This window comes from Marmota monax, unplaced genomic scaffold (genome assembly GCF_021218885.2).
Source record: "Marmota monax isolate L192 unplaced genomic scaffold, Marmota_monax_Labrador192_F-V1.1 WCK01_AAM20220418_F8-fsc00321, whole genome shotgun sequence".
In the NCBI taxonomy this organism is placed as follows: Eukaryota; Metazoa; Chordata; class Mammalia; order Rodentia; family Sciuridae; genus Marmota; species Marmota monax.
In genome coordinates, this window is record NW_026694856.1 from 830088 (window position 1) to 902176 (window position 72089).

The following is a 72089-nucleotide window of genomic DNA, read 5'->3' on the forward strand; positions in this document are numbered from 1 at the left end:
TTTAAATCCTTCTCATATGAGACATTTAATTTTTTTTCCATCATTAAAACAGACTTACTAGAGTGATATATATGTGTTTCAGTAAGAAATTTTCTTGATGACATAAATGCATTTATGCATCTTTTATGAATGAAGGAGAGGAAGTATTGCTGAAATACATATTGGAACGGTATTTCAGGGAAGCACCTAAAGGGTAGGGATTTATGGAGGCTTAGAAAGCACCACCTAAGGCAACTTCCAGTAGACTTTGCATGTGTCTTTATATAATCCATATCTAGCTAGAATCTCTTTTCCTTGACAAGTGCATTTTAATGTCCAGTTCAATATAAGGAGGCTGTTTCCATGTCCTGTTCAATAGTCCCTGATAGCCTCGCCTCACCAAGGTAGTTTAATAGAATCCTTTTGATTTAAACATCACACAGCACAGACATGCCCTCATGCTTTTGCTGTTGTTTAGCTGTGATTTGTTTAACTAAGTGCTTTTCCTTTTGATATAAAAATTGCACACCTGAAATTATACATTGGTAAGGATTTGTAATAAAATAAGGCTTAATTTTTTTGGATATCCATGTTTTATGAGTGCTCTTTTAAAACAAGCAGTTTTTTTCCAATAATGAAAGCAATACTTGTTCATTTACATTTTTAAAAAGATTACAAAAAGATCAAAGCAAAAACCCTAGCAATACTCATAGCGTAGGGGTGATGACTATAAATATTTTTGCATACATTCTTTCTGAATGTTTGTGCATATCTGCATAAAAGAAAATGCTTTAAGCAAACTTGGACTTATATATATTGATTTATACAGATAATAACCATACACTTTTAACTTTGTTTTTCTGCTGTGTGTGTGAGACTATAATTTAAATAGATTTTTTAAATTCCTCCTTCATTTTCTGATGAGCATATGCTCTAGAATAAGCACGAGATGGGGATAAGGTTTTCTCAATCAGTTCCAGCTTCTCAAGTATGTGCATCTTGCTACAGTGACTGTGGTGCTTCTGATGATAAAATATCCATGTTTTTCTTACAACACGATCCTCAACTCAAACCATGAATTTTGATGCTTATTCACAGAAACAGCCATCTATTCTAAAACAAAAAGGAAAATTGTGTGAAGTTATAGTATTTGGTCCCCAATCTGGAGATTTTCAAGGATAATGTGGACTATACAAAATATTGATTTATTTATCATGCACTGATTTTAAAGCTTAACTTTTGTATGAGGTGCAACTCCATTGTATTCTACTTGTTTATTTTAGCAGTCATTAATTTTTTTGCATCTCATTAGGTATATTTTGAGAACATTTAAAATAGCTGTGTTGCAATCCATCTTATGGATGTCCTGAATATACTTTTACCAATCTACTATTATTAGACAGTTGGTTAATTTCCAATGTTTTGTTATTAATAAGGCCATGACAACTGTTGTGCCTGAGACCCGATATGAGGTTCAGTCATTATTTTTGCACACTTACTTGGTGCTGTTTTAATATCTTTTTTTTTTTTGAAGCACTTTTACCACTCTCATGCTGATAAGATATAGGAATAAGGGGCATGTGTCTTCACAATAACCAATTAGGGAGTGCCTTCAAAGGAAGCAGAGGCAATAAAACATGAATTGTTTAATACTACCTTTTGGTGTTATTTTGCAGATTTCTGGCCGTGTCACCTGTTCAGAGGGTCAGATTGGCACTTAGTCATGTGAGCTTGTTCAAAGAGTATATTTGCTGGGACATTTTGAGAGCTGCAGTGTTCTAGTTCTTTCTGTTAGATCTGTGCTACAAATAGCCATGGCATTTCCCAAACTTAGAAGACTTCTGTGATCTATGTGCTTGTTCTTCAGACCTGCACAGCTCTCCTTCCAAGTTTAGGTTCCTTGGACAGCTGCTCTGGAGGACAGCTCTGTGCTGTTCTGATGTGAGCAGTGGAGGGAAAATTAGTCTCAGACCTTTATGATCAACTGTGTATACAGACTCTCCTTGTTCAAAAGTCTTTTGAAAAATCAATGATTCATTTCCAAAGAGACATTCCTAAGTGTTGAATAAATAATCGGTCAAAAGTATAAATATTTTAAGGCTTTGCATAGGTATTGATATATTCTTCTCTGGAAATTTTATACCAAGTCATTCACATAATAACTGGATATGACAGCAATCTTTTGGCAAAACCCTTGTCAACACTAGTTTAAAAAGAAGCATAACCAAAAATGCAGTGAGTTTTTACTCTATTTCTTTATTTGCCAAAGGAGTTAAACAATTTTATTTTATTTTTTATTTTTTGCATCTGAACAGCCTTTAGTCCTTCATTTTCTTTGTTCCCCCACATCCCAGAATTTTCCTTTCAATGGTTGTCTGAGAACTCTTTGTATTTTAATCTTTATCTAAAGATACTGCTCAAACCATGTGAATTCAGATCCCTATTTTTGAGGAGAAAGATACAACAGGAAGAGGGTGACAAAGGAACAGGGGCAGCTGACATTCAAATACAAAGTATTTGTGTTAAGTGAAGTTTCCATTTTCTCCAGAACATTGTGGCTTTTGTGACAGCTCATAAGAGGGATGTTACTTATGGCCTTTCCTACTCTCACCTCCTTTAAAAATGGCCCCACCCATGGTGGTTCATGCTGAGGTGGCCACGTTTTCATACCAAGTGACTCTCAGGATGGGATGTCTACTCAAAGGTCACAGTTCATCGGCTACCTAGGGATTTACAAACTGTGCCAGAAAGCTTTTGCACAGGAATTAGGAGGAAAGAAGAAAAATAAGAGATTACCAATTAATAGCAGGTCTGAAAGAAGAAACATGCCGAAATTGAAGGAAGCAGATTAGTGGTGGAACTTGGAGAGGGAAGCACCTCAAATTCCTGCTGCAGAGATTGCTGAAGCCACCTGAAATAGAGAGCTGGCCAGGTTACAGCTCTAGTTTCAGCAGGCCATTTATCTTTCCTGTTCTGTATTTCTCTACGTACGTCCCTGTCACTTGAGCTTCCTTAAATGGATCTCTGTTATTTCTGGTTAAATGAACCTAAAGAAACAGGACGATTCTAAGGCAAAGTACTTAGGATACAGATTTAAAACTATCCTAGTCACTATAACTCTATACACACCCCAGCAGAGTCATTTTATAGTTAGCTCTTTCCTTTAACAATGGTTGGACATAGAATCTTTGGGTATAGTTATTGCGTGAGGTGGTAGAGGTACACAGGTGAATCAGACAATCTCCAGGAGCATACAGCGCAATCACACATTTCTACATAGCGTGGCCGTTCATTACTGCAGATTGTCAGATTAATGGTGACCAGCTAGTTGCTAGGCAACTCGAAGGACAGGAATACAGAACGGATGCAGCTCCATTCTGATATGAATTCTTCTTTGAAAGGTTTGTCAAGAACTGTGAAGGATCTGAAATTTTCTCTACTTTAAAGCTAAGATGTTAGCCTGCCACAGATTAATAGATGCTGGCCCAGGACATGTGAATTCTGGGTCACAGAGACAAAGGACTTCATTACAAGGCAAGGAACATAAGCTTTATGTTTGTTTTAGGCTCCCTTGCCCCCAAGTCCCATGGGGGTAATGCAAAGCAACCCAAGTGGATGTGTCACAGTTGAGTAACACTGAGCAGAGGGAAACCAAATCTTTTCCAATGTGCTGCAAGCGAACCTGCCTGACATTTGCCCTGCAGAAAGACATTATCTTTATTATACTGGACAGTAACTTGCCCTCTGCTCTGGAGGGAAACACTATCTCTGTCTTCCAAGGTTGCTCACTATCATTATACAAACATCCTTGAACGGAGAGTCCAGAACAAATGTTGTCAGTTCCTCTGCTTGCAAGAAATGAAGAAAATGCCAAACACCCATGGAGAATGACTTCCCAACCATGTTCTTTCTCTGGGTGCATTTTGAAATTATTTGAAAATTTAGTTCTTATTTCTGATTACTTGAGGCAACTGCTGATCTAAGACTGTTTTGTATTCCTCCATTTTTTTTCCATATCCTGTTTAAAAAAGATACATTTTTTAAAAATATATTTTGTTTTTATTTCTTTATTTAAGAAATAAAAAGCAGGAAAGATACATGGCCTGCTGAAAATGGAGTTGTAACCTGGCCAGCTCTCTATTTAAAAAAATAAAAAGATTTTTGCTTTATTTAACAGAAATTAACTTTCTCTAACTTAAAGGAAAGTTAGTCAAAGGATGATGATGATGATGATGATGATGATGATGATGATTTCATTATTCAAAGAACATCTAAGAACCCAGAGCTGTTTGGGATCTCACCTGCAGAAATTCATGACAGTGCAGTCATTTACATGCCTTAACACAGTGGATCCATCATTCCCTGCTATTCTCCACTCCAAGTTTTAGATTCTCTGAAGAGAGGAGCTGAGTGGGCCAGCTCTTCCTCTAGCTCTTCAATTATGCCCAGGAGGGAAGGGTCACGAATGTCTGGAGGATCTAGTGCATCTTGGCTGTTCCCCTGGAGGAGAGAGATGGTTTCTTGGGAGCTTGGAGGCCTTCCCAATTGCTTTCTATTATATCTAGATTCATTTTGATTTATTTTGTATTGCTCATAAGAGAAACACAGTTATTATTTTGAACATTACTTTATTTCTTTTCTTAAATCAATTAGGCACAGATTCATTTTGTATGTCATTTTCTTGGCCATCTTCTGCCATTTTCCATTTTTTTTTTGGAGTCATTTTGTGAACTGATCTTAGCCAATTTAGTGATTCAAGAGTTTTTGGTAACTGTAAGTAGCCTCTGGGGGTGGAAAAAAGATAGGATTATATGTTTTGTTTTTGTTAATCTTGCTACTGGGTGTCATGCTACAAGTAGAGAAAGACTTATCCCAAATTGTGTTACTGTTATATATCAGCTAGCCAAGTATCTTCAAGACAATCATTTCAACAATGAAAAATTATTTTAAACATTTTAATGCTTAATTAGTATACCTTCTGCTGTAGATTTCAGTGATGGTACCTGAAATGCCAGAGCAGCCACCTCTGAAGCTGTAGGTTTTCCTAATTGTGGCATTTCCAAGGTTACTTAATCAGCCCTGGAGTTTGGACTAATGTTACCTTATTGCCCACATGTACATACATAAGACCTCCTGAGGAAGCATTTTTAAAGTAAATGACTAGACAGATAATATAATAGGCCAGAAGTTAGGCATTTAGTCATGCACTCATGCTAATTTCCATACTCCTTTGTAATTAACATTCCTCCTGACTGGATTAATTGGGTTTGCAATAAGTAATCACATTTGTAATACTGCAACTGTTCCCAAATTAATTGCTCACGTGTTCAATGAGCCATTACATGTTCTCTTTTAAAGCTGCTTAGAGAGCCCACAATTTGAGAGCTATGGTCCTAAACATTTTGGGGAGAGTGACACGGAATAGCCCAAGAATGTGATGACAATGATAAACTGGTGGTTCCCAAACTTTGAGAGTATGTGAGAATCATCTTGGATGTCTGATTGAAAATGCAGATATGTTGGCTGTACACTCAGCAAGTGTGGTTTGGTGGATATCAGGTAGGGTCTGGAAAATCTTTGAGATATGCTTTACACTGGCTTCCTAGAAAATGGTATATATGTCCATATTTCCAACTTTGTCAGTGATTTGAAAGGAGGGCTTCAGAACTGTGTGGCTTCTGTCTAGCATGGGTAAAGTTTTTCTTAAGACATATGGCAAATTACAATTGCCGAAGGAGTATTAAAAAATATCTCAGACCAATTAAATCATAATATGAGTGGTATAGTGGTGGTATGGGGTGACTAAACCATCTGCATTTTTTTTTCTTTCCAACCTGGAATGAAGACTACAGAAATCCCCCCCCCGCCCCCAATATATGCATTTATTTTACTAAATTAGACTCATGTGGCAGATACCTCACATAAGTGAGAATAAAAAGATATCAAGTAACCCTATAAATCTTGCAAATACACAGTTTAATTTGTGTATTGGTGAGAAAGCATGTCATTTTTGGCATTGATTTGTCTTTCTTCTTCAAAGGTTCAAAGGATTTAGTGAACTTTTACTGTGTTTGATAGATAGCCTTTCCCAGTTTGAGAGAAGAAAAGCAAGGCTCTTTTTATAATTTACAGTGGCCAGTTGACTGTTTATTGTGATAGTTTAGTTGAAGAAAGTCTAAAAAATTGTGGAGCTTAAAATTGACTGTAAGTTCACTATATTTTAACAGCATGCTGAGTAGTAACTTAAAGAAAATATTCTTTATGAATAATTTGTTATATGGGCAATTTTCTAGATGGTATCTGAGGATTTTTTTTATTCCTTTGATTAGGAACAAATCTTATGATGAGCAAAGTAGTAGATGAAATTTTAATTTAGTTACATTGACAAAGTTTTCAAAATTATTTCAGACTTCTGTGTTATAAGGGAAAGTAGATATATAATCAGCAATAGAAAAACCATGTTGGAAATACTATAATCAAAACTTCTTCTATGTGTCTTTGAAGTGGATCCATTATAATATTACTCATATAGACGCTCAGAGAACTGGCAATAATAGGTGATTTAGTGATGTTTAAAGCCCTTGAGTAAATTCATATAGGCCAAGAAATTTCTCCGAGGACATGAATTTAATAATTATGATTATTTCTTGTGCTTATAACTCTTGAGTTAGAATTTTCACTGCCAGAGACAAAGTTTCAGAAAATCAAATTGTACAAATGAAGTGTCAGAAGTTTGGCAGATTCAAAATGTATGAGTTATAGTCCATTTGTGTAGAAGAACCAGTTCCAAGTAAGCAAAGGGGACATTTCTAACCTCAGGAACTCTTTTTTTTTTCTCCAAAATTGTATATATTTAATAGCCTATGACAGTGACCAATTAAGTGCAATCCATTATTTTTGCCAGCAACTTTATTTATCTTTTTTACTGTGAAGATAGGATTGTCAGTTTATTTTTGTAAAACATTGAAATGATTTTCACACTTTTAATAAAAGGTGAGGCCTTCTTCATTAGGTTGTGGAGGAGGCCTTACCAAAACCATGAGAGTTTGCAAGTCTGTTGGAATCTCTCTGTGGTAGGAGAAGGTGAAGTATAGCTGAATTATTGAATTTCAAATGTGCTAGTAATGCTAAGTCACTATTGCTGGAGAAGATAGTATCTGTGAAGTTGAAGGCTTTTAGGAAGAAACCAGCCTTGTGAGGACAACTATAGTAATAGTGCTCATGGTGCCTGCTACTGTTCCTATCTCTCATCTTTACAGTCCCAGCTTTAGTGATGATACCACTATTCCCATTTTACAGATGAAGAAATTGTTAGATTTCTTCAAGATTAAAATTAAGATAGCTCTGTGTTGTGAACCCTTATTCTTTTGTCACATCCTTTTGCCTTTGTTCTAAACAGTCTCTGAAACGTGCCCACCCACTCTTTGCTGAAATCCTCAAGGGTAGCTGGCTCCCTGAATCTTGAGACATTTGTAGAGTTAGCCCCACTCACGCCAAAAGCCACTCTCTGTGGGACTTAGGTCTGCCTCTTGGTGACTTCCACTTGCCAGTTCCAAGGAAGAGATATTGAAACAGATCAACGAAGGCAATTAAAGAGAGGGCACTGAGTGCCTGAGACAGACCACCACGGAAGCTGGAGAGAAGGCTGTGTGTCTGCGACAGGAAATAGGCACAGAAAGCAGCTCTGTTTTCTCTGGAATTTTCATTCTCCAGTGATGTTTGCTTACGGCAGTGAAAGGACCAGGGTGTTCTATTATCCAACCAGCAGGGGGAGCAGTGCACTTGAAGTGACATCTGCAGGGGAGAAGCCATCCATCCACTGGGCGGAGTAGGTATGAGCAGGTGCTTTTATCCTTCCTGGCATAATATATTCTATCGCCATATAATTATTTCTGTTCTTTTTTCTCCCGTTCAGTTTATGGTTAATTAAGCCATGGGTACCAAGAGCAATACTACACTAGAAAGAAATGTTCACTTTGATGGTAAAATGCATTTTGTGTTTATGAATTTTTGTATACATGGTGAAATTGAAGTTTTAAGTTTATCTTTTAGATTCCAGTAGGATTCCTAATTCTGGCCCAAATTATTCTTATACCTTGGACTCAGAATAATATGTTTTCTTAGGAGCAGCCAGATGAGGAGACTTGGTTCTATGAAGAGATTTGGAGGTCCCTGGAAAACACATTTTATGGTGCCAAGAAGTACACTTATTTCTAGGCTAAACTCTATCACTAATTTTTTAAAAAATTAAATTAAATAACTTAGGCAAACTTATATTTTGCCTAAAAGAAATAGCTCATTAGTTGACCTCCATTATTTAATTTGTTTGATTTTGAAGTGCGTTTTATGGGCTGGGCCTGTAATCCCAGAGACTTACAAATTCAAAGCCAGCCTCTGTGACTTACTGAGGCCCTAGTCAACTTAATGAGACCCTGTCTCAAAATTAGAAAATAAAAATTACTGGGGATGTTGCTCAGTGGTTAAGCACCCCTATGTTTAGTACCTGGTACAAACAAACAAACAAATAAACAAAAACCAAACCAAACCAAAACAAAACAAAAAACCAAAAAAACAAGAGCTCCTATGGGCAGGTGCATTTTGTTGCTAAGTGTAAATCTGAGCCTTATGGTACCTATTGAACCTGGTAAGACACAGGATATAAAGCTTACAACAAGGAAGTAGAAGAATTAAAGGAAACATTTTATTTTAATTTGAGCTGGTTAGTTCTCTTGTGTCTTAAGAGAAGCCACATATTTTATCTAAGATGCCCAAGAAGAGATATGAAGACCATAGTTCAAAAAGTCCAAATTTTAATAAAGTGAAAAATATTTTTTGAGTCATAGATCCCATGGGAATATTTGAAGAAAGTTGTGGATATTATTCTAAGAAAAATGCACGTACATATAAAATTTTACATGCTATTTGAGGAGTTCATTGATTGACCCTTCTGAAGCCCATCATAAATCCTTGTTCAGAGCAATAGTCTAAAATGGCAGATGGGGGGGTGGGAGTGCAAAATTATCCACAGAGATATGGACTTTACTATTCATATTTATTTTCTGTAGAAGTTTTATATTGTACATAATATATTAGGACCATAGTACATGTATAACATTTATATGTAGATAGATAAACAAAATTAGTTGTAAGAGCTCAAATTTTTATTGATAGGGAGGCACAACTCAAAATGGACAGACTATCAATTTAGAGAGTAGTGCTAATCAAATTTAAATTCTAGATTCCCTTCTCTCTAAATTGGTGGGCTGGTGATAATAAATCAAGAGCTTACTGCTGGTGACTGAGCATTTGGGACCTAATGATAACAAGTAACATTGCCTGTATTTTACTCCATGCTTTTGCACAGGCCACATTTGTCCCCTCCCTAGCTGTTCGGCAAGATAGGCAGAGTCCCTATGCTAATTGAGATCTCTGAGGGCAGGGATGTTAATCCGATCCTCAAATAAGAGACTTTCCCAAGGGCCCTTGATTTGTCAACGGTGGAGCCAGTGCTGCTGCCTATGGCCCGCTTGCTGCAGTTATTGGTGCTCCCTGAGGATACAGAGTTGTTGAATCCCTTGCTGATCCAGGCCCAGGGCTAGGAAACATATTTTAGCTATATGATCAGAGGACCAGGAAGCTGAGCTAACAATTCAGCATTAGCTCTCTCCTGTTGGTACTGTAATACCAACATATTTCAAAATAGATAGAGGGCTCTGGAAGGGTTTAGATACATCTATGTACAAAGAAGATTTACAAGGGGTTATTAAATGGGAGTTCTGAGGCTGGCTTCACGAGAAGTGCCAACCACTCTTTCTCCCGAATTTCCCTTGGTGCCACTGTCAAAGGCAAAGTGCTCATCTAGATGGATTGTTGTTCTGACCCAGAATGACATTTCCAACTTTTCTTATCTATAATCCAATTTCTGAACTTCCTTTTCAGTGATATTAAGTGGAATAGCATAAAAAAGTCTCTTGGCATTAAAGATAATAAATGTGTTCAGCATTGTTCAGGTGTCTTTGCTCTTTGCCAGTGCATTAGGTGTATTGATTTTAGAATTTTAAATGACCCTTTTTACCAGACTTGATTAATATCCCCTCCCCACAACTTGGCTACCCGATTCTTCCCTCTATCGTGTGAAATCTTCTTCCTTTCACACTCACACAAGTGAGAGGTGGCTGACCTTCTCTCAGTCAAAGATCAGGAAAAGTCATGAGAAGTATCCCTTAGGCCTGGTGATTAGCTTCAGAGGGGAGACTGATTATGGAAGAGTCAAGTCTTCAGGACATTTCTCTATTTCCACTGTTTTGAACCCACACCCTGGGAACACTCAAGGTAGACCACTTGACTTGGAAAGTACCACACTGTTTTAACATGTGGCTTCCACAGAAGAAGCAGTTAGCCACACAGAGGGCTTGAAGGTGAAATGAGATCTCTAGCAAGAGGGGCCAGTTCAATTTAAATATTACTGTATTACATGAGACTAAGGTTAATTTCCTGAGAGTCCCTCTAATGAATTAATAGTGGCCTCTGTCATCCTCAGAGGACGCGTTGTTTAAAATTCTATTCACACATTAGTTTATTCTGATTTGCAACCGAACTGAGAACTCTAAGGATGCTGCTGCCTGCTATGGCTTTGTGCAGCTACCGGTGTCTTCCAGGGTGTTTGGTGCTTGGCTGATGACACTCAGGTGGGGCTTTTCCTTCCCTTTCAGGAACTAGGCGTATGGGAAGTTGGCCACCCTTTTTCCCTGGAGATAATCATTCTTCCACGGACATTGTTTTTATTTGTTGACTACTAATTTCATTTCATACCATTTTGAGTTAATTTGTTGTAAATGATACAAGTAATAAAATCACATTATAGCAAATTTAGAAAACTTAGGCCTAGAAATCATTCCTAACGTTCCTCCACTAGAGCACCAACTCACAGCATTTTTTAAAATGCACGTTTTAATATATTTCTATGACAGTGACACTGAACTTGGAAATTACATTTTAAAGACTGGCCATTTCAAAAAGCAGTTTTTCTTCTGTTCAATCATCTTCCTAAATGTCATTAGGATACCCCAAATTTATTTATCCTAATGTTATCTATTAGATAACCATAAAGTACATTTCAGCATGTTATCCATTAAAAATACCCTTATTTATTTGACATTTTCTGTTCACACTGATGAATGATTTAAATATTAAGAGACTGTTGGCTTGGAAATTTGCTGATTCAGATTCATTTTATCAAAGGTTGTTATTATTATTTCAGTAGCGTTTGACCTGTAGTTGGTATTTAATACATGGTGTTTTCTTTTTTTCCCTTGCACTATAAGCCTGAGGACATAGCTTATATTTCATTCAGAGATTTCTGTTTTATTATATAAATTTGCCCTGCCTATTCCAATTGCTCATTTGTAGGGGCTAATAACATTCTGATTCCAGGGTCTAGTTTTCTCTGTGTTGCTGATGTAGAACATTAGAGCCAAGCAGGACTATGGAGATAACCTAATCTGGTGTTCCCTCAATTGGTGCACTTTGGAATTTCCCATGGTGCTTATGAATACCGATTCCTTATGAAATCTGATTTTGGTGGATGAAAATTGTGCATCTGCATTTTAACAACACCTCAGTGTTCTGATCTGGTGGTAGAAGGACCATAGTTTTAGGTTAGCATTTGGTTAGCAGACCTTGATAACTTTTTAGAGCTAATGTTAGATTTTCCTCATGTTCAGTCTTTTGCTTTAAAAACTAATTGAATCTTGAGATGACTTATAACAGGAGGCAAATATTACAATCACAATTATGTTCTGCAACAGGAAATAAGTTCTAAATGAATCTTAACATTTTACTTGACACATTACTATGTTTAAGTGTATTAAAGATGTCATTGAAAGGTGCAGGGGAGGAAAATGAACTTGATTTGGCAGGTAGGTGTTCATGGTACTATTATCCACAACTGTCTATGCTGATTGACAGCACACACATTACCTCTTAACAGGCATTGTACTCAGTTGCATCAGATTTAAGTGTATGGCATTTTTACTGAATATTTGAAACTGTTTTAGTTAATAATATTAATTGTGCATAGACCAGCTTTCAGCCATTTTCAGTTGCAAAGTGCTTAATGGATAATAAACCAAAAGTTTTTATTGACCTTTGCTTATAGTAAACTTAGGTTGACGATGCTGTGCTGCTTAAGCTTTACATATTCTGAGCAGGGCTAATGTTTAATAAAGCAGAGAAGGACTCCCCTCCATATTATAGATAAGAAACTGAAACACAGGGCTCAGAAGCTCCAATCACTCAGCCACAAGGAGCAGAGTCAGAATTAAAGCTCAGATCTCCCGGTCCTTGTGTTCTGCTCTTAACACCCGATTACACTGCCCTTTTTTGCACAATTTCTATCTAATGAGAGGCACTTAGTCTAATGGCTGGTAGAGATGCATATTTACATTGCAAAGAGCATCGAAGCAAGGAATTTTACTCAATATATTCTTTTGGAAAACCAAACATGCTTTATTTCATTTTTCACAATTTATTTAAACATCTCACATATACAAAATAGGTACAATTTAATTTTTTCTGCTTGTCTAAGAAACAAGGCTTCTTTGGAACCATGGAAGAGAATGAAAATGAGACTGGCAAAGACCAAATGCTGAATCTAAGAAGAGGGCGATTTTGGGCAAATGATGTGCATACCTTTAGTTGGGGACGAGATGAAACATACGGATGCTAAGTCAAATTAAAAAAAAAAACCCACACAATACAACTCAATACAGAGGAGTATTTCTTCTCAGATTCTTCTAGCACCATCAACATTCTTCAAGTATCTGAAATACTATTAGTTAGCACCTTTGTATTATGAACAAAAACAAGTACCTCAGTTCATGTCTGTTTAGGTCAGCACCCGATGAGGTGGATCGCACTCACAGGAAAGCATTTTGAGGTAGTTTAAACCTTTGGAAGTTCGGGTTTTAAACTTCCCTCTGTGGAAGATATTCAGAAGCCACAAGTGGTGCGAATGTTCACGATTTTTATTTTTCAATTTTTATTTTAGTTTTCTTACAAAGGTTGACATTTTCCACAATAGGTGTAAGAGTGTTGGAAAAAAAAACAAAAACAAAAACAAAACTCCAGATCTTTTGGGGAGGGGGAGAGGGAGTGGGAGTTAATTAAATCTTATTGCACAATGCTCTGATCAATCCTTCTTCTCTTTTGCCCACAATTTAAGAAAGGAGTTGTGCAGAAGAAATGGAAGGATTCAGCTTTCAGTTAAAAAAGAAGAAAAAGAAGAAATGGTAAAGAAAAAGTGTTTTTTTCCCCCAAAATTTCTTTTTTGATTTTTAATTTAGGTTGAGTTCATTTATTTGAAACAGACTGGGCCAACGTCCACACCAATTTCTTGGTCAGCGCCACCGATGTCCAAAGGTGCAATATCAAGGAAGGGCAAGCGAGAGGGCTTGTTTGTTTTGTATTCAATGATCGTCTTTCCCCATTCATTTGTCTTTTTCTGTTAAAAAAAAAAAAAGAAGGAAAGAGATATGTAAAGTAGGATTATTCTTGCATTGGATAACATCCTCACTTTAGGTTTTAAAAGAAGCACGTTTTGACTTGTTTATAGCATTCTGATGATTTTGTTCCAGATCAACAAACTCGTCTCTGAGAGTGTAGTGTCAAGCATTTCTTTACGGAGAGGTTCTGCCCAGCCTAAATTTTGATGCATTTAAATCTAGTCCAAGAGGCTTATTTCTACAATGTAATTTTCAAAATTGGGATGTGTGTGTGTGTGTGTGTGTGTGTGTATTTGGGAAGAGGGAGTTGGGTAGGTATGTAGTACTGCCATGAATGAAGTCTAAATTTTATCCTAATTGTAACATATTGTAGGGAATATGTTACACATTTTCTTTTTTATAAAGAAAAATCATCTAACGAAAAAAATTAAATATAGGCCATACTAAGAAGTAAAATCAAAATACAACATGACTGCAAATTTTAAAATTATAGGCTCTGTAAATCTCAAAAAATTTAAATTCTTGGCATACATTGTAATATAAGAATTAAGCTAAAGGAAAAACAACTAATGCATATACACAGTAGTTATTTCAGTACTTCAGAGTACTTCTGAAGGCAGTTATCTGATAAGAATTCTCTGGATTTATCCATCTGAATTTAAGTAAATATCTTTATGAAAAAGAGTGAATAAGTTAGGTTTGTCATTCATCTGTTCATCTAATGATCTAAGCTAGAACTTCCCCAACCCCACTTCGCCAAACAAATACTATTCCCACATTTTACTATTACTTACAGAGCAGCCATCTACAAGAACTGTGTAAGTGAACCTGCTGTTGCCATCGGCAACAAATTCAACATCATTGGAGCCTTGCAGAAGGATAGCCTTATCCAGGCTGCCAGTCTCCCCATCCATGTATGCAATGCTGTTCTTGCAGTGGTAGGTGATGTTCTGAGAGGCATGGTTGGCCAGCAGGCGCATGAAGGCAAGTTGAGTAGCCATTTCCTTGGAGGTCACTCCTTCTACATTGTATTCGAACTGCAGAGGATAAAATGGGAATCCCAGTTAAGTGGAGAACTCAGATTCTAAAAGTAAAATTAAAACAACAACAACAACGAACCAAACCAGTCTGGTAAAAGGAGTAATGGACTTATATCCAAGTCTTAGGAAGAAAGTACTTTTTAAGGAAACTCAGTTCACTTGTCTTTGAAGCATATGGTGGACATAAGATCTACTAGGCTAAGGTGAGATTATTTAATAATGGCACCTGTTTTAGGTAAGCATTAATGTGCACATAGCAATGAGATAGAGATTCAGATGTAAACTTTTTCCTATAATATATCTCTAATATGTGGAAATCTAAAAGGGATTCAATAAAGTTGGTGAAAAATTTGATTAAAAATTCAGGAAAACTGCTTTTGTTCTGAAAGCACATATGCATAGCTATTTGCTGGCCAGCATACCTTCACATTAAATGACATTGGCCTGCTTCTCCAATGATTATCAACTAAGTCAAATTTGGACAAAAACTTGGAATTACGTGTTTGATCCATTCAACCCATCTTTCACAGTCAAGGACAGAATTGGTAAGATATAGAAACACAGACAAGTAAAACACAAACAATCTTAAGAAAATAACATTTTATAGAGTGAGGAGTGTTTGTAGGACACCTCACCTGGCTACCACCATTGATAATTTCTGCTAACCAGACGTGCTTCTTGGCCTTGGTGCTCCTGTACCAGTTCTTGGCTGGGATATGTTCAGGTTGGGCCTTGATGCAGGTTTCACCAGTAGAGAAATCACAGTATACTTTGATAGCATCCATAGTGCATCCTTGGTTTGGGTCAATCCAGTAGTAACCTTTTCAGAAAACAAGACCCAGATGATTAACCTTCTTACTGAGTAGAACATAGATTCTAATAATAATTAGTCAAAAATACTGATTTTCATAAGTAACATTTTTTTTTATGGTACTGTGATATTATCTGTTCCACATTTATCAGGAAGAAAGAGGTGGCTATGTTTCGGACTAGATAGTTCCTTCTCATATCTCCTCCATGCAAAATCAGAGCAGGATATTTACCCATGGGAAGGTCAAAAATCTATGTTAAGGGAAGTCTGAGGATGCTCACTAATTGGGAGAAGAAAATGACGCTTCATAAATTGGCTAAAATTTCACATACTGTGAGTTCTATACCAAAACATTTTCATTTGAGATATCAGTGGGAATTGAGTTTGATGAGCTCAACCTGTTAGAACAGTCAGTGTGGCTGGAACATTTTGACCTACCGCTGCTCCACTCTGGGTGGCTGAGTCTTAAGTCTCGGCATGTGCGAGCTGGGTTCTTCCTAGAGCCTTCAGGAGTAAGAAGAGTCTCAATCTGGTTGTTGAGGGACTTTAGGGTGGCATCCACTTCATAATCCTTGGGTCTGAGAGAAGGCGATGAGCGAGGCTGGTCAGCCCTGTAGAAGTCTCCTTCATAACCAAAGTCGTAACCACCACCGCTTACACCAGGAGGCCCAGGAGGCCCAGGGGGACCGGGAGGGCCCTGTGAGGGTAGAAGTGAGAAAGGAAAAGCTTTGAATGCAGCTGCAGTGAGAGAGACATCCATGCCTGCAGATTTTCAATGGAGCTTCATACAAAAGCAACAAGGAATCAAGTTAAAGTAAATAACTTGTTCCGGGGCACACTTATAGGCATGGGCTTACAAATCTCATTGCATATAGACCATATTCAGATACCTTAGAAAATATATTGAAGTGGGGCTACTTCAATGTGTTGTCAAAACTGCCTTGGTTTACTCTGAAGAAAATTTTCCTCTAGTCAGTGATGTTCTTTCTCATTTCACCAAATCATACTTACAGCAGGTCCTTGGCTACCCTGAGATCCTCGAACACCAGCAGGTCCGACACTACCAGGATGTCCAGAGCGACCATCTTTGCCAACAGGGCCAGAAGGACCAGCAGGACCCTAAAGAAGAAGGAAAACAAGTGCATGTGAATGAGCAAATCCACACCAGGCAGATGTGGCCTGGGCCTTACTGCCCTTGTTAGCCTCAATTTCAGAGATGACCTATCTCTTGGATGCACCTACCCTGGGGCCAGCAGGACCGACGGGGCCAGGAGAACCTTGATCACCATGTTGACCCTTGAAAGAGAGAACAACAACAACAGAAAAATCACACTTTCAGAACACATGTCAATAGATAGATTTTCTCCCCCCCTAAATTGAATAGAAAACTTTAGTTTCAATGGACTCTGGACTGAGAAAATTGAAAATGTAAAGTGGGGCTCTTTTCTCCCATTATGTCTATTACATTCAATTATTTTTTTTTCCACGAGCTATTTCAACAGTGCAATATTAGTCATTCCTCTAATTATATTTATTTTAAGTGGGGTTGAAGGACATTGTTGCCAGGAGATTTTAATATATGTATTTTTCTATCTCCCTTAACCCTCACCTTTTCGTCTGGGGATGAAACAGCATCATCACTGACAGACATGGAATTAGCCAGAGTGGGAAATGGGCACGAGGCAGGATGTTTTAGAACAATAGCAGTGAAAATGCGGAGGAGGTCCTTCTGAGCTCAAGGCCTTTGAGGTCAGTGTACATGTGGAATGGCCACGTTTTACTTACAGCGAGACCTGGAAGACCCTGTAATCCATTGTGTCCCTTTATGCCAGGAAGACCTCTGGGCCCTTTATCACCAGGCTCTCCCTTGTCACCTCGAACGCCTTGTGGGCCCTGTAAGAAAAGAGAACAACAGAGAAGACTTTTAGCTTTTTAAAAATGATGCTCACTTTTCTATAAATTCTGTTTACCCTGTTTGTGAAGGTAACTTGAGACATGCAAAGGTCTAGATAGGTTCTCAATTCTTCTGATAATCTCTGCTTTAGTTGAGCTGTGGGTAAAAGGGCTAGATGCTTATGATTATGTAATACAAATAAGCAGAAAAGCCTTCAAATAGACCAAGCTATCTGAATCAAATCTTTTTTTATAGAGTAAAATATTTTTTTTAAAATTTGAAGTCTAGCCTATATATATTATCTAACTTCTGAATAGATAATGTATAGTTATAGATAATATATAACAGATATAGATAATAGATAATTTGGATGGATTCTCCCTAAGGGTTAATTTGTATAAAATCTCACTGTGTACGTACACTAGGACCTCTTGGACCAACAGCACCAACAGGACCAACAGAACCAGCAGGACCCTGTAAATTGGAAAAAAGAAACAAGTCATCAGCTAAGCCCAAGATCCTTCTCTCATGCTCCTGCTCTCTCCCACTGTGGAGAAGACGAGAGGAGTCCTGAGGATGATAGCATTAAGGGAATGGTATTTAGACTTACAGGTTCACCACGGTTTCCATGTTTGCCAGCGGGACCCACAGTGCCATGAGGACCAGGTGCACCTGCAGCACCAGCAGGACCAATGTTGCCAGGGTAACCGCGCTCTCCCTACCAAAGGCAAAATGAAACTTACCATCAATCTGTATTTTCATCACTTTCAAGTTAGAGAAAAATGAAAACATGTACTGACCTTGTGTCCAGGTTGACCATCGCGACCTGGAGGACCATCATTTCCAGGATTGCCCTGTGAAGACACCATGCAAATTAATGCTCTTGATGAGGCTCTGTGGCCTACTAGCCCCTTCATCTTCCAACCCCTTCAAGGGAACTTATTTCAGACTGTTAAAAGGATAGGGTCTTCCAAGCTAGGTTTTCTTGGAGATATTTTTAATATTTAAGCCCCAAATGTAAAGTGTGATAGTTAAAGACCCATTCTGCAGCCCAAGAAACTGTTCATATCTTTCAGTCCTGAGAGGTCATTACATGTAGATGTTATGGAGAAACAGATCATCTAGTTCAGAAACTTGGAACAAGAGAACTTTAGCTCAGCACATGAAGTTCCACACAATGAAATCCTTCTCAGTATTATTTTACAAACCAAGTGTTGTACTCACATCACGACCAGCTTCACCAGGAGCACCATTGACTCCAGGACTGCCCACTGCACCAGGGGGACCACGGGCCCCAGGAGGGCCTGCAATGCCCAGAGGACCAGGTTCACCCTAAAGAAGATAAAGCAACATTTCTCTCATTAGATGAAATGCTAACCTCACTCTCCAAAAACAACCTTCAGGAGATTCTAGTTTGAAAAGAAAAGGCAAACTGGACTGAAAAACATCAGGAGGTGTCATTAGTGTTGTGCTTGCCTGCCTTCTATACACTCAGAAGGTCAGTATTGAGTAGTTATAGAATTTTTCTCTGTATAAAGCGAACCTAGTTGCATCCAATATCCCAAATGAAATAAATTCAGATAGTTGATAAGAGTTTATGGAGATGAGATGATTTCTGGTTGCTGTCACATATAAGGTTAAATGGGATGATTCAGAATTTCCAGAATTTCATTCTTCCTGCATGATAAATGATGCCAGCATTTCATATTGCAGAGGAGTAAATGCAATTAGAGCTTATATAGTTCTTAAGCGTGTAGAAAGAACAAAAATCATTCTGCATAATGTTAAGCTGTGTCTTTATAGTGTGTGTCTAAGTAAGGTGGTATTAAAGCTTCTTAGATAAGTGACATGTGATCTGTATAAAGAAAATGCCATGAATAAAAATCTTAAGTGGAGTTATTCAGTGATCAATCTGTCACATTTGAAGTGGCAGCTTTTAAAATCTTTTATTATGTTAATGAGAATCAGAGTGGTGTCAAACACTCACCAAAGCACCAGCAATACCTGGCAGACCACGTTCGCCCCTAGAGCCAGGGAGACCCAGAATACCAGGAGCACCAAGAAGACCCTGAGGACCTGGGGTGCCAGGAGGTCCCTAAGCAAGAGAAAAAATACTGAGTATTACTGGTAAGACCCTGGTTGATAATACAGTTTAGTTTGAGGATTATGAAAATGAGTTTACAAAAAGGTTTATGTCCTAATAGTGGGATGTATCCTTGATATCTTTTCTCTAGTGATGACAGTGAGCTTATATCTTGGCATGTATATATTTTTTTGTACCCAATTCCTCCTTAAGATCAATGGTACAACATTTAACAATATGTAGTTGAAATTAATGAGGCCATTTGCAAGGGGGATAGAGTTTTCACACACTCCATGCAGGGAAGCAAATCTTAACTTTGGTCTCTAAGGTCTAATAAAGGCACTTTTCCACTTTTATTTTTTTTAAAGAAAACTTTACTGAAAAAAAAAATTTTGGGGGGAGTGGTACTGGGGATGGAAGTGAGGGGCACTCAACCATTGAACCAATCCCTAGCCCTATTTTGTATTTTATTTAGAGACAGGGTCTCACTGAGTTTCTTAGTGCCTTGCTTTTGCTGAGGCTGGCTTTGAACTCTCTATCCTCCTGCCTCAGCCTCCCCAGCATCTGGGATTACATGTGTGTGCCACTGTGCCTGGCAACTTTACTGAAATTTAAAACACATAAAGTACTTTCAAAGCAGCAATCATACTGGATGATGCATGTTTGAGAAATCAGTAGCTTACTGTATTGATGAATGTCCAGTAGGATGGCCACAGCAATGGAATTCTCTTACTTCTATCAACTTAGGTGCTCTCGACAAACAGCTTTAAGGGCTGTCGTGATAAAGAGTGAGTTCCCTCCTTTGCTGCGATTCCTGTTATGTGCTTTCTGAGTATCTGCTGAAGCCTCGGCACCTTAATGTGTGCTGGACAGATTTCCTGGCTCAACTGAGCTCTACGCGAGAGCTTGCAATGCTCATCAACAAACATATGCCAAATTGAGGATTTGCATAGGGGCTTTATTTTAGTTCAACAACAGGCAATAAGAAAAAGGAGTTTGAAATTACTTACAGCAGTACCAGGCTCTCCAGAGGGACCCTTTTCACCAGTGAAGCCAGGTGGGCCAGATGCACCTGTTTCTCCAGTTCGGCCAACGGGACCTTGGTCACCACGAGGACCTCTAAGCCCTTCTTTACCAGCAGCACCAGGGGGACCAGGAGGGCCAGTGATACCCTGTAGGCAAATTTACAAGGTTATTTACTTTCTGTTGAGTATAATGGACCTGGAAGAGAGCCACCGATGTTTCACATACCAAGACACAAGTAGTGAGAGGAAGCAAAACTACCCTGGCTAGTTTGGATTTAGAGTTTTTAACAACCTCATAGAAAGAAGCAACTTATGTTATACATTTCCTGAGGCTATGACATAGCAAATAATCGAGGCAGAGTTAGTGTCAAACTTCTGTGAGGAAACATAACGTCATGCCACCAAGACCCTGGCATATTAGAATCAGAACCACGCGAAGTTATGAAAGTTAATTTCAAGTGAATGGGACTTTGGGTTTTGGAAGATTCTGCCCATTTCTTTTTGAAGAAAGCCAATACTGACATTTTGTTCATAACTTAGGAACCACATATGCTCTCAACTAGGTTTAATTAAATGCCTACAGGGAATGAAGATTTTTCTGTTATGAACCTGTAAAAGGATTCCAAGAAATCAACATCTTTGCTATTTCCACCCCCCCGAAACCTCAACCAGAAGACTTAATCCTTGGTAATTAATTAAATTCTCTTGAGTCCTGACAGGAGAGTCTGAATCAGAATTAAATTAGAGGCCAAACCACCTTTAAATTTAGGAACAATTATACCTTAACAACGGAGGCAGAATGTTAGCCATAAAGGGTAATTAGATATAGAAATATATGATATGTGACTAAAACCATACTGTTTCTTTATTTTTAACAGAGATCATGCCCTCAAAATGAGATTGGTGTTTGCATGAGTAAAAGCCTCTTAAATTGATATTATAAAATATAATTTGTGATGGTTTTGCCTTAATGGTTGAGAAAAACTGATTTTTACATCAGGAAAGTAATAGCAAATATTAGCGATATGTTTTTATAGAGAGTTGCTCACTACTTTTAAGTTGCTCGCTAGTTTCTTATCAGAGGCCAGATTTTTTGGCTAGTGTAAATGAAGACATATTTGGAGTGATTTACTTACAGAGGGTCCAGGGGGACCAGTTCGTCCAGCAGCACCAGGGAAACCAGTCATACCCTAAGAATGAAGCACATTAAAATTCCAGTCAAACTAACTCTAAAAATTTGGATGAGAGGAATTTCTCCTGTGGAAAATCCTGATGGGACTAGGGATGGACCAAAGAGTAAGTAGTAGGCTGTTTCCTATAGGTATTATTCAACCAGGACTCTGAAGACCCTCCTCCCCACCTATTCCTTATCAACATGCCACCAGTTACTGTGCCCATGTTTTGCATTAAGGTTTTGACTGTTCTTTTTGAAATACTCACACTTAACTCATGGTTGTAAGAGCAAGAATATAAGACACTATGTCACTGTTACACATTAATGTTGTATACATTAGTGACTATCTTAACTATCTGACTAAGAGAATGGGAACAAAATAACTAAAGGAGAAATGTTATTTATAGAGGGTGTGTGTAGAAAGAATAAATGACGTAAGGCACTATACACAGCCACCCACTCCCACTACTCAGTCAGTAGAATCCATTTCTGGGGAGCTCTGTGTCTCTAGAAAGTCAAACTGGCAACACTAGATACAAAGGGTAAGGACTAGGACAGGTAGGAAAAGGGATAAATCAAAAACTACTCTGTGGGTTGTGTTGAAAATAATAAATTAAAGACATATCATTTCATTAAAAAAAAAAAAAGGATAAAGAACACCAGATAACTATTTTATCCACTTCACAGTTAAACCACTAGGGGTCAACCTTGGGTATTACCTCAAGTGAGGTGGTAGAAACATATCCTGCATTGAGCCTCAGCTGGGATTAACATCCAGAGTGGCTGACCTTACCTTCAATATCAGAATTGCTCTGATTAGAATGAACTTGAATCTCAAGAATCTTCTAGTGAGAGTTTAAATTAACTAAAGACTTCAAAACTTTCAAGTTATTCCTAATAGAATCTGAAGAAAGAAGAGTGATCAGAGTCCATTGTAGATACTTACAGGGGGTCCTCCATCACCACGACCTCCAGCAGGACCAGGGGGACCATTTGGACCCTAAATGCAAACAGAAAGATGAAGTCAAACTACAAAAGACATGATTCTTATACATGTTACTCTTTTTCCACAAGGATCATTCCCATATCCATTAGAAGAAAATCCATAAATGAAAAATTATTATCTGTGTCATATAAAATAAATATTCTTACTTAAATATTACCACCCTGTGGATTATTGAAGAATATAAATAAGATGATACTAGCAAAACTTTAATGTTAATCGGTGTGCAAAGGTTAACTTTAAAAAAAAAATCATCTTCTTTCTGGTATATTCCCTAGTATACAGTAGGTACTTGGTTGACGTGTGTTGAATTATAAATCTCATGGGTAACTATACAGGCTGTGTTGACCACCAGTGAATTCAACTTACAGATGGGCCAGCAGCTCCAACGGGGCCGGTGGGACCAACAACACCATTTTCACCCTTAGGTCCTTTGGTTCCTCTCTCTCCTTTAGCACCAGGTTGACCGGCGGCACCCTGTTGGAAAGGATCTGTTATAGCTCTGGTATTCTGATTCACTCTGCTTCCCAACCTGGTATGGTGTTAGATCAATCTTCATTATGTGATACTCACAGCAGGACCAGCAAATCCATTGGGACCAGCAGGACCAACTTCACCACGTTCACCCTAGATGGAAGAAGGGATTTTAAAATGCCTTAGCAATCCTAAATTCATGAATGTTTAAAAGTTGTGAGGTATGAGAGTCCAAATTATCCAGATTTTTTACTTACAGGGCTACCCCGAGGACCAGCTGGGCCAGCAGGACCAGCAGCACCAGCTTCACCCTGTAATGGAACAAATGATGAATCTGCTAATGTGCCTAATGCAGGTGCTCCAAGAGGCGGGAAGGACGAAGAACAGCAGTAGACAAGGCTGTTTTCAGATTTCTTGGAAGAGATAACTAATGTACATATCACAGAGGAAAATGAAGTGGATTCTTACTTTACTTAATGCTGTATTCATTTTAAGGGTTGAAGTGGTATTGGTTGTTCTCTTGCAAAAACACTATAAATCAGAACCCACAATACCAGGAGGAGGACATTTTAATTTTTAGATGGGCACAGAGCTGATCTATTTGCTGCACTCTTTGCAATACAATAAATAAGGTCTATTTTAAGTGGACTGCTTGATGTGAAATGGGCACACTATGTATTTTATTGATTTTTTACAATTGAAGGCTTTGAGAAGGCTTAGTGCATTAGGATATTGTTAATGGGCAACAGGGAAAGTCTGTAAAACAAATGATAGGGATTAAAGTATAGATCAGATAGCTGGCACATCTATAGGATGGGAAAGAGAACTTTAAACACAGAGCATTTGTTTCCTGCTGCCCTATCACAACAGCTAGGTTTTTAAATAAGTAGGCTTTATACCAAGCCATAAAAATGAATTGCTGGGGCTCTTTGGGACTGGGGCAGGCAGGAAATTTTAGATAGTGCTATCAGCTCATAGAGATACACTTAGTGAAAATGCAAGCTCACCCGGTCACCTGTAGCTCCAGCAGGACCAGGGGCACCTACAGCACCAGGAGCACCCTAGTAACAAAAGGAAACATGTCTTATTAATTAATAACACTCCACACCTTCAAAAGTGAACTGCTAGGCCTATGTAGAGACTGAGCACTGTTACTGCACATTCTGGTTGGACATCAAGAAATCTTGGATCCATTTCAGTTCTAATTATTAAGACTATGAGAAGCCACTTTCAGGACAACAGAACTCCAGTAATAAAAGCTATGAAAATGTGTAAATCGAGGACAGGCTAAGAATTTGGGAGATCTGAATTCTGCTCTTATAAAATTCCTTGGAGATCAGTAAATTGACTAGCCTTGTTTGGAAATGTCAGAACTCTATGGTTCAAAGGAAAGAATGGGCTACAGAAAGTCATCTCTGAGGGAGAGGTGAAAGAAAGAACCAAGGCCGACTGTGGCCTGCAAGTGTCATGATGCTGATACCCTAGGTAGGGTAATTATGCTTTTATGTATTTTCTTTGGCATCTCTATGGCATTAACAGCTGATCTTTATGGCTGCTCTTAGACAAAGTCTCAGGGAAGACATAATGAGTAACTGCAGGACCTTGTTAAGAGTTCTGGCTTTTTAAATGTAAAGGCATTTACATTTGTTATTTTTTAAAGCCTGATTATCACTTCAAATACTTGTTTAATGTTCTATTAAACCCAGAGCTTTTTATCTGTAGGTGGTATATTTAATATTAGGGAAGTTAGAAAATTCCAGATGTGATTTCCAAAGGAGTATGTCCTGTTGAATTTTTCGTTTGGAACATGAAAAATGACATTATTAGTGGTGGATCCAGGAAGGAATGCAATACTATCTTACTAAACTTGCTATTTTTGGAAACTTTCTCAATTCAAATAAAATTCAACTTACACGAGCACCATCTCTGCCAGGGTTACCAATTTCACCTCTGAGGCCAGGTTCACCCTGAAAGTATAAAGCAAGAGCAACTTTTTATTTTCTGAACACATTTTTGAATCAAAATTAATCTGAAGTGATTTTATAGAAGACTCTATAATACCGTTCATCATTTAAGATATTTAGTACATTTCTCAATTCCCTACCCTTCCATAGGATGTTGAACAAGGAAAGAAATTTTAAAAATAATAATAATTCAAGATCCATTCCAGATTATTGTCAAACATTTCCCCCCTAATTTCCATATACCCTTCTGACGCATAATCAAGCAAGGTACAAATTCATGTGGACAGAATTGTAAGACAACATCACAATGGGCTGCAGGGCCTGATCACTCTTACGGCATAACTAATGCAGCAGCACGGTTGACAGCTGTTCAATAGAGCTTCTTCCCATTAATTAGGGCAGGATGAGGCATTATTGTTAGTGGCATTAAAATGAGCCTCATGTATTACTCAACACCATCTGTTTGCGTGAAATTCCATGGTAGTGAGGAATTTTGCCAGATTAGTGAGTTTAGAAATGCGTAGGTGCTAGGTGGCAGAGGGAAATGTACATAGATAGATATCAAAATGCTACCAGACCACCTGCCAAGAACTGTAAAAAAAACTGGGCATCCTTGTGAGGTCCCTTTGCCAGGGTTCATCAATAGTATGTCTTAAGGGCCAACACTGAGAAGATACCTTTTCTCCCTTGCCTCCAGGTATTCCAGCAGCACCCCTCTCTCCTGGGAGTCCACCAGGACCAGATGCACCAGCAGTGCCTGGAGCACCAACCACACCGGGTTCACCCTTGAATCAAACACATGCGAAATCAATTATTTCAATGGCAAAAGGAAAAAAAAAAAAGAAGAAATAAACTCTTGAAGAATTCCAATTTAAACATTTAATAGGTAGCATTCTTGCTTGCTTAGAGACACAAAGGAGGGCCATTGAAAGAAGGAGAATATAACAGGGAGATGCTATCAATGACACAATGACTAAAGAAAAGAGAGTAGTGGGAGTGGGTGGCTGTGATTCTTCTATAACCTGCTTCCAATCCTCTTAAGGAAGACTGGCCTGGAGAAGGAGATGATGGGGACAATGGGAAGCAGAGAGTGAAAAACGTTTGTCCATAAACCTTTTTCAAGGATAAGTCTCTTAACCCAGGGGGGAAACATGGAAAGAGACCTTATCAACTGGGGAGATATTTGTGTTTTAGTTTTCTTAAAAGAGGAGACTATAGATTCCATTTTGAATGAACCTTCACAATTTCATGTACTTAAAACTATTGACTAGCTTCTGAGATGAATAAGTCCCTATAAAAGGATCATCTAACACAACTCTATTTCCTTTCTTATTTCTTCTCTTCCTCTTACCTTGTTTTCATTTATTCCCTATAATATCCTTCCACATACTAAAATAACCTTCTGCAACGACTCTACACATTTTCTGCCTTGAAGGTAAGAATCAGAAGTTAATACGAGTTGCCTTCTTCTTACTGTGGTTCAAGTAATCTGTTTTCCAAACGTGTATAACTCCATCCACTTTAAAATCTGAGCTACAGATTCTACTTTAAAACACAAGCTTTCAAATTTATTTTTTTTTGGGGGGTGAGGGTGAATATAGTATCCAGTTAATGTTCATTATTATAAACTCTCATTGTTAAAATTTAACTTTTAAAAATTTTAATTCAAGGGTGGGATATTGAAAGGATAAAGTTTGTTTTCTGAAAATAATGTCCCCATATATAGGATGGTTCTTGTTTCAAACAAAGCATAAACAATGTAATGAGAAAAAGGTAAAACCACACTAATTCATTACTGTTTGAGGCCTCCCTGCCTCAGTTTTCTTTTGGAATAATTTAGGTCCCCTGGACTGCTTACTAAGGTGGAAATCATCACAGAATTGGAAATAAATAAAAATATGAAAATTTTTCCTTTTCTTATAAAGAGTGTATTTATTATTGGGTATAATGCCAAAAAAGTATAAAACCCAAAGTTTTACCTTGTTTCCATCAGGCCCTGGGGGTCCAGAAGGACCTCGGCTTCCAATGGGACCAGCAGGACCAACAGCCCCACTCTCACCTGGGGGACCACGTTCCCCCTGTAAAGCAGAAATTAGGAGATGTCACTTTCAGAGATACCATGTTAAACCCATAGTCTGCACTTGTTCTGCCATCTTTCAGCAAATTAAAAATTCTTTTGTTTCTAATTTCTTCATTTGTAAAATGATGAGATGGGATGAGATGATCTATAAAGTCTCAATTGGTTCTAATGTTCTGGGATTATGATTCTAAAATGTGTTACTTCTAAAGTATAATACCCAACCTTTGGAATTTATTTCCTTTTTTTGCATCTGTGATAAATCCATAGATAAAAATAGATGTTGATTACACATAGCAGTCAAAGGAAAATATTGTGGCATTAGAGGGGAATAGCAATGTCAGATATAGATAAAGATTATATCTCTGCCCCCTTTTTTCAACCTCTTGCAATAATGATGTAACAGTTATAATATTCAACTCCTCAGTTGTGTGTATATTTGTATCTATCAATTTACTATATATGTAGTATCTCTCAACTCACATCTAAATATCACTATAATGTGGCATTCTGTGACGCAGAATATTTATCACCTAGGTTAACACTGCAACAGTATCAAAAGACTTTGTTATAACTTGCTTTTATTATACTATGGACTTTTAAAATACTAACTCTGGGCTTCCTAGGTCTATGATCACCAGCAACATAATGGGATACTTCAGTGGCAGATGAATCATTCCAGTTATGTTAATATCCACAAACTATGTCTTTATTTTATTTTCTGTATAAATTAGACGTATACAATCAGCTTTAGACTGTGAATATCAACAAACATTGCAAAAACTGAATTTAGATCTTAGTAAGTTATTAATTTCCCTTGGGTTAAGTTGAGCCACTGTCATGAATGTCTCACACTTGTCTGTATAAATCACTGACTACAATACTTGCATTAGTTCATTTATGTTTCTTACAACCATGTAGTTATTGAATAGGAAATTTGAGTAACTAAACAGAAAAGTCAACTATCAACTTAGAAATCTACTGATCTCTATGGATAACATTTGATAATAAAAGAGGTGTGCAAGAAAGGTCATCAGTGGCTTTAGGAGAAAGTGTGCCTTCTTTTAAAAACACATTGCCAGAAATTGTTGAAAGTTAATTAAATAACACTTACTCTTGGACCAGCAGGACCAGGGAGACCAAATTCACCAGGGATACCCTAGGCAAAATCCAAGAATAAGTCAAACATGAAGTGTATAGGTGATTTCTAAATTCACTTATGATTATGATATTTGAAAGGTTCTGAAAAAGTGAAATAAAGCTGAGTGGGCTCTACCTATAAAAAGCCTAAGTATAGAGGGTAATGCAATACATACAACAGAACTCTCAGTGGTCTATGAATATCTACAAAAAGAGAAGTCCGTTGATATCAAAGATGTATCTATTCTAGGACAGGACCTGGTATCAGAAAATTTAAATTTACATTATTTAGTCCATTGTCTTTAAAAAAGTGACAAAGCAGACTATCTCTTTTGATAATATGATAAATAATAATGAACACTATCAGACATTGCCTATTTTTAGCTATATAACAGACTGCCTTCTTAATAGAAATTATCATATTCTGTACATTACCTAGTTAATTGTATACCCAAGTTTATCTCTTTTATTACTGACCAGCTGTCTCCTTAATGTGCCCCACTGTTGACAAAGGAGACCAGGCCACAGAATGTAACTAAATTGAGGCACATTCATCACAATTACAGAGAAAATGACTCAGAACTCATGCTCTGATTGTGGATAGCACTGTCATGTCTGAATGCCAAGAAAAACATTAAAAACAATTTTTCAGGGTCCAGTTTGATGAAAAATCAGTGCATTTATGTTCTCACTCTAGAAAAGGAAATAATTTGTATTTTAACATTACCAAGAACAAAACAAAAAGTAAGGCTATTACATAAAATATTCATTGATAGATTTTACTTTCATAATGTGATGTTTCATTGAATCCATAAAACAAAGTAATTTGAACTAATATCAGTAACTCATTTCACTCTCTCCTTCAGCACCAACATAGACAGAACACTATCATTAACAGACGAAATATGAAACTTCCTTTTACATACTGTAATTGTGTTGCAATAGGGCATTAAACAGAAGGAAATTCTCAAGTGAATTTACTATCACTTGTTTTACTCACCCTTTCTCCTGGTTTGCCAACTTCACCGGTGGTACCTGAGGGGCCAGGCAGACCCTAAATGCAAAGAAACACAAATCTCAATCTTATGATAATATACAGGGGATTTTCTAATACTCTGGGTTTGGTAGGAGGGGAAACAACCTATTAAGTGTTATAAAACCACTATTAAGTGTTATAAAAGCACTCCACCAAAGTTTGTTTTGAAAAAAAAATGCACTCTCTGCTTTAGTTCTGAAGCCATAATATATGTGATGGGGAAAAGGAGACAGTGAATCATAGGTGAACCATCTGGCCAAGGCAGTGTTTCGTATTTTTTTTTTTTTACTCACCTGGAAGCCTGGAGGACCAGCCGGACCCTGTTCACCTTTGCCACCTTGGACACCCTGAAAGTGACAGCAGAGATAGTATCAATAGAGACATTAGCCACATTGCTGTCTAGCTATATTATTTATGGACTGGAAAATGGAGAAGGTTGTTTTGAGGGATTAGGTACATTCTACTACTGCAGAAGAGCACAGGAGAGGGAGAAATACTCACCTGGGGTCCAGGGGGCCCCTGAGCACCATTGTTTCCATCAGGACCAGGAGCACCCTAGAAGTGTTCAACAGAAAGACCAATGGTTACATGTAAGCCAGGCAGTTCAAAATGCTTCAGAGCATCATTGAAGTGAGTTCCTCAAAGCAAATTTGTCATTTTAGCATGAATTATACTCACTTCGCCAAAGCCTGAATACTGTCTAGTAAATTTCCATATGGTTCGAGGGAAGTCCACGGATGGAAGGCAATTTATAAAGGCCAGAGAATACTACTAAATATTTATATTCTTTTAATCCCAAGATGAATAAAATAAAGACTAAATGCTTTTGTAAGTATCTTTGACTTAACATATATTCTGATTTGTTATAGCTCATTGCTTTATATGTGTGGTTAAAGAAAAAAAGACATTTCATGATGGTAAAAGGACCCTTGGGGATACCCTCTGGGAAAGAAAGTGACAGAAAGATATCAGATGGCCTCAAAGGATGTATGTTTCTTGGGTGAATTCTACATGAATAGATATGTACAACAGTTAGCACCTACCCGAGCACCAGCAAGTCCAGGGTGACCTTTATCACCACTTTTGCCAGGATCACCCTACGATAAAAATGAAAACAAAACAAAATAAAAAATGATCATATTACACATTTAATGTCGAATGAGCCATACCAATTTTGAAATGCTAATTTCTTGCTTGTGTGTGTGTGTGTTTTAGATTCCTAGTCCTGAATTTGTATTATCTAAGGCATGATCCATCATCAGGCAGCTCTGGGTACAGTAAGGGGCACCTGTGTCTGAGGAGGCAGTGACTCAGGAGATGGATTTTCAGCAGGTATGTAAAGGATAAATCCCTTTACTGTAGTGAGTGCCCTTCAGTTTTCCTGTGCTGAAAGGACATGCCTTGAGGTACTTTGGACTGATGAATGGGAGAAAATACTAGATCTTTGGTGAACTGTAGCAAAAAATTGATGAGGGAGAGAAAGTTGTGATGATTCTTACAGTGGGTCCTTTGGGTCCGGGGAATCCGATGTTGCCAGCCTCGCCTCTTGCTCCAGCTGGGCCAATTGGGCCGGGCCTGCCGTCAATACCAGGGAGACCCTGAAACCAGAGTTTCATATTTAAAGTTTACTCTGCATCAGCATGGCCTCCCTACCTCAAACTCATGATGCTTCCTGGGATAAAACAGAATAGCTTTCTGGATGCACAGAGCTTCTTGTATACAGCGCCAATAAATTATGAATCCATTTTCCTTTTCTAAATAGATGTCGGTACACACACGGCCAATTCAATCTCATATGTACATAATTTTCCTCTCTCCCCCACCTCTCTGTACCCTTGTCACCTGCTTCAATTTTCCCTGCCACGTTTTTCTCTTCCCTTTTCTGCTTTCAGTCCTGCGTTCATTTGGACTCCATAATTACAATCTATTACTTTGCATTCCCAGATGATGTAGGTGGCTGATATTTATTTTCAATGTATGCATGTATAAATAAGCCACAAAATAGACTTGATAAGGGTGCAATAAGTGTCCTTGAAAACATAATGGAAAATGAGCAATACTTACCACAGGACCTTCTTTACCAGCTGGGCCAACATTTCCAGGGGATCCAGGAAGACCCTATAAAACAAATGAGGAAGCTTTCATGTTGGCACTTTAACTCACATACTTGAGGCTCAGATTAATTGAAATCTCACAAAAGCACTTTCCCCTCCAATTTTTGTTTGTTGCCGAGGGTAAATCTTTAGGGATATTAGCCACTAGTCTGGAGGTATGAAAAGAGCCCTGAAATTTTTCTTCTATTTTTTGTGCCTTTCCCTTTATTGAATTTTAGTGAAACTGATCCATTTATAGATATCACAAGAAACTGTTAAGCAACATGCTATATGGGCAAATGTATCATGCTATTTACCTCATAATAGAAAAAATAATACTTTTAGTAAGCAATTTCCAAAGTGGATTTTTATTGCTATATTTGGTATCCCTATTACATGTTTATGGTACAATTATAGTTGATATTCACCCATAAGAGATAATGGAGCAAAAAAATTACTCTATTGCTATGGATTAGAGTGTCTACAGATCTAAAGGTCATTTCTCCATAGCTAGTGTGATGCTGAATACATTACAGCACTTTGTGATTGCTTGAAAAATGATTTCACTTATGAATCTAATAAACTAATAATGTATAGCCCTAATACATTTCATGAACACCTTATATAAAACTTACAAATTAAGATAAAAGATTCATGCTAATAGGAGAACCAACCTAATTTGGATAAATTAAAGTAGATCTATGCTTCCAAAGAATAGATCAAGCCATTGTATCAAGTATAATAAATAGGAAATTGATGAACTAACTAAATACATTAAAAAATCTACAGAGCTTTGATAAAGTTAAATTAAAAATTAAATTAAAAAGACATCTGTCGGCAAGTCTAGCAACAAATTTGCTTTAGATGTTTTTGTTATCTTCAATTTTAGCCAACAATATACACTGCCAGATGTGACTTGCTCAGAATATATCTGAAACTTACTCTGGGTCCCATGAGACCAGGCTCCCCAGGGCGACCAGAGTCTCCATTGGGACCTCGAACTCCAGCAGGGCCAGTTGCACCACGATTACCAGGAGGTCCCTATTGAAAAGAAAGGGGCAGAGAAAGAAAATGATAAAGCTAGTGACCCAGTCACCAGAAGAGTGTCAAGTTCCTTCCAGGGAAATGAGGGGTAGACTACTAACCATGACACCAGCTCTGCCATCAGCTCCAGGAAGACCACGAGAACCAGGATTACCCTGCAAGAAAGTACATGAAACAGAAGGGAATTAGAGAAAACCCTGGAATCTGATCAGGCACAGTTTATGAAACCATGGCATGTTTTGTGTCTGTATCTCTCTAAGGCTGAGATACAGACACAAACCAAGCCAAATCACTTCACCCAAACCCCAAAGGAATGCGTGGATGAGCATCCTGCAAAAGTAGGTCAACATTGTTTTCAGACCAATTTAAAAACATACCAAATTGGGAGTCACTGATTTAATAAAACAGATGGAAAGCAGATGCTTCTTTCATCTAGAAAAAGCACTCCCAGTAATTTTGACAATTTCCAATGAAGGGTTATCCTCATCTGCCTCTGGAGTATCTAGGTGTTAAGGAGTATATGGAACCTACTCTCAGTCCAGGAGGTCCTGCGGGACCAGCGGATCCAGGTTCACCATTGGGGCCTCTCTTTCCTTCTTCACCACTGGGACCAGGAGGACCTTGGGGGCCAGCAGAACCCTGTTGAGTGAAAAGAATAGGAGAAGGGAATAGAAAAGAATTTTTAAAATATTATATCCAGCTAAAGAAACTGGATTTAAAGGATAACAACTCCACAGAATTGTGATTATAGAACTACTTACTGGCTCTCCCTTGTTACCACTCTCTCCTTTGGAGCCAGCTGGACCAGGCTCACCCTAGGAACCAATACAAAACAGTGGTCAAAACTCTCTTACAGACAAATTTTCTGGAATATTTATAAGTTAAGGTAAGGAGAAGCTTAGGTTCTCTAAGGGGTTTCAGTATGACCCAGTTCATGCTCAAATGGCCTACAGGGGAACAGCATTGGTGGAAAGATCAGACTGAGGTTGTAGAACTTGGTCTCATCTATTTTTACATTAAGGTTACATTAAGGTTCTGATGTTTGCAGGAGGAATGCATCTGTGTGTGTGTGAGGAAGAGGGAATGTACATACATATGCATACAGTTTACAAACTAAAAATGCCAACGAAGGAAAAATAAAACTGTTAAGAAAAAGTCTAGATAGTGATAAAATGATGGTAGCCCTAGTATTTCAGGATGATGAAAGCCACAGTTATGACCACTTACAACAAGTCCTCTGGCACCAGTAGCACCAGCAGCACCAACAGGACCAGGAATACCACGGGGGCCAGGGAGGCCAGGAGCTCCAGCAACACCAGGAAGACCCTGTTGAAGAAAAGCAAAACCTGGTCCATCATGTGATGATGAGCTGTAGAGGCAGCACTTATTAAATTTCTTTAAAACCATAATAGCACATTTTAGCTACCCAAGTATACTCACAGCGGCACCCTTAGCACCAGTAAGGCCATTGGCTCCAGGATTACCCTATGAGAAAGAGGAAGAAGGATATCAATTCACTGGAATATATCTGATCGTCTTCAATTCCACCTTCATTTCTCTTTTTTATTTTTTTCATTGCCTTCTTCTACTTTATAAGATAAACAACAACAGCTACTTACAGGAGGTCCAACTGGGCCAGAAAGACCAGGAAGACCCACTTCACCACGAGGACCAGCAGGACCAGAAGGACCAGGGTTACCCACAGGTCCAATTTCACCCTAAAAGAGAAAATGACAATGAACAATCAATCGGCCAGCAAATAATGAAACAGCACATCCCTGTTATTAGGACACCAAATTTTGGTAAAACTTCTTCAGAATTGCAATCATTTTCCTTATCTCATTTGTAACCCCAAGATTTGGGGTTCTTTTCCTACTTTTTTTTAGCCTACTTCTGCCACTTGGCAGAATTCAGATTACTACCTGTTGCTATCATTGCTACCTTGACTCCACCTCTGACTCTCTGTGGCCGACTGGTTCTCAGTCCTGACTAGTCTGGGCCCCCATAGAATCAATTTCCAAATTGCCAGTGATCTTTATGCTCATAGTGTACAAGTGCAGAGAGATGATTGATTTTGAACTTGAAGTGGAAAATCCATCATCCTCTATCCATTTTGAAGGGGACACAATTAAGGTAACTATTCTGTAATTATCTCTGCCAACACAGTTCTGATCTTTCACATCAGAGTAAAAAGTTTATCAAGGCAATGATTATAGGCACTAGTGTTTTTACCTTGGGACCAGGGGCACCTGGGAAGCCTGGGGGGCCAGCAGATCCAATGGGACCCTGGAATCAAAGCAGAAAAAGAAATTTCCTCTAAGAAAACTGAAAAGGCAACAGCAACAGAAGAGAGAAGCCGTTTAGAGTGTCTTGATCTTATCTGATATTGGCAAAGAAAGAATTGGCTGCTAGCCTGTAGACATGACGGTCATATTCAGGGAAGGCAAAACAGGCGTCCAAAGTAGGGTGGATTTTACTTTATACATCCACCAATAGCCTCAGGTATTTGGAAGTAGGCTATGCTACTTACAAATGGAAACTTCAAAAGACCTCCCAGAACATTTGGTAAAGTGTCTGGAGTGATGTTATTTCATAGGAAATGAGTGAGGAAAGTGGCTACCACCACCACACTTTCAACCCTCCCAAATTCCCTAGTGTTAACACTTACAGCAGGACCCACGGGACCAACACTGCCATCACTGCCACGGGCACCCTATGAAGAAAATAAGAAAAAGAGTCAATAGAAAAGTTAAAGGGCAGCCATTAGAAGATTATTTTTAAAAAGGGTAAAAACAAACAAAAATGGGATACTTACAGCTGGGCCAGGGGCACCGACACGTCCTCTCTCACCAGGAAGCCCACGGGCTCCCTAGAAGCAAAAATCTTTTTAGTAAAATGCTAATCTTTAAAAAGTCATAGGCATCATTTGCCTTGTTCATTTTCTAACACACACAAAAATCCACTAAAAATTAATAGGTCTTATTCTAATACCAACTAAAAGGGAGTATAGTTTGATTAAGTATGCAGATTAGAAACATATCAAAGAATACAGTGCTGAGGGAAAGGGTAACTAGCAAAAACTTCAAGGAAGTTCTAGTTCACAAAGAGCACAATACCTTTAGATTTACAATAAAGTAATAAATACTTACTGCTTGACCTGGAGTTCCATTTTCACCTGGGGCACCAGGTTCACCCTGTGTTGAGAAGAAAGATTGAGTTTCTGATATATATATGTCAGAATATATATATATATATATATATATATATATATATATATATATATATCTTGATTGTGCAATTTTACCCTATTATTTCAATTTGAACCATTCACATAATTTTTAATGTTTTTTACACATAAAGATTGTTTCTCAATTATCTCCCACATGTGTGTTTTTAAAATTTGCTAAAATACAAGTTTTTATTTAAACATACCAAATGTCACGGTACTAAGGAAATGTGGTTATTTCCTTAGTCCCATTTTTCTCTTCATATACTGAACATCATTTAGACTAGGCTTATTTGTTTGGCATGATAATATAAAAAAGAGATGGCAGTATAATCATATTTATCCTCTTTAAAATTATTTTGAACACTCAACCTTACCATTTTCATAAAATATGCAAGACAATTTGAAGCTTCATAATATTTTTTAGAGCTGCAATACTTATTTCCGATCTATATTTTTATCCCTGGTAATGTCCATGGTGGCAGTGGAAGTGGTAGGTGATTTAATCCTATGGCATATGTAAAGAACTTTCCTTCAGTATAATCTGATTTAGATATGGAAAAAACATGCTATATGAGACCATTAAGGACCTTCATTTGTAGGATTCTACCTGAAGCAAGTTAGTTATGAATAAGCCCTGAAGTGAGCACCAGGAGTTTTAGCATGTGCCCTTCCAGCCACTAGATGTGTGACTTTGGGAGAGTCACTAGCTCTTGTCAAGCCTCAGTTTCCCTCTTCTGCAAAAAATGAGGGAGTCTACAAAGCTCCTTGCAGCCCTAACACTTTATGATACTGTGATTAGTAGTCTGAGCTGTTATATTGGGCCCCTGGGAGAATGAGTTTGACCTTATCCATTTGTGTGGCAGCTGGAAAGTTAGAACAGATTCTCCATATTCATGTTCATTTCTAGTCCCGCTAGTATTCGTTACTCATTAATTTGTAATTACGTTGGTATTCACTTTAATATCACATTATCTCCTTAATAGGAAAGAGAACATTTTATAGTTGAAAACGCTGTCAGAGAAGAGCCTAGCCAAGAGATAACACACTTCTGAGACTTTAATTACCTAATTAAAAATTTTTTGAGTGTGCACAGATAAATCACAGGAAAGAGGTTGAAAAGTGTATTGTGACATGAATGTACCTATCTAATTAGTGCATGGCAAAGGATAATTTACAGTTTAAAATAACACGTGATGTTCTAATATCTGATTATATGTTTATTTACTTTTATTTTGGTTGCAGAGATCGATTGAGATTATAGGAAGAGGAAAGGAAATGGAGGAAGAAACTATTGACATTATTTTTATCTCAACTGTTTAATAGATATTTAACTAAATAAACATTAATAATTGGCCTTTTGTCATAGAATCTCATAGTCCACACCATTGAGGGGGTTGAAACACAGAAGAGGAGACAAGATACCATTTACAATTTGGGTAGTCCTCAGCATAAATATACTTTTTGTTGCTAGGATGGGGAATTTTAATAAGTTGTTTACAAACTTTCTAATTCAATATTTACCTTCACACCTTGAGCACCAGGCTGTCCCTTCAATCCATCCAGACCATTGTGTCCCTGAAAGGCAATCCTTATTATTAAATGCTATCCCATTTATAGTGCTTTCTCAAATCAAAATCTTCTATCTTTGCAATAAATATCTCCCTGGCGAATCCTGTGATTGCTTTCTTAGGATGGACTCCAGTGCTCCAGCTCCAGGTGAGCTGGATCCAGGGCACCAGGTAAGTCACCTAAACAAACTCCCAGAATGTGGAAGCAAGAATGTGTCATCCAGGAGTTTAAATACAATTGAACCCCCCACCCCCACCCCAACCCAAATAATCAGCATTTTTTTCTCATCTGGGCAAAGAATGTGCTCACCCTAATGCCCTTGAAGCCAGGAAGTCCAGGAGTTCCAGGGAAACCACGAGCACCCTTAGAAAGAAACACAGAAGAATATGAATAATATTTTTGGCACAAATGAAAGGACAATGACTCCCTCCTTCCCAAGAAATTCTCACTTAAGTTCAAGCTTGGAATCAAAGGCTATAATGTTTTAAAGCACAGAGCCACAACTAGCTCTAACATGAATAGCTAAGACTATGTTATTTGTGGAAAACAGTTTTCTTGCTTATGCAGGCTTGTTACCATTATATTACATTATTTGCATTAATAGAAATGTATGCATTCTTTCCCAGGTTCTGTCAGATGCCTTTAAGTAGTGTGACAAGCATAAGTAATGTCTACAGTACTATTTAGATGGATGTTTGCCTGAGCAACTATCTTATCTGTGAGACCTCTGACATTTGGATTATACACTGTTGTAAAAAGTCTCACCTGTGGTCCAACAACTCCTCTCTCACCAGGTCGTCCAGGTTTTCCAGGGTGACCCTAAAACATGAAAGCATCATAGGGTCAACCTCAACTTGGTAAACCATCAGACAAAAGTAGGGGCATCTTGGTTTTTCACAATAGAAGAGAAAGGTATCACATAAAAATGTGAATTCAAGTACTTCTTTAATTAACAATTATATTTCCCTAAATACAAGCAAGTTAATTAATATTTCATTAACAATAATATTTCCCATATGAGGAGAGTTATGTCAAGCATATTTTGGAAGAATATTAAATTTAGATCTGGGGTATTTAAATGGTGTTTTGGAAGTCCTTCAGGTAAGCACTTACATCCTCACCAGCCTTGCCAGGAGCACCAGGTGGACCACGAGCACCTGCAGGACCCTAAGGAAAGAGGAGACTCATTATTTAGTTAAGGGAATATGTCCAAATTTCCTGAAAAAAAATTTATCACAAAAATGTACTCACAGTCTGACCAGGTTCACCAGGCTCACCAGCAGGTCCTTGGAAACCTTGAGGGCCCTAAAAGAACAAAAATAAAAGTAACATTCCAAACTTTATTTTTTTAATTCTCTCTTTTTTGTAGAAGAAAGATTATGAGCTTTCAATACTTACAGGGGCTCCAGCTGCACCTGGAGGGCCTCTAGGTCCCATTAAACCCTATAAAGATGACAGATATGGTTAGCACTGATAAGTTGTCATGGCCTTGGATGAATTAGCTAAGACACTACTGTGCCACAGATATTTTGTGATAGACAAAAGAACAGAACTGTCCAGTTTTTATTTCATAGTTTTTGTTCTTTCCAAAGAACCCATGTTTTCCCCACTTTCTCTCCCTTTGATTCTCCTTTTCTCTCAACCTGAATTAGTGAAACTCAATGAGCTCTGGATAGGATGGTCATAGTTCCCTTAAAATTGTGCACAATTGTGCATATTGAGGTTGTTCTGATTCAACGAAGTGAATTGGTCTTTGCACAAGTACAGAATGTATGATTGCCTTCTATCAGCTGACAAAGAATTTCATTTAGATTCCCTTGATCATATGTCATCTTCCAATGTCATACTTAGCTAAGAAATTGATATTTTTATTGCCACAAGGGGCATAAATTGAAAAGGATCAAAAGTCCTTCTTAATGATTACAGGGAAGTGTGTTATAACCTTATAGCTCCTTTAAGGGCTGTTGGTGACTGATGAAAATGTCAAAGGAAAGTGGATGTAATGAGGGGTGAAGGAACAATGAAATATTATTGAAACAGCCTACTAGAAGAGTCCAGCCTATGATATTAGTATTGAAAATATGGCCCAAATGACAGCAGATTGTTTCCCCGTTGTTCTTTATTCTGTAATACCAAAAGAAGGTAAAACAGAATGTTACTGGTTTGCAAGCTGAATACATACTCTTGACCCCCCTTTGCAGTAATCAATGCCTGGATGAGCTCATCTATGAGACCCATCCCTCATAATGCTGAAAATATTTCTCGTGCATGTCTTGAGCAATTTGTTTATGACAGATCAACTGAGGGGACTCTTCAGTCAAATGGCCCCACTATATTAATGCCTATAGTGAAACCCTATAAATGTTATTTAAAATGCACATTATTTTAATTATAGGAATTATTTGTTTGGTTTTGGAAATTGGCTTCAACATTAAAAGAAGCTGTCTCTCTTCAATAAAAATAATTTTTAGATATACATTCAAATAATTTCCTTTGCCATCATAAATTTTTAATATTGTATTTATTCATTTTTCCATGTATTTGCAACAATTTCATTTACATAAAAGGTAGTTTATTTTGTAGGGACTGTGAGACACACTATGATTACTCATTAATTCAGAAAAGAACCCTGTGGGGTTTTAGAGTTATTGATTTTCCAACATGGAAAATTATTTTAATGCTTTATTGCTGCCTATCTTCCCTTTTTGTGAAACACATATCTGTTGATTACATATGTCTGAGCATGTGTGTGGATGTGCAAGCTTCAATTATATTTCACTGATATTTAAAAGTAAAATACTCTGCTTTATGCCCCCCAGAGAGATTTTCCAAAGACAGGGGAATCTGAAATTCATATTAATTTTCCCAGTTGATATGTGCTTTTGGTTTTAAAATGACATCCACAGTCACTTTATTTTATTTCCCCCTTTGCTTCTTCTTGAGAAATAGGTACTGCTTCACAACTAACTAATGTCCAGCATTAGCAGAAACAGCTAATTTCATACATCTAATACAAACAAAGCCAAAAGAACCCCCCCCACATACATATTCATTTAAGATATGAGCATTCTAAATTACCAGGAAAAATCATGAAATTGGAAAACATCAATTAAAGGTACATTATTTCTCAAGTCAGATTTTAATTTACAGAAAATATTATCTTGCCCTTATAGTATATTAGCTTATTGCGGACCATTAGTTCCAGTAGAATATCTTTTGAATATAGAGCACTGAATGCGTGGTCCAGGTAAGATTTATATTTTAAAGACCATACTCACTTTGCGCAGATAAATATCTTTGGAAACAAGTAATTGGAATCACCAAATTGTGTGTGTATCTATGTGTATTAAATTCTGCAATGCTTAATCAAACTAATATTTTTTACTGCTGGTAATTTCCCCCTCATTTGCATATATATATATAGTATACATTTTGCATGATCATATCAGTTTTTTGCCTAACACATCTCACTAATATTTGGTAGAGGCTTCATTCGTTTAAAAGGTCACCGTCACCAACATAAGCTCCTATGGAATTTTTATAAACTTTTACTCAAATGATAGGATATGTTCCCATATTTTGTGCTGAGTGATAGAAGGGCTAAATTTTACTCATATTGTCTTCTACATCAATTTGTCATTGATATTCTAACAATAGGGTTTTTTTTTTTTAATCAAAATGGAGAAAAAAGAAAAAATTCTAACATTGTCAACTCCTTGAGGGAGAGTCAGAATCTGTCATTCATTCATGGCTATCTCTCCAAATGCATACTACCATTAAGAGTCCATTGAATGCCTCTGATAAAACTCTTGTGATTAAATGAACATTATATATGAGAACTAGGAACATGAGCCACGCTATTGTTGGCTACCTTACATCTTGCCTGGTGGTTAATTCTAGTTCTGCATGACCTTGGGAAAAGGGATTGAAGTCTCTAGTCATAAAATAAATGAACCAGATTAGAACTTGTTGATCCTTTCCACCAAGTTCAGGGAACTTAAGAAATAAATTGCTCTATATTTCTAAGTGTTGCTTAATATTCTAAACAATGTTAAGAAATGTAAAAAAAAGTGAATTGAAATTTTAATATTTTGAATGAAATTGACTTGCCTAAGTTATGGTTATGACATCCAACGATTATTTCTTGGACATAAATATCTCACTTATTTTATTTTATTTGAGCTATGTTATTTTTAAAAAATGTATTGGTTAATCTATTTTAATGAGGCTTGTTTGTAGAGAAAATTGACATTTAACCTAGGCTTGGGTTTTGACATATTTAAATACAGAAAGAATCATTGTTTTTATTTGATCTAAGGTTTGAATGTTTACCTAAGTAGCTAAATGTATGGCACTGCAAAATTTACCATAAAATAAATTCTAAATAGTATATATTTTTGCCAAGACAAAAAGAGATAAGCATACCATTGGTCCAGGGCCCATTCCAACTCCTTTTCCATCATACTGAGCAGCAAAGTGCTAGAAGGGTGGAAAAAAAAAGTACATGTGTAAATATATATTTACTGGTCATGCAGCTCATTTTTTCTATTCTACTTGTAAAGTTTTTTTGTTGTTGTTGCTATAATTAGTTTACAATTCCAAACTGAAAATAGATTTCTAAAAACTCAGGAGAAATATAAGTTTAAAATAGAGTCCACACCTAGTCTGAAGTTCAGAGCCTTCCTGTCTTATTTTTCATACTTCTCTTCTGCTCTGTTAACTCAGTTTATTTGCCCCTAACCCTTACCTACATCTGCAGTGAGAAAGGGAAGCTTCCTAAACTTTTAAAGTGTCCTAGAGCCATGAATAAATTAAGCAGAGATCAAGAGGACACCTTTGCATTTTCACCTGTTGCCCTTTCCTACAAAACTCACAAAAAATAACTGAAAGACCTTTTTCTTGCTGGAGTTTCAGAAAGGATATAAAAAGTTTTCAAGTTTAGAGGAAAATTAAATTAAAATGCCCCTTGGAAGATTAAACTTTTAACAAATAGTTCACAGTAATAACTTTACTGTTAAAGATCTCTTTTAGAGTGGTAGCTCTATTAAAGAAGGTGCTTTTTAATGTACTCAGTAGATAAGCAATCATAATAAGATCTTTGGGGAGAAAGGTCTTATTTTACTGGCATACAGTTGGGTATTAGAATCAGGCTTCTGATTCATAGTGCTAACCAATTAAGCAAATATGTTTTCCTTCCTGCAGTGAGGCCATTTGGCACTCATACCATTGTTAAAGACATAAAGCTAAAAGAAGATATTAATGAAAAAGGGAAATGTACTTTTCTCAAATTAGTTTCAAGCAAATTAAACCTAAAACCACTTTGAATGTTGGTTCAGCAGACTTCAAGCCAAGAAGAATAAAAAAGGGTAGGATGTTTGTGAAATTGCTTAAGATCAGGGATTTCACTTATGTAATTCAATCTAATCAAACTTTTTAATAATGCAACACCTCTTATTTGTGCCTTACTGAAAAAAGATATTAAATCCCCAAATTAAATAATGGCGCTGATGGCTGCAGCTACCTTCAGTGAACACAAAGACCAGTCCTATAATTGACAAGAGTTCACAAAGAGAACAGGCAAAGCAGAAACTTGAATGAAGAAACCCAAGAAATGAAATAAAATATACTAATTTCCAAAGAGCAGACTTTCCCTTAATTGCTAAAAATAAATTCTATAATAAGCCTTCTTCCAACAGAAGTATAAGAAACTAAGTTATAAAAAGTAAAAAGTACTTAAGACACCTTACCCCGCCAAGACCAGGGGGGCCAGGAGGGCCAGGTGGACCAGGAGGGCCATTGGTACCATCTTCACCATCTTTGCCTGGGGGGCCTGGTGGACCCTGTTGTGTATAGAGTAAATTAAAGTAGGATTAGACAGGTTCCATGGAAACCTATGCAGTAAATGAAAAGGAGACCTAAGAATACATAAGGTAAAAGTAGTTGTTCAGACTTTTCAATGTACATGAAGGGTGGAAATTTAATACACTGTATTTATCATTCACTGAAATGTACTTAGGTATGGGTCTGTCTTAGAACAAACTTTAGAATAAACTTTAGTAACAGCAGGTAGTTTTCCTAAAGGAATATCTTAGTCATGGAATATTAATTTGAAGCGGAGGTCCAGTATTCAAACGAAGATAGAAATTATAGCTAAAGTGTATGCCCTTCATTTTTCATAATGCACAAAAATATACTATGTTTGTTGATGGCTGATTTCTGATTTTGATGAAGGCATTCAAGCAATTTGGTATGTTAAATGTGAATAGTAGATTAATTGATAGTCATTTTGTCAGAATATAGAAAATCTTGAAGATTTCCTATTATGAATACAATTTAAGTTGTTAAGGTAATTAACTGGAATAATTTATCTCTAATAAATTGTTTGAGTGGAATACATGTAAATCTGCACTTCAGGACAGATACAAGATATCAGCATTTATGTCTTAACGAAAGTATCCTATAATGCAAAATCTTGTAGTTATTATAAATGTCAAGTAAGCATTTCAGGGAGATCTAAGAAAGCCACAAATAAAATGTAAGGCTGACTTGTACATGTATGAATTTAGATAGAGAAACATGTTACTGACTATCACTTTATTATTATTCCCAAGCCATAGAAGAGATCTTACTTCAAAAGCAAACAGAACATATTAAAAAGAGGACTGTGTGGTGGTGCGTAGATACATTGCCATTATGTATGTGTCGGGCAGATCTATTAAAAACAAAGAAAGAAAGACCATACAAAGAATATGGCTGTCTGTAATAGTTTTTCTTTTTAAAGGATAATGTTGACCTAAAAAGAATATTGATTATATATAATAATGCTCATTCACCCTTTCGGCAGGGCATTTCCTATTTAAAAGGTGGCACAATTATCTGGATACATAATATTCTAATGAATTGTTAGTCTCCTTTAGTTTCTAATATGTGGTTTTTCCAATATGGGCTAAAGCCATTTAGTAGTTCAAAAATTACGTACCCTTTCTCCACGTGGTCCTCTATCTCCAGTTGGGCCCTACAAGGAAGATGCAAACGGCAAAATAATAGGTATCTAAATAATTTCCAGCAAAGAAACAAGCCATTATGGATAATAATTAGTTGGTAAGTCTGACCTAAGCCCAACATTATTAGATAGTAGCTAAAAATTGTCACAATACAATAGATAAGAGTATATTGCTTTTATTATAATTATATGTAATTTTTTAAAAAACTGAAGAACTGGAGGCTGCTATAGTCTCTAGTAATTAGGCCAATATTAAGCATAGTATTTTTAATAAGATGATTACTATAGATAAGATGACCATTTTGTTACAGTTTAACAGCATATTTGTGTAGTCAAAGTTCTTTAAAATAACTTTTGTTTACTACCTTTAATTAACATAATACCATTCAATCTTCAGGAAAAAGTCTTTTTTTTCTGTAGTATGTAAATAACCAGTTTGTATAACATAAATATAATTAGAGATGATTTTGAAAGGTAATAAAACTTTATTACCTTAAACATCAAAGCTATTTTATGTTTCAACTAATGCATATTCATGTGGGCAAAATCTTGACAAAGTATTTTCCTTTTATAGATTACTTTAAATTTAGTTAAACTAAGGTATCTTGATAATCTCAGATATTTATGGAGAAATATTGGACTCTTACCTTTTTTGCAGTTCCCTAGAAAAGAAAAGAATAAGTAAAAGATTATTATGAGAACTATATATACATATATATTTTAAAAACAATTATATCTACAGATTGCATTATATATCCATTTACTATTAATCTACTCTCAAAATACAATGTAAAATTTTACCAATACGTTAAATAAAATGTATTATGTACAAAAACAAATTCGTATACTTATCTATAATACTGCTGCAAGTTCAATTCACAAAGAATTTGCTCATAATTATTTTGAAAAGAAATGAAAAATTCTGTAGCTCAGTGAAGTCTTATGCTTTGTAGTAGCTAATGCTAAAACCCAAACTTAAACTGGATTATTTACTCTTTCTATTTCTCATGGGTATTTTATGAAACTACCCTTATGCAGAAGCACCACCCATTTTGGAAAATGGGGTGGGCACTTACTCTGGAAGCCAAAAAGGGATTGACTCCCATAATACCTCATGGTTTTCTTTGGAAGCTGGGTTAGTCAATACCAGGGTAGCTTCACCTTCCCTTCCCAGAGAAGCAATCACTATGACCAAGGAAATCAAAGTAGATAATTTTTTTATAAATATAATTTTACTAACCTCTTGTAAAGCTGTAGATAAAAGAGAAAAGTAGAAAATTATTAGTAGTATAATTTCATTGATCATTAACAGTAATTGCCAAATAGATACACAAGTTTACAAAATTCAGTTACCTAATTAAAGGGCCAATTATATTTTTTATTAAGAATATTATAATGACTTGGAAATTATGCAGGTCAAAAGATATGGCAGGGATCAGCAGGGTGATTTGTTTGCTATATTAATATGTAAATATATTTTGAATGAAATTGTTAATTATTTACTATTTTATAAATGCTGTGAAATATTCATGTGTCTGAAGGATATTTCTAATGCTTAGCAATTAGGCTGGAAATTGCACAGATGAATCACTGACTGTAAGACAAGACCAGTGGATGGAGTAGGAAATAATTTATTGTTTAGATCATTTTTAATATATAAATGTCTAAAACAGAAAATTTAGGAAAGTTTGTTAGCTAAAGCAGACTTTGTCTTTTATAAAACATTAACGTCACTTAGTAGTTCAATAAGTTTTTACCATTTTTAATGTCTTTTTTTAAAGGTCTAATTTGTACATTACTAACTATGAAAATGGATTAATTCAGACATCCGAGTTTTGGCTTTAAATTAGTCCACTTAAATTCGGCAATGCCATTTTCCTAACATGTATCACTTTTGTCTCTGAGAAAAGGGTTACTTTGTGGAAAAATTGTGGATTAAAGAGCTTGAAATATAATGGGAAAAACAAAGTAAAGTAATATTCCTCCCTTTGTCATTACTACTTTTCAGTCTTTAAAGACTGACTTTCATTTCTACAGTATAAAAATTATGGGTTAATATGGGATACAAGTGTGGCTAAGCTTCCAATAGAATGAATCACCCCTAAAAATTGCTTTAGTTGGGTGGCCAAGAAGTGTGTCATTTGAAGTGAGAACATCTCTTGCAACAGTCACAATTCAGGAGAGTGGGCGATATCCGGCACTGGCATTTAAGGGCAATTTATGAGAATTACTGTTAAATTAGAAAAGTGATATGTTTACTTCATTGTGTCCATCAATAGGAAGAATAATTAGGCTCCATTTGATTAATAAGACCCCTTAAAATTTTGGAAATTTGCCCTTTTAATTACTCAGACGCGAGCCATTTTGAAGAATGTGTGTTTGGTAACCTTTATTACAGATGCTGGATGGCTGTTGATTAGGTGAGTTGCCATGCGTGCCTTCGAACTTCCCTAGTTCGCTTTCCAATTTTTCCTATAGGACTCATCTCTTCCCTTCCACTCTCAGGTTCCATAAAAAAAAAAAAAAAAACTAACTTGGTAATGTGAATCTGTTCAATGAATTTACTCCTTGGTATCCACAGTGTGTATACACACACACACACACACACACACACACACACACACACAAAGAAATGCATCAGTAAGAATGCAGTGGAAGACACCGTGGCATGTGGGCGGAGCAAGTTTTTGAAGTGTTGGGTGTGGCCTGATCCCCCCCATCCCGTCTCAAGTGAACGTCTTTGTCTAGTAGTAGTAATTAGGCAGCCATTTTTAAGATGAAAACGGACTGATTTTCTTCATTCTATCCTGACGTGGAAGACTGGTCATAAAATCCAAACCAAGAAGTGACCTTGGAGACCATTTAACTCCACTCCACATTTTGGAACAGGCCCAGTTTGAGTAGCCCAAGGTCATGGGAAGAAGAATCCTGTCCCTTGAGTCTCAAGACAAGGTTGGTTTTTCCCAACCTGCTGTGCTCAACGTTTGGTGATCACTAGGAACAGGTTTAGGGTCAACTCCAAGACTCAAAAGGTAAAGTAAATTTTAGTTAAATATAATTTCACCTTTCCCATTACCATATAAAGTGTTGAGAAGCTAATTTTACTTCCTAGAAGTTGTCCACTCCAAGAAGAATCCTTCGCAGGACATGCTGACTAGCCACTGGGAATGTCTCCAACCAGAAATTAAATAATTTTGTACAAACCTGTGGAGTCTTAAATTGGGATTCCATTAGCTTAAGTCCCGGTCCCCTGTACTTTCATGTTCCCCCCTCCAGAGGGCGCCGTATCACCATCACCACCACCACCACCATCATCACCATCATCCAGACCAACCTCAAGACGACCAGAAGATAAGTTCAATGGTTGAGCTTTGTATGATTGAATTAAAGGGCTTTCTAAAGCAGGCCTCAAGTCTTAAAATGTGTGTATGAGGATAGTTATGGGACATAACGGGTGTAGGCCTGTATTTTTTTTTTCCGCCAAGTCAGTTGTTAATAGCTAGCTCATCCTTAGGGAAAAGACTTCTGCTCCCTGTGCGCTTCTCTAACTGAGGATCCAGATTAAGTTAACTGTGTTACTGAGTTAAAAGTTCCTAACTTTTAGGGAGAGTTGTTGAGTCCTTCATGTTTTCATTTTTAAAGTACTTTCCATGTTCCTTATCAATTCAAGCGTTTCTCCACATGCCAGAGAGCCTTCCCTCCAAGCTGTGCAAGGAATTGAGGTTTAGGTTTCCCCTTTTCAGACCAGGGCGTCCACCCATCTAACTTCTCTCCCCCACCTCCCCGAACAAGCTGAAGGCACTTACATTGGCATGTTGCTAGGCACGAAGTTACTGCAAGCAGCAACAAAGTCCGCGTATCCACAAAGCTGAGCATGTCTACCACTTAGACATGCAGACTCCTTGTGTCGCAGAGCCCCTGGGTCACCGACGGAGGTATCACCTGGCAGGAGCAGGCATGCAGTCGCGGCCAGTACCTCCAACTTAGCCGAAACCTCCTGCCGCCGTGGTGCTAAAATAATAAAGCCGGGATCTGCCCTATTTATATGGCAAAAGTTTCCCTGGCCCTAGGGTGCCTCCAAAAGCGCCTCCGCCAATGAGAGGGCTGGGGCTGGGGGCCGGGGCAGCCACACTGGGAGGAGACTGCGGGGGCGCAGAGGAGGGAGCGAAGTGGGGGAGGGACGTGGCCACGGGGCTGGCTTCTTAAATTGGTTCCATTCTTTTTGAGGACGTGGACACTTTTGAGGCTTTCGAGGGGAAACTCTGACTCGCTGTCTGCATACCTCCTCCCTCCCCATCCCCCCCGCCTCCCCCCTCCCTTTCCAAGTTTGGAAACACTTTTGGACACGTCGGAGCGCTTTGCAGACTCCGACGTGGGCAAAAGTTTGAGGATATCTGGGCAGCAGGGCAGCTGGGCAGCTGTAGAGGGACCTGAAGCCCGGAGATCAAAGCAGGAGCTGTCCAGTCCTGCCTCACCTTGTGCCCTATGGGCCACCTGCAGGGTGGAGGGGGCTGGGCGGGCGCGGAGGGGGCTGGGCGGGAGGGAGGGAAGATCCGACTGCGTGGCGCAGCCGGAGGCCGCCCTCCCGGAGCCTCCTCCACCCTGCCCCCTGCTCGAGTCCAGCTTTTCTCCAGCTTTAGGGCAAGTGTGCCCACTTTTTTTTTTTTTTTTAATCAGTCTCTCCTTTCTCCCTCTCCCTCTGTCTCTCCTCATCTCTCTCTCTCTCTCTCTCTCAGCCCTCAGTGCAAAGGGACTGGGGTGGGGGGGGCGAGAGCAACTGCTTGGGTGGGGAGCAGGGAAGACACGGCGTGGCACCCAGCACGAGAAAGGGTAGGCGTCGTGCACACTAGCCTAGATCAAGCCATCAGGAAAGCACTTCAACTCCTGGTTTGCTTCTGCTAAGGCTAATTCTAAATTGCATCTTTGGGGACTATCTGGACCTGTAAAATGTCTGCAACTGACCTGGTGACTTCTCTTCCTCAGTTTCTCCTCTGTAAGGTGGCCATAGGGAACCTACTTCCCTTCATATTTCTCCTCTTCTTTACAGTCCAGGTTTACCAGCTGTACCCTGAGCCTGGACCCAGATAACCCTCCTCTGAGTCCCCAGTTCTCTTAGCCTTGCTGTCCATTCACTGACACCTCTCTTAAAGCTGATACCTTCACTCTCTAGCCTCTCTTCTCTCTCACACAGGAGAAAACATCTAGGGCATCTAGAGGACCTTCTGAGGTTGAGTTGTGCACAGTCTTTTGTCAACACTCCAAGATTGTCCCCTGCAACGTGGATGTTAACTCTTTCCCTGACACCCAACCTCCTTCTTCCCTTGCCTTCATTCAGTTCTCAACTCTCCACCAGGGAGAGGATGACCTGGAACCTCAACCCTGAGACTTGAGAGGCTGAAGGCCAGGTTTCCCCGAAATTGTATTCTTAATACTGTCTCCAAAATCCTCTTGGGATGTCATTCTTGGACCAGGGTTTGGAAGACTATGGATCTCAGCCTTCTCAGTCTGCCAAACATCCCCAATGAAATAGTGATGGACTATTCAGACTGTCATTCTATCCCAGAAGTTATCACAAAAGGAACATCTTTAGGTCAATTCTGTGTCCACTAGAAACAGAAACAGATGGATTCCTTGGGAATCTTCCCTTTTCTTTATCTACTCCTCTCCCTTTCTTGCTTTGCTGTGAGGAAGAATGTCTGCATAAATTAACTCCATCAGCAGCTGCTATAAACCAAAGGGCTCGAATATTCTTAAATGAACTGCTTTTTCGAAACTTCAAAGAATAAAAAAAGTTAGCAGAAGTAAAATAATAACTATAGTAAACTGCAATAAACGTTTTGTTCTTATAGGCACTGACTTGAGAGACAACTTTGGAAGATACTTTGAAATAACTTGGAGTAAAAGAATTTGAAAGGGTGTCTGGTCAGTCCTAGGAGGATGTTTACAAGAAGAAATCCACTTTCTAGTTTGTTCCTAACTAGGTGACAGTGTTTGAAGTCTCGTAGGTTCTGGTAACAACCACAAAAGAGCTGAGGTTGAATTGCATAGTCCAAGACCATTTTTACCCTTTCCCTAAATTATTGCTGTTATAGAACTAACCAAAAACTTTAAAAGTAGAAATCACTTTTATAGAAAAGAAAAACTTCAGTGCTATTTAGCCAATTTTTTTTGTATTCATCAGAAGAGTGAGTTATGATTTTTGCCACGATGTTGAATTGCTTTTGCAGAACATTATTTGTACATTTGTCCTATGATGCTGAAAGTCAGAGATTGATCCTGAACAAAATGACTTAAGATTGTAAGAAAATAGATTTATGAAAGAAATACTTCAGTGCCCTTCAGGGAAAGTTATCTCATGCTTCTGGGGTCAAGTTGGCCAAATCATTGGACTGCAGTAGCTACCCAAGACCTTAAAGGTTTAATTGTGGTGTTTTTTTTGTTGTTGTTGTTGTCGTCAAAATAGTTTAAAATGTAGAACATTTTTTGAAAGTGATTATAATTTCTCTTTTAGCAAACAAACCAACCAACAAAAAGTCCACTAGTTTTGGGGAATTAGAGAAATAGAAGTTCAAGCACACACATATACACTGAGAAGAAAAACATCTCTGCTAACAGCGGAGTGAACTGATAGCTTGAAAAGCATTCCTGGAAACTGATGCAAATACCAAATGCTTCTGGGCTCCCTCCCTGCTGATGTGGCAGGGCATGCAGCAGGCAGTCGTCAGCATTTGGTGGGAGGCCCTGGTTCTAGACAGGAACAATGAAAACAGAGAAAAACGGAAGGGGAATTTTTCTTTTTTTAAGTGGGAGACAGATTCCAATTTCAGCTATTGTCATGTGTAATTTTGAGACTCTCCTACCGATCAGTTATTGGGGAAGATAGTTCATTAGATGTTTGTTTTAAAGGGGGAATTCTTTAATGCTTACATCTAGCTGTCTATAAAATGTATTGCACCTCCCAGTAACAAGGCGTTTTTTTGTGTGGATGGGGGTGGGACTGAGAGAGCTGGGAGAGCTGACCCAAAGCTTGAACTGAGGGTCCTGGATATGGCCTGGATGGTATGTGGAATGGGGAAGGCAGAGAGCAAAACTAAGCGGACAAAAAAGGAGAGAGTGGGTGGGGCCTGGATTGAGTGTGGAGGGATAGAAGAAGGGAAGCAGAAGCTATCCAATACTTCAGCGACTTGGCTACTGCAGTTACTGCTACTAGACAGTCAATCTCCATATCATTCTCTAGTAAGAGAAAAGATGATGTTTTCAGCTTTCAACAACCCACAGACTACAGCTGGAGCATACCTCTAAGTATGGCAAAACTGGTTAGAGTCAGTGGTTAGAGAGATGCAGGACAGTAGGGGAAGACCATGTTATCCTATGTTTACATTCTTCTCTTTGGTAAAGATTACACATCTGCCTGTCATATCCTTTCAAATCTTTACTGAGGATGTACTCTTGAGGATCCACACTTGGTGAAAAGCACCAACACTATGCTACCTTGCTGAGTTCCAGTTCTAGAAGGCTTTTGCTAATAGTCAAGGTGGTAGCTGAGAAGGCTTAAGTGTTTGGAGGTTGTGGAGATACTACTCTATATTATATCAAGTTTGATATTCAGTTCCTTTTATTTAAATGGAACTAGATGTATATTCACTCAAGTGATATTTAGCATTATGTCAGAGAGTTGCTGGATATATAAGTTGCTGTGAAACAAAATGACATGGTTATTGATTGCCCTAAGGGGGCTTATAGTCTATTGGAGGATAGACAAGAATGGGGTGACTACATATGTCTATATTTAAGGAGTTGCATCAGGGAGGGCTTTGTGGAAGCTGCGACCTTCTTGTTCTAGCCTTAAATATGAATAGGATATTTAAAAGAGGAGGGGGAGTGATCTATGTACCCAGGCACTAGGAAATTTGGCAGTCTGAGAAATGGGAAGCTTCAATTGTGGAGGGAAAATGGGGAAGAAAAAGAAAGGAGCTAGAGATGAGATTGGCAGATTTAGTGGGGATTAGATTAAAAAGGACCTTTTAAACTGTATTCTGGTATTTGTAGTCTTAAATGTCTTGTGGGAGTGTTTGGGTGACTTGAAGTGGAGAAAGTAAGCATTTAGAGAGTGCTTTTACAAAGCTGGCTTTGACCAGGTATGTTGGTGCACACCTGTAATCCCAGTGTTTTAGGAGGCCAAGACAGGATTACAGGTGTGCACCAACATACCTGGTGACAAGTTCAAAGCCAGCCTCAGCAATTTAGAGAGGCCCTAAGCAACTTATCGAGATGCTGTCTCAAAAAAATAAAAAGGGCTGGGGATGTGGCTCAGTGGTTCAGTGCCCTGGGTTCAATTCCTGGTACCCACCTCTAAACAAACAAACAAACAAACAAACAACAGCAACAACAAAGACGGCTTTGGAGACATGGTTAGAAGGAGAACACAGAAGAGATGGGGAAAGCAGTTAGGAGGCTGAAGCAGTATTTCTGAGGAAAAATGACAGTGGCCTGAACTAGGACAGCGGTGGAAGAGTTTGAGAGAGGTTGGTGAGCTTTAGAAATATTTTACAGGTAGAAGAAACACTCTGATGTTTGATTGTAGAAATTGAGGAGAGGGAGGAATCCAGGAGCATCATCAAGTTTTTGTCTTTGGTAAATGACTGATTGGAGGTACCATCCATTGAGTTGGGGAACATTTGAGGAAAGAATGACTTGGGGATGAGGCAAGGGAGGATTAAGAGATCAATTCATATGCAGTTTGGGGTGTTTACAGATCATCCAGGTGCATAGGTCTCAGATAATATTTAGGCCTGAAGCACAAAATTTGGGTTATAGTTTAAAAATAATGTTAGGATGAATGTGCAAGAGAACTATCCATGTGTAGAATAAAATCTACCAAAAAGCCGTTAAATTTTAACACTAGATTGCATTTTAAAACCTCCCATTGAAAATGTTCTTCAGGTTCCCTATGTTATAACTCTCCTCATTTGCTTTTTAGTATTGAAACAAAGAACATTTAAGTGGGTATAGATTTTTTTCCAATTTGGTAGTGAATGAAGTCCCTTTAAAATGTAAGTGCATAATGCATTCTGTTGTCATGTATAACTAATTAAAACAAATAATTTTTTAAATGTATAGACAGAGTCAATTTGTCTCATATTTTATGAATCCCAGTCCAGTCTTCAGTGCCCCATTTTTCAAGTCCAGAAATATGAAATAGACAAACTACTTCTTTACTTCTGCAGAGCATTTTTGTGTACAGATGATTTGGAAATAGTTGTTTTGTGGTATCTTGTTATTGGCTATTCCAAGCCCCATAACTCAGAGGGATGTACTGGGGAACACAAATTTCAGCTTTCAATTAAGCTTACCTATTTCTTTGAGAGATTCCTGATTGTATTTATGCAGGCAGTTCCCAATCCATCCTTAAATTGAAGAGCTCCAGAGTGCTGATGTATTCCAAAATTCCATTCTGGCTTATTAGAACTTCGACTGGCTTGGATTCCAAACTTGTATTTTTTAATTCTTCTCAAGTGACCAAAAAAAAGAAAGAAAGAAAAAAAGAAAGAAAGAAAGAAAGAAAGAAAGAAAGAAAGAAAGAGAAAAACTTTTACTTAAGTTGCAAGAAAGTGTTTGGGTGTTGGATAATACTCTTAGATGATTCATACATTACATATAAAAAGAATTATAAAGATAATTTTGTGATAGCACTTTTAGAATTAATACAATTCTTTTTTTTTTTTTTTGTGCCAGGGTTTGAACTCAGGGGCACTTGACCACTGAGCCACATCCCCAGCCCTATTTTGTATTTTATTTACCGACAGAGTCTCACTGAGTTGCTTAGTGCCTTGCTTTTGCTGAGGCTGGCTTTGAACTCATGATCCTCCTGCCTCAGCCTCCCAAGCTGCTAGAACTGCAAGTGGGCGCTACTGCACTTGGCTATATAATTCTTTTTTTTTTAATAACTAGAAAAATAAGTTAATGATATATCAATGAACTTTTGAAGCTTAAAATTTGATTTTGACCTTTGAAATTCCTACTTGTAGGAATAATTCTCCAGTTAGTTAATGTGACATTACAACTACCTATTATATAGTGATATAAGGACTGTGGAAAGAACTTTTCATGAATTATCTCAAATCATCACAATTGCTATCTAAATCTTGGTGTGGTATATTTTATCATTTTCAATTTTATGTGGAAGGAAACTGAAGTTTAGAGAGGTGAGAGACTTGTCAAGGGCATCCTAAGTGTCCTAGAATGGGCCAAATTCCATTGTTGCACATTTAAAAATCCCTTGTACTTCTAATATCTAGACTAGTCTAGTTGATTAATTAATAAAAGGGCTAACTGTTGATTCGCTGGCTTCACTTGAATGTGAGGTCTTTCATAGCAGGGAAATTGCCTATTTTATTCACCCTAATAGATCATGCTGAGTTACAGATGCTCAAAAAACATTTACTTAGTAAGCAAAGACTGGTTGGGTATGATGTAGCTGGTAAATGGGAAATTTAAATGTAAAAACTAGTTGTTTTCTTTGATAGTGGTTTGCTATTTAACCCATACATTTTTGAATAGTTATTGATAGAATGTCAATTATTACATGAAATTTGCTTAAATTAATGAGTTTATGTTGGTCAGTTCACCCAAAATAGCACCTAATTATTTCCTCATATCTCATAAACGTCTTGTTGTATTAAGTCAAATTCAAGAAGAACAATTGCTTGAAGAATAAGAAAAACCTAATTTTATTAATTAGAAAACCATGAAATTTTAGGATTGGAAGATAATTCAAATATCATCCAAATCGCAATCGTAAATATGAATGTATGGAATCGAGATTTGTTTTTCTACTGTATTTCTATCTGATATGTGTCTGATCCACAACAGATATTCAATAAATGTTAGTTGTATGAATGATACATTTTATAAATGAGAAAACGTAGAGAGGACATGTGACTAGCAAGCTTATTGTAGATGTATAGCAGAAGGCTGATCTCTTGATCCCCATCTCTTGATCTTTCCTTTAAATTAAAATAACATCTAACATTTGTCTATAATACTTTGAAATATTTAACTCCTACACAATCTGGAGAGCAGCTATTATTTTATAAAGAGGAAGCTGAAGCTCAACAAAGATAAAAGTTTTCTCCAGATCTGTGGTTCTTAGTGTGACCATTGGACCAGCAATATTAGCATCACCCTAGAACTTGTTAGAAACACGAATTCTCATGCCCCATTGCAGAATCACTGAATTATAAAATGAGGGGGAAGAGAATCAGAAATCTGTGTTTTAACAAGTCCTGCAGATGATTATAATCATACTCTGGGCTGAGAACTACCAGTATTGTAGAGTGTGACTGTTACGATTTAACTTGCATTTAGGTAAGTCACTGTATAGCATCAGGGAGACTAGAATTGAACAGGACTCCTTCATTCTAAAAAGCCCCCTGCAGAAGATCAGTAGAATAGAGGAAAGGTAAAATAATGGGGAGGGATATTTGCCATATTAATATTGTTATATTGTGTACATGTATAAATATGTAATAACAAATATCACCATTATGTACAACTATATGGCACCAATTTTAAAAAATGGGGAAAAATACCAAACCAAACCAAACCAAACCAAACAAAACCACCAAAAGCCTCCTTCGTGTCCATTGTTTTTCTCTTCACTATATCTATTGTCTTGGGGATTCTTTTTATTAAAAGTTTCATTTTATTTTTTAATTAACAAATAATAATCATATAGGGCTATGGATGTTGCACAGTGGTAGAGTGTGCTTAGCATGCATGAGATCGTGGATTCACTCTCCAGCGTATGTGTGTATGCACACATGCACAAATAAATTTATGGGGTACAATATTGTGTTTTGATACATTTATTAATTATGAATGATCAAGTGAGACTACTTAACATATGCATCAACTTGAATATCATTTCTTCATAGTAAGAACATTAAAAACCTTCTCTTTTGGTAATTTTGAAATGCACATTATTAACTACAACTACCACATTGTGCAATATAACCCTGGAGCCCATTCCTCTTGTCTAACAAAACTTTCTATCCTTTGACCAACATTTCCCCTTTCCCTTTCTGCTTCCACCTCTTACTTATTTTCTTGATTCTCTGTTATTCTACAGATGGGTAATTGAACACTCTGGAAGGCTATTAATTGTTCTTCCCCTGCAGGATTTGCAATATGAAAGGAAGACCATTTTGATTCTTTATTTGTTGATCCCAATTCTATTTAAAATTATTTGAGTGACAATACTTCTAGTGGAAAGGTGTGTACTGAAGGATATGCATCAACTCTTCAAGAAAGCAGAGTGTGACTGCTCTGATGGCTAGAATGTGGTGCCGGTAAAGCCTGGGCATAGCGTCTGATCCTCTAGGAATCCATAAAAGTCTCTGTGCATTCTGTGGACCTTGGGTGTAATTTCCTTGACAATTAAACAGACTTGGTGAGGCAAGAAAGATTCATGGCTTACTGCAAATCCACTACTCATTCTAGAAAATGCTCTCAAAGGCCCAGATGATGGTATGAAACATTTTATTTATATATTGACATCACAGACATATGCTTTTATTCCCTGTAGTTTCCATGTCATGTTCTGGTACTTGAATAAAAATGACACTTCTGAACCTTAAGAAATGGACTTTCCTTCTGAAACACCCACGAGAATAAGAGATCTTCCCATTCAGAACTTCAGAATGTGCAAGATACTGAACTAAAATAGTCACAAAAGTCATTGTTTGTGCTTGTGAGTCCCTACTGTCTTTCTGACAGGACCTCATTTTACAACCGGGGCCATGAGGCACACCTGCAGACACAGTCCTGCCTGGACTCAAGAGACAGGCCCTGTCCTTGTGGAAGATGAATTTAAGAAGCTCAAGTTTTAGCATTTTCAAATTGCTGTTCCTTGAATTTGTCACTAAGGCCCTGTTCTGTTGTCTGAGATTCATATTTTTGAAACCCATACTAAATTATGCACCCATCCTTGTAAGATATTTTTCTTTCATTTACCTGCATTTGTTTTTCGCTTTTTGTAATTTGCCTTGATCCACTGTTCTGTGGATCTAGGCTGTAATTTCACCATTTGTGAATCTGGGGTGTAAAACCCATCACTCCATTCATTCACTTGCTTGTTCATTCTGTCAACAAACTGTAGCATGTGCTGTAGTTTGTTAAGGCAGTATTGGAAATTGCACCTGAGACATGCCCTTGCAAACCTCCCTTTTCTGCCCTTTCCTTACACTCTGGGAACTGGAATACCCTCAACTTCATTGCCATGCCTTTATGTTCATGTCCATCGCTGTTGCAGACCCACCTGCCTGGATCACCAATAGGGCTTCCCCAGGGCACTGTATTCTAGCATATGCCACAACACCTGCACCCCTCCTTGCAGGCCTCTCTGATGGCATCCTGGCTTATGGTCTACATGCTTTTTTCTGCTTCTAACTTGCAGCTGTTGTCTGCAGCTGAGTTCATTTCTGCTATGCCTGCTCCCAATCTCCACTTTTCTTTCAGACTGTCCATCTGAGAAAACAGAATGAGTTTTGCGTTTCTTTTGCCACCTCCTGTTTGAAGTGTATGTTCAACAAGCAATGATGGCATTCTTATGTGCCAGGTGTAGATGTAGGATTAAAGAGGAAAAAATAAGGTAGAGATTCCAATTCCAGGAGATGTTTACACCTATAGTAGCTTCTGCCCAATTGTGAGGATAAGGAATTTGCAGTTTTTAAGTTTTAAGGAGAAATAAAGTTATAAAGGGATTAAATGCAAACCCACAGAAATCCCTTTTGTATCATCTCTAAAATAGAACCATCAAGACAGCATGCTAAAGAAAGCATATTGGTGACATTTTTCACGTCTTAAATTACTAATAATGATTGTGGTACAATTGCTTTCCATTTAACATTGCTTGCTCAATAGAAATTTCTCAGGGTCTTTCTTTCTGGCCATTTCAATAAAATCCCATAAATTTGCTTTGTTTTGCTGAAGATAATATGCATATGAAAAGATCTTTCCCCTGTATCTGTTTCTCTATCCAAATGCGCAATGCCTTTCTGATTTCATGATTTGGAATTGTTGACTCCTGCATCCTCAGTCCCAGAGATAACTCCCCAAAGCACATGCCATCAGGCTTCTCTTACACAAATATCACTTCCCTCCTTCCTTGCAGCTGCGGGAGTGCCATTTTAAGGTCCTAGTTTACGTCTCCTCAGATTCCCTTATTTCCTAAAGCCTCAAGGCAAAAACCTCTGTTACTGCCATGCCATCTGCTTTACTTTACTTTTTTTATTCCCGACACCCAATTTCCTCTTTTTCTAATTATCCCCAACAGGAGTGCTCATAACTCTTATATACTGAAACTGAAATCCTCTCGTTGGGGAAAAAGTATAGAAAACTAAATTTGTATGTGCTGAAATCCCTTTGTTTACTAAATTTGAAGTAAGGGCAATTCACTAATGGGGAGGGATTACTTTACCTAACCGGAGAAAATAATGCATTAGCTCTTTAAAGCAAAGAGATTTGGTATTTATGCAGTGAACATTATTAATGAGGTCTAAAGGAGTTTGTAAGGAGAATGAAAGAGCAAAAGTTAAGTAGTTCTGCTTGGGGAAGTTGAGGAGGCTTCCAGGAGAAGAGAATATTAGAGCTTAATCTTGAAACTCACCAGGCATAAAAGAAAAGGAAACTTTCTAGAAGATGGTATGGTATGGTGTTTAGAGATTTATAACATTTATCATAGTTTTTACTTAAACAATTAATGTTATACTAATCTCCCTTTAAAATAGCTGTTCCCAGCTTAAGGTGAATTTATTCCCTGGGGGAACATTTGACCATATCTGGAGATCCTTGTGACTGTCATGACTGGGAGCAGGGGTGTGTGCTACTGTCATTTAGTGGACAGAGGTCAGTGATGCTGTTAAACATCCTGCAACACTCAGAACAGACTCTATAATAAAGAATGATCAACTTCAAATGTCAGTATCGCCATTACTCTATAAGGTAAGTCTCCTGAGGGCGGGGACCTTTCCTGTCTGTCACTATTGTGTCTTAGGATCTAGTATGTTCAGAGTCAGAATTGGTACTCATTGGACATTTGTTAAGAGAACAGAGGCATAAAAGAGAAGGCATAATTGGGAAAGAGCAATATATATTCAAAGTTAGTAACTTTGGGGTCTAACTAAAGAGCAGTTGGAAACTAAGGCTGTTCATGTGGCAGAGAGAAATCATGAATGACATCATGTACCATATGAAGATTTCCTTTAACGTATAGTCCCTGGAGGACCACCAGTGGGTTTTGTGCTGGAGAACAGTACTATCTGATTTGCCATTTAGTAGGATAACCAGACAGCAGTGGAAAGAGCCCAGAGATCAGGAAGTCACTTATAAAGGTATTGTAATGGTACAGATCAGGGATGAAGAAGACTAACCTCAGGCTCAAAGGGTAAAGATAGGGAGAAGGGGACACATGGGAGAGAGATTTAGGAGTTAGAATTGATAGCACTTAATCAAGTAGGGGAAATGAAGGAGAAGTTTTTGGCTTGAGGTACTAAGTAGGTGTTGGTATCATTACTTGGGATAAGGAAGACATGAGCAGAAGGAGTGTGTGTGTATGTGTGTGTGTGTGTGTGGTGTATGTGTGTGCAGGTACACATACTTTTGACCATTCTTTAAGTGTTATTTAGATCACTATACTCAATAGACTTTTGATTAACCCTTTACCCAGGAACTGAGTATATCAAGATAAATAATTACAGTTCTTAAGAAGCTCCCGTACACAGCACTATTCATAATAGACAAAAAGATTTCAGAAACAAACCAAATGTCTCTTTTAAAAAAAATTAGTTGTAGATGGATGCAATACCTTCATTTTATTTATTTATTTTTTAATGTGGTGCTGAGGATCGAACCAGTGCCTCACAGGTCCTAGGCAAGTGCTCTACCACTGAGCTACAACCCCAGTCCCCTCAAATGTCTCTTAACAAATGAATGAATAAGTGAAACATGATATAGAAAGAACCTGAATGTTCATCAACAGGCAAATGGATAAACACAATATGTTATATGCATAGAGTGCAATTTTATCCAGCCACAGAAAGGAATGAAGTACGTACATGCTACGACATGGATTAACCTTGAAATATTATGCAAAGTGAAGAAAGCTAGACACAGAATGTGAGATATTGAATAATTCTTCTTATATGAAATATCCAGAGTAGGACAATTCCTAGAGAGACAAAACATATTAGTGGTGGCTAGGAATCAGCGGGTTGAGGATGTTGGGTATGACTGCTCTGTGGGCACCAGGTTTGCTGTGAAGACAATGTGAATGTTCTGGGATTACGTAGTGTTACAGCTGCACAGCCCTGTGACTGAATGGCACTGAATTTTATGCATGAAGATGGCTGACTATAAGATGGTTAATTCACATTTTATGATTATGGTAGATACATTTGTAATATAAAATGTTTTATGCTATGCAAAGTTTGCCTGAAAACAGTTTTTTAAAATGATGCACACAGACTTATGACAAAGACTAGTAAAAATGAGGTAAATCGATGTCAGCAATCTATAATTGTCTTTAGTAATACAAAATGTTCTTAAAGCTGAAGAAATTGTCTGGAGAAAGCTTTAGCAACAATGAAAGCCCATGGCAGGAGCAGAGAGATGGAAGGGATTTAAGAGACCATTTGCTCTATTTTTACAGTCCTGATTGCCACACTTCAGGTGAGGCATAATGGAGTTATTCTAGAGACATAAGTGGTTCCATCAATGTCTTGTGACCAGTCAATGGCAGAGGCCTGAAAGAGAAGAGTTCACCAATTCTTGGAACTTTAATCTTTTCCTTCTATAGTCTTCATCTCCCAAATATGAGCAGAAACTAAAGTCAGAGAATGGATAATTAGAAGTACAAAGAGAAAAATAAAATAATCTTTAAAAAAGAATAATGAAAACTCATGATACAACTTAATGTAGCATGGTCTTTAAATTTTAGATAATTTCTCAAAGAATATTAAGAAATATCCACTACTTTACATTTTTTTTCTTTTTTAAAAAAACGGGCTACAAATGTACTGTAAGAAAAGCTAAGGAACTGGGAGAATGATCTCACAATTAACTTAAAAGGTATATTCCTAATGTAAAATTTTATATCTACATGCTTATTTTCAATACTTCTTTTAAAAAATAAAATACTGTTTCTTATGTATGTATAATATCTTTCAAATATGGCAACAAAAAATTGGAAATGAAGTTTAGGATAGCTCCATCTTTCAAAAATGGAAGATATATTACTTACCCTACATCCTTCATAATGAATCATTTATTCATTTTTTTCAGAAAAAAATATGTTGAATTATAAACACTGAAGATAGAAGAATGTTTATAATAAGTCCCTTCATGTTACTCAGAATTTAATGGGGATATGTAAGATATAAACAACATGAAAAGATTAGTAACAGAGATCCTTCTGTGGGAAAATAGGAGAGAGGTATCTAACTTTGCCTGAGAATGTGAAGGTAGTTCTCCAAGGGCAGATAAGTCTTGATGGGTGTTGGGCTGGCATTTCAGGAAATAAACATGAATATTGGAAATCATAGCAGCATCGTGCAGTCAAGTTATTCTCTTGTTCATTATTAAATATGGATTTTATACTTCTTATGTCTCAGGCACTGTAAATGGTCATTGGGAATCTAAAGCTAAAAGGTTTCTGCCCTCATGATCTCCTAGTCTAGCAGAAAAGACAAGCATCAAATAGTCTTCACAGTAATCTCTTGTTAGATATGAGATGTCCCTCAAAAGTTCATGTATGAGACAATTTAAGAATTTTCAGAGGTCCAATGATTAATTATGATGTGTGAACTAATCAGTGGATTAATTCACTGATCTCAATTAACTGGATGGTAACTGTAGGCAGTTAGGTAGTGACTGAAGGAGATAGGTCACCAAGGGCATGTCTTTGGGTTTATATTTTGTCCCTAGTGAGCACTGCACTCTCTTTGCTTTCTTGTTGCCATTTCTTAAGCTGCTTTCCTTTGCCATGCCCTTCCGCCATGATTCTGCCTCACTCTGGGCCCAGGGCTATGAAATCCGCTGCCTATGGACTGAACTTCTGAAACCGTGAGCCAAAATAAATTTTTCTTCCCCTGTGTTTTTCTTGTCAGGTCTTTTGGTTACAGTGATGAAAATCTGACTGAAACAACTCTGAATCATCATTTAGAAAGAATATTGGGTGCTATGGGAGTACATGGCAGAGCCTCTGACCTAGCCAGCGGACACAAGGAGGAACTTTTAGGGAAATCATAAGCTTAGCGCCCTAGCTTGAGCTACTAGAATAAAAGACCATACACTGGGAGGCTTAAACAACAGGCATTTACTTCTCACAGTTTTGGAGGCTGGGAAGTCCAAGAGCAATATCTGGTTTCTAGTGAAGATCTCTGGCTCACAGATGACTGACTTCTCTCTGTCCTCATGTGGCATCACGGGTCGGGGACAGAGGTGGGGAGAGATAGGAGAGAACAAGTTTGCTTTAGTGCTTAAACGTCTGTTCTTCTTATACAGGCACTAATCTAATCCCATCATGGGGTCCCAACTCTCATGATCTCATCCACACCTATTATCTCTCAAAGGCTCATCTCCAAATACTATCACACTGAGGCTTAGGGCTTAAATATGTGAATTTTGAGGACAGCAAAACATTCATTCATGACAAATAGATAAAAATTACTCAGTCCTGTTTTTTTTTTTGAGGGACTCAGCTAAATTATGTTCATAATTTGGATTGTGCATCTGCTGTATATTATATACCACAATGATGTCATATAACATTAAATGATATATTTTTTTTTGTTTACTTATATTTCCCTTCACTAGTATAATACTCTGAGCACCTTTAATTGCCTGGTACATACTAGGGTCTTACAGTGTTTTCTTTTTACCAACTTTTGTCTTTTTATCAATAGAGGCACCAAAAGAAAGTTTGAAACAAGAGACATCATAAATGGGAAAAACATCAGCACTTTATGATTGACTAAATTTGAAAAACAAAAACTCTGGAAGAATCAGCCATAATTCTGAGCTCTCACATGTGGATGACCAAAAGAACATTAGAGCCCTAGAAGGCTCAGAAAAATGTGATAATTGTTCTGGACATAATGGAAATTTTTTTAGAAATCTGAGATATGAACATTGAATTGAGAAAATGGAAAAATCCTGAGTTTTGAAAGATGAATAGAAGAGGCATGGTAGAGGTTGTGGTTTGGATTTGAGGTGTCCCCAAAAAGCTCATGTATAATACAAGAAGGTTTAGAGGAGAAATGATTGGGTTATGAGACCCTATGCCAGTTTGTGAATTAATTCCCTGATGGGATTAATTGGGTGTTGGCTTAAGGCTGGTAGGGTGTGGCTGGAGAAGGTGGGACATGCCTTTGGGGTATATATTTTGTACCTGATGAGTGGAGTCTCTCTTTGCTTCCTGATCATCATGTGAGCCACTTCCCTCCGCTACACTCTTCTGCCATGATGTTTGGCCTCACCTTGAGCCCCGAGGAATGGAGCTGGCTCTCTATGGACTCAAACCTCTGAAACTGTAAGCTCCTAAATAAATTTTTCCTTCCCTAAAACTGATCTTGACAGGTCTTTTAGTCATGGCAGCAAAAAGCTGACTCAAACGGTAGATAAAAAAAGAAGGAGGGAGGGGTGGAGGGCATGGCATGAACAAGAGTATTGAAACTTAAAAAATGTATGGCAGGTTGAAACCACCATCTATAGTTAGTATGGCTTGTATACAAAATGCATAGTAGAAAGTTGTACATTAATAGTCTAATTGAAGAATGTGTCACAACACACCCAGACTGGTTTAACGACTTCCTAGTCACTTTTGATGCTTCTAGTTTGTCCTTCATTTATTTAACAAGAATTTAGAAGCATTTAGAATGAGCGTTCGAAGCACTGTCACTTATATTACCCATTTAGCCATAATGACTATCCCTTGGGATAGCCTGCTGAGGTTAATAACTGTCAATAACATACAGCCAAGTTTAGACTCTAGGTCTTCTAAATCACACTGCCCAATTCTCACCATTCATCTATGATTTTTAGTGTATTTCTGTCAAACAAACAATGCTATAGTTATAATTGTACTGCTCAAAATCTTTCAGGGCTCCTCATTATCCTATATCAACAGGAAGAGCCCCTTTTCTTGACATTTTCGTTTTCTTTCTTTATTTATTTATTGGTATGTGGGGTTGAGATCAAATCCAGTGCCTCACATATGCTAGGCAAGTGCTCTACCATGAGCCACAATCCCAGCCCCTCCTTGACATTTTCAATACTTTCCATAATTCAGAACCACCATACATACTTAATCTTATTTTCTAGTACTCAAAAAAAATGTGCCTTTGCATTTTGTTTATTTCTTATTACCTAACACACTATCCCAAAATGAAATGGCTTAAAACAACAATTTTCTCATCTCTCTTAATTTATGGATCTGGAATTCAAGTAGGGCTTAGCTGGGTGATTATTCTGTTCCATCGTGTGTTGACTGAGGTCACTTAGGATTCAGCTGGCAGCCAGTCTGCTGTGAAGGGCCCAGGGTGGCTTGTTTACATGTCTGTTGTTCAACAGAAATGACCAGAAGGCTGGTCCCAGCTGGACAGTTGACTGAAATGTCTACATCTGGCAATAGTCTAGCAAAGCAATCAGATTTCTTATTTAGCTCCCAAAGAGAGTGTTCTGAGAAAGCAAAGAGGAAACTAAAAGACTTCTTCTGTCTCAGCCTTGGAATTTATGCAGTATCACTTCCATTATATTCTGTAACTTAAAAAAGTCATGATGTCAACCAAGAGTCAAGAAGATGGTATTATAATGGTGTGATTACCTGAGAATATGATTCATTGGGGAACAAACTTTGGAGAGTAATTAATACACTTGACTTTAGTCAAATGGATTCTCATTGTACTGAAACATGTTCTTCTTATTCCTCCATCTAGACCTTTAGCCCTCTTGATCTTTCTCCCAGATTCAATCCCACCTCTGTTGGGTTTATCTTAATCCTACCTGTCTTTTAAGGATGGTTAAAGTTTCATAGTAAACATCTTAAATCTTTCTCTGATACTCTAGTTTTCAAAAACACCTCTTCTGTTTTTGAAATTCATTTATAGTATGACCATAGGAATAGATAGGAGGAGAATGGGATTGAGCTCTTAGGTGGAAGAACTCACAGGCCTAGACTGATGCTTGGGTGGGTTGTAGGCCAGCAATAGGAGTCAGTCAGAGATGATGTTGGAGCTTTGAACCTCCATAGCTCAGAGGGTTATGCTTCCATTTATAGAATCAGAAAACATCAGATGAGCAGAGGGCCTGGGAGAACATGTTACATTGGAGGCATAGTGGAAAGGCCAGGTAAAGGAGTCGTACAAGCAATAAGGGAAGAAGAATGGAGTTTGGGAGAGAGGTCAGGATGTTAGAGGTAGATCTGGAAGCCTCCTGCAGAGATGCTTTTCAAAAGGTGTGGGTTTGGATAAGCCAGGCAGAGGAGAATTTGTGGAGATGGAACAAAAACAACTAGCATAGCCTCAAGAGAGATTTTTGCAGCAGAATAAATATGAGGATTCAGAGAAAAATTAGGGAGATAGGAACAGACTTGGGGGATTACAGATCTTCATATTTCTAAGGAGTCAGGATTTAAAAGAAAATGGTCAAATGTTAAGTGCTGAAAATATGTTTAAGATGCAGGGGACTAAAGACTACTGAACCTTATGAATAAGATGTCACTGACTTCTGATCCAGGAAGCAATAGAAACAAGCAAGATTGTACCCAGCATATGTGAGCTCCGGGGTCATGAAGTAGGAATAGTGAGGCCAGACAGGCTACTTTCCCAAGAAGTTTAGTGATAAAGAAAAAATAGGATATCCTCTACAGTAGAATTACAAGCAAAACCTTTTATTACTATTATTTTTATGGTAGTGGGATGGAACCCAGGTACTCATGCATGCTAATCAAGTGCTCTACCACCAAGCTACACTCCCAGGTCTACAAGTAGAACTCTTAATGATGATTGTTCTCTCTGATGATGTCATTAAAGGGAGTAGTTTGTGTGTGTGCATGTGCATGTGCACATATGAGTGTAGTTGGACACTATGCAGAAGTGTTTTTCCAAACCCAGCTCTGCATTAAAAACACCAGAGAAACCAATTGTACTTTCTAAGGTCTCATACTAGACTTACTGAATGAGAATTTTTAAGGTTGGGCCCCAGGCATCTGCAGGTTAAAAAATGTTCATAGAATAATAGAAACCCATTGGATTAGGCAAAGGGAAATGAAGGGAAGGGATGGGGAGGGGAATGGGAACGACAGTAGAATTAATCAGATATAACTTTCCTAGCCTTATATTTGAATACGCCACCTGGGTAATTCCACATCATGTACAATCACAAGAGTGGGATCCTAAATAGAATGTTATACTCTCTCTATATATAAATTGCCAAAATGTATTCTACTCTCACATATAACTAAAAAGAACAAAGTCAAAAAAGTTCAGAGACTATTCTTAATAACATTGGGATATCTAGAGACTTTGGCTCTCCAAAACAGTAGATGTCCTCATGGGGGTAGGTTTAAAATAGAATTAAGTTGTTAGAGTGAAAAATTGCAAAATAAAAATTACAGTGAGACTTTAACATGTAAAGAAGCATAAATGAAGACAATATGTCTAATTGAAGACCTGCATTTTAGTCGATACAAAAGTCATAACTTTCAGAGATTTTCTTTTTTCCCTCCCTCCCTCTCTCCCTCCCTCTCTCTTTATAACTTCAGCAAGCAACGTGGACACTTTGGTAAAAATCTATCATCAGAATTCCAAGCCACTTTTTTTTTTCCTTAACTGGACTGGGGGAGGAGGGTAAAAAGAATGTGGTTTGCGAGGCAAGCTAAACCTCAGGAATTATTTCAAACCAAACACTGTTTCTAACTATTTGATGTCTGGAAGTCTGGAGGCTGGGGGCAGGGGAGTAGGCAGAACTTTACAGTGGGACCATTTGTCATTTCCTGGGAGGCGCTCTACACTTAACCCTTCAGGGAAGCACATTTAAATTCATTTCCAGGCTTTGATCAAGGGAAGGTCCAACCCTACACTGCCTTTCCTTTATATTTTTCGAATTGGTGTTATCTTTCCTTACCCTGCAATGGAAAAGAGTGGCTTTCCCTGAGAGAGAAACAGATAGCAGTGCCATTTGCATGTCAGTGATGCCAACACTGTTTGATGCCTCTGTGTTCTCACTTGTGATCATCCAAGACAAAGACACAAACAATGCCACATTTCAGCCATCATCTTTAAATATAAATTAATTAACAGTGCTATGCTGTGTGTGTGTTTTCACAAGAAAATCTTTATGAACACCGAGTGTCTGGCTTTTGTTCTGAGCTTGCACGCCAGGAAAGGGTTAGAAAATCCTGTCTCTTCTTGATGTATAACAGCTGGTGAGAAAGCACAGCATCTCCCTCCCTCGCGCTGAGTTCTGAGTTGGACCAAGTAACTTACCACCAGTACCATCCCCCACTGGCTCTCTCCACCTAGTAAAATCCCTTGCAAAGTTGAAAGCTGGAGGTAGGTAAAGGAAGCAGCTTTAGTTCAACAGCTTTGGGAGGACTAAACACATGATTATTGCAGTTAAAAAAAAAAGAGAGATTTTAAATGCAACAACTTGTTTGCAATCCCCAAGATTCATGGTTAAAGTACTGTTTCTAAAAAGGAATAATTCAGGATAAGGAGCAGCCATGGCCTCTTTGAGAGCCTGAGCTAGAATTGGAAGCCCCGAACCAAAAATCACAATCAAGTCTGAAGACTCTGCATCTTCAATTATGTGAACAATACTTGGCAGCTTTTTGCTGTACGCAACTTACAGTAGATAACAACTTCCATTGTCCCTCTAATCAGTGTCTTACAGAACTGAGCTTGCTTGCTACAAATAAACAGGGACACAAAGATGAAGTGTCCACAAAATGGCACACCCTTGGGTCAGCATAATAACCACTTAGGCTGTGGAGAATTCCACATGATTCATGAGATCCTTAACTAAACACATTAAGGAACTATATATTACATTTTCCCCAAGTCAGAATAAGTGCTTTAAATAGCAATCAGGAAGGAGAGGTTGAAATGTAGGTCTTGGAATGGTCTTTCTCTGTCTCTCTCTGAGTCTCTCATAAAGATAAAGGACCCCCGTGTGTAACGCTCATCTTTTGAGTCAAATTAAGTCCCCAAGGAAATAAAAACAACTCATTTTTCATTTAAATCCAAGGGTAGCCTCAATGAATCCAATACACTTACATGCTCATGTGCAAGCCACTAAAAGTGTCTTAAAGGACAAGAGTTGAAGAGAGAGAAGGAGAGAGGGAAAGAAGGAGAGATCAAGAGGAAGATTGCAAAACTTTTTTTTGTAAATATGTACAAGGGCTGCTGGTTTCTGGGATGGAGGCTGAAAACAGGTTCCCTCTACTGAGCCACGTTGGCTCCTCTCTGGAAGGGAGGGTGGTGGAGCCTTGGCTGGGCTGGGCTCCAGCTGGTCAGCTATGTGGCACTGCTGCTATTGTTGAACAAAATTCTTTCCTCCTTACACATCTCTCTTCTTTACTTAATAGAAAGTACAGTTCTTGGGACTTTTTTTTTTTTCCTTCATGAAGTTGAAGGAAATGAGAAAGCAAAAGTTTATTTTCTTCTCATTTTACAAGGAACTATTTTGCTGGATCTATAGCTTGAAGCTGCTTTATATAAAATGAGTTCTAAGAACACAGGGAAAGAATTAGAAACATGATCAGTCCTATAGGATGAATATTCAAAAAGAATCCATAATTTATCACAGAGAAGAAGTCCATTAGGGTGGATTGGCTGTTTTTTATGGACTTGAATTGTGTGGTACTTTGCTTTCAATTGGTTGTGTGAATTTAATGATCAGTCTAAAATTGCTTCTCTCCTCTATGTTAAAGGACAACTTCTGGAGCTGGGTTATTAATCTTTTTGGCAAACTATTAAAATTTTGGCAAGAACAGAAATGAGAGAGAGGTAAGATCCCTTTTGAGTATCATTTCTTTCATCTGCAAATCTGGGTTTAATATTTTTTCAGCCTACTTTCATAGAATGATGAGCAGAACCGTTGTTGTTTGTGAATTCACCAATTATTTTTGAAAATCAAGTAGAAGGACTTTGCAAATTAAATATCCAGTGATTCTCAACTGCAGTGTAGAAGCTGGGAGAGTAGAATGGTCATCAAGTAGCCAGATTTGAGGACAGTGATTCATGATCTTTTCCTTTAATTTTTAGGTACTGAGGCTTCTAACTCCTGGTTAATATAACTTCAGTATGAAAGAACTTTGCATGATCAATTATCATGAGATTGCTGCTTCATGTATGTAGAAATTCTGAGCCCCAACCCAAGAACTACTGAACCAGATATTTCTAGAAGTTGGCACAATAGTCTATGTTTTATTCTTTTTTTTTCTTCTTTCTGAAACTAGCTTAGTGGTTTGTATTAGTTGGCCAGCATTGCTGTAACAAAGTGTCACAAATGGGCGGCTTAAACAACAGATATTTATTGTCTTACAGTTATAGAAGTTGGAAGTGTGCGATTAAGATGTTGGCAGGACTGGTCTTCCTCAGGGAGTTATTCCAGGCCTCTCTGGTTTGTAGATGGCCTTCATTGGCTCCCCGATTCTTCACATTGCCTTACCCCTTGTTGCCTAGCTCTATACCCAAATTTCCCCATTTTATAAAGACACCAAACATATTGGAGTATAGCCCGCCCTAATGACTTTATTTTAAATTGATTGCTTCTTTAAAACCCATCTTCCAATTAGATTATATTTATAAAAAATTTTTGGTTTTGATTTTCCACCTGGTAATCAACTATTAACCAACTGAACCTGGGGTTCACTCTAATTCTAGAAATGAAGAATGTTGTGAACACAGGTTCCTTCAGAGAACTTTTGGTCTGATCTCATCATTTTGGCCAAAGAGCCCATGGACGAAAGGAGCTGTGCCACAGTCACAAATTTGATCCGGCTTCAATGTCAACTCCAGGGACTATGAGGAAGCTTTGCCTAAGATGTGAAGGACCAATTCAACCTCAGTTCTACTTTCAGGACTCTGTGCCCTTTATGGCTAGTACATCCTGCTAAGGGTCAGATGAACTTCCGGAAGCTATAAGCTTTATTTACCCTTATGTGCTTGATTTTCCACAGTCATCTTCCACCTGAGCCAACTGGGCACTCTTGGGGGTGACAGCTTCTTTCCATCACAATTGCATTTCTACCATAATTATTTATTTGCTTGACTTTAAAGTATTGCTCTTAACTTGTTGTTGACTGGAACTCTTGTAATTGGCATAACAGGAATAAAGATTGACCTGCTAAGTTATCCCTGGGCAAAAGGCATCCATTTCCTGCAAATTGTCAGAGAAAAAGAATATAGATTTTGACAGCTTTTGATCTTTTAAGACACACAGCTGCAGAAAAAGAAAATTGTTGATCAATTTCTGTCCTTGAAAAAAGTAGGACAAATCCTCATTAATTTAGATTTAATTGTAAGTTTGTGAGTATGTGGATACACTGAACAATATAAATGAGAGCATAAGGGGAAAGATTAATTAGAGAAAAAGTTTTTCTAAATACAGAAGAAATTAGCAGGTGAAGAAGTATTCTGTCTGGTTAACCATGCCCTTCATCTAGCATACTGCCTGACAAGTAATATGTGCTCAATAAGTTTATGTTGAAAGAATGAATAAATGAATAAAAAGTATATATACAATATAAGCAGATGTTGGCAATACTCAAGCTGATGCCTGGATATGATATTCTAATTGCAAATCTTGCTTTGTTATTTATTAAATTTGAATCTCAACGAAGCAGTTCTCAGTCTAGTTTTAATTACCATTGGTTCTTTAAAGCAATAAACCTGAATTTCATTAAAAGAATTACATTACCCAAATGTCATTAATTCATAGTCTTTTTTCCCTTTATTTAGTATGGCATGGTGAGGTCTAATTTCATTGAAATGACCCAGAGGGAAGTAAGCGATACCAAATAGGAGACAAGAAAACTGATGAAAGAAAAGGCTCCAATGTTTATCAGAATCTCTGTCTTCCTTTATGAAAGCCAACCTCACCTGAGAGAGAGGGAAGACATAAAATACATTTTTAAAGAATATAGATAAATGACTGTGGCTGTCTTTGGGGTACCTGAGAAATTGTTAGGAGGCATAGGAAACAATCACAGCTTTAAAGACAAGAATCATAAATATCTCCCCTGACACAGCAAACATCATCACCCACATGAAAGAGGCAACCTTTAAATGCAGCTGGTGAAGGAAATCCTATAAAATAGTACAATATTTCCTACTCGACTTCATCCAACTCCAGAGAAGTGAAATAAACACCAAAACATTATTGTCTTTTAAATCTTGTTCAAATTCTTCAAGTGCCAGTGTCTATTATGTTTACATTTGAACTAGACAAAGGTAGATAAGTCTCCTTGCTTAATTTTACTGCTTATAGGGCAAAACCAAAATTAATGTTTGGAGGCAAGCCTTCTTGTCATCCCAGGTGGTTAACTAAGATGGACATTGGCTTTACCTAGTGGCTTTTCCCCTTTCCTTGAGAGCCAAAGCTGATAATAATCACGAGAATAGAGGAGAGAGATAGAGAATGTTCTCCGTTGGCTAATCTCATTGCCTATTTTATTTAGGTCCTGATTTCTAGTAGATAATCATTATTTTCCTGTAGTCATGGTTCCAGGACTTGTTTTCCTGCCTATTACTGTTGTGTTTTTCTGTTATGTTCAGTGTACTATTGGCTTTTACAGGAATCTCTTTCTTTTTCCCCAAACATAAAATGTGTTGTCCTTGGGACCATTCTGTCACATTAGGCAAATAAAGCTTCTGTGCATCAGTAAGCT

The 72089-nt window shown here is 37.7% G+C and overlaps 1 protein-coding gene across 1 annotated transcript; it reads right to left on the reverse strand.

Annotated features, from left to right (window-relative positions):
- Positions 1 to 12986: 12986 nt before the first annotated feature.
- Col1a2 (collagen type I alpha 2 chain) lies at positions 12987 to 48163 on the reverse strand. The gene is made up of 52 exons (XM_046426378.2): positions 47947 to 48163; positions 45381 to 45391; positions 44788 to 44802; positions 44117 to 44152; positions 42885 to 42977; positions 41563 to 41616; positions 38536 to 38580; positions 38389 to 38442; positions 38251 to 38304; positions 37903 to 37956; positions 37447 to 37500; positions 37090 to 37143; positions 35489 to 35533; positions 35155 to 35208; positions 35008 to 35052; positions 34572 to 34625; positions 33959 to 34057; positions 33780 to 33824; positions 33567 to 33665; positions 33101 to 33154; positions 32871 to 32978; positions 32441 to 32494; positions 32238 to 32336; positions 31267 to 31320; positions 30702 to 30800; positions 30246 to 30299; positions 29704 to 29757; positions 29496 to 29549; positions 29167 to 29220; positions 28141 to 28185; positions 26929 to 27027; positions 25627 to 25734; positions 24899 to 24952; positions 23993 to 24046; positions 23243 to 23296; positions 23085 to 23138; positions 22881 to 22988; positions 22455 to 22508; positions 21471 to 21524; positions 20320 to 20481; positions 19214 to 19321; positions 18451 to 18558; positions 18027 to 18080; positions 17837 to 17944; positions 17647 to 17700; positions 17118 to 17225; positions 16575 to 16628; positions 16344 to 16451; positions 15771 to 16029; positions 15157 to 15341; positions 14276 to 14518; positions 12987 to 13480 (listed from the first exon to the last, which is right to left on the reverse strand). The coding sequence occupies exons 1-52, from the start codon at positions 48014 to 48016 to the stop codon at positions 13334 to 13336; spliced, it is 4101 nt and encodes a 1366-aa protein (XP_046282334.1). The 5' UTR covers positions 48017 to 48163; the 3' UTR covers positions 12987 to 13333.
- Positions 48164 to 72089: the final 23926 nt, after the last annotated feature.

Coding starts and splice junctions, on each gene's coding strand:
- Col1a2 (XM_046426378.2), bottom strand. CDS start 48,016: ATGCTCAGCTTTGTGGATACGCGGACTTTGTTGCTGCTTGCAGTAACT. Junction 30,801..31,266: donor CTGGTAAAGAAGGTCCTGTG/GTAAGTATTGCT, acceptor CTCTGGTTTCAG/GGTCTCCCTGGTATTGACGG. Junction 13,481..14,275: donor TTCTTGTAGATGGCTGCTCT/GTAAGTAATAGT, acceptor TTTTTTTAACAG/AAAAAGACAAATGAATGGGG.